The 72089-nt window shown below is 39.1% G+C and overlaps 1 protein-coding gene across 1 annotated transcript; it reads right to left on the reverse strand.

The window, feature by feature from the left end:
* Nucleotides 1–3134: 3134 nt before the first annotated feature.
* SEC63 (SEC63 homolog, protein translocation regulator) lies at nt 3135–57804 on the reverse strand. Its single transcript, XM_042811432.1, has 21 exons — nt 57652–57804; nt 40713–40812; nt 39795–39909; nt 36854–36966; nt 34888–34949; nt 32507–32565; nt 31716–31766; nt 28911–29019; nt 27499–27593; nt 24701–24833; nt 23534–23626; nt 17021–17175; nt 15861–16008; nt 14454–14536; nt 12751–12810; nt 12376–12534; nt 11510–11668; nt 10449–10550; nt 5017–5115; nt 4012–4116; nt 3135–3558 (listed from the first exon to the last, which is right to left on the reverse strand). The coding sequence occupies exons 1-21, from the start codon at nt 57773–57775 to the stop codon at nt 3415–3417; spliced, it is 2268 nt and encodes a 755-aa protein (XP_042667366.1). The 5' UTR covers nt 57776–57804; the 3' UTR covers nt 3135–3414.
* Between the last annotated feature and the right edge of the window lie 14285 nt (nt 57805–72089).

Raw genomic sequence — 72089 nt, forward strand, 5'->3', positions numbered from 1 at the left:
TTCCTTCCCAAAGTAATGCTTAAGCCTCAAGATGGACTCATTAACACGCTAATTCCTGCTACTTAAAAGAATCTGCTTTTCCCATCCCAGGGGCTCCATCTTTAAAAAAATTTATTGTTATTCCTATCTTAGAATGGATTTTCCTCAGCAGTTTTTAGATGACACAGGTAAATAGACGTTTTAAAAAAGAGGAAAGCAGTAGTTTTGAAGAAGCAAGAGTTAAAAACAAAATAAATAGATTAAATAAACCTTCATCTATGCCTTCTGCCTCCAATAAAAAGGAGAGGAGGGGGGAAAACAAAACCAAACCCACAGATAAAAGCCAGCAAGGCATCCAATGGAACAGCTTCAGTGGATCCTGAACAAATTCATACCCCTGCTTCCCCCTGCTGGAGGAAAAGCTGGAATTACTGAAATTAAGTGATTTTAAATAGAAGTATCACTTTTTCCTGCACAAATTAGAGTTTCTTCCCTCACAACAGATTTTGAAAGGGTTTATCATGATTTCATATGACTGTAGCTTTATAGCTGTCGTGCAGCAGACCAGAAAGAAGTGTTGTGATGTTTCCTTCAGTGCTAATTGACCACTGATAACATTTGGGGGGCAGGAGGCTTACGGCATTTTATGCAAACAAAAATCACTTTTATGATTAGTTCCTTTTACTCATGCATATCTACTTCAAACTTAGCCCACATCTACTTCCCGTACTTACATCTTCCAGCCACAAGTCACCGTTTCCCATACCGATATTTAAGCTGGGCCAGAAGCAGCAAGGCCAGAGGTGCTGCACCATCCACCTCCCTCTCCCAGTCCAAGCAGACGTCCATGGAATTGGCCTCTACAGACCCTGGAGGCATCAGGAGCTCCTCTGCTTGAGTGGCAGGACCTCCTCCAATCTCCAACAGAAGGGAGTCTACTTACACTGAAGCGATAGTAGATGCTTCCAAGTTTTACTTAGGAAACTACTGCACAGGGTGCAGCAGCACAGCAGATTTTCTTCCTTTCTTGCCCTCCAGTTACTAGTCCAGAGATTCAGAAGAGCTAAGTGAACAAATTGGTTGAATTTGTTCCTAAATCCTCTCAAAACATGAGACATAAACCACAGTGAACACAAAACACCATTTCTTCCTGTTTTACCTATGCCAGTAACTCAGTGGTCACAATTCAAACTGCTACTCAGAAATTATTATTAATGGTCAGACACACAACAGATCAACTAATAATGCAACATTCAGTTGTACATCTGCAGAATGCAGATATCTATTCACATGAAGCTCCTCAACACCTCCTCATCCCCAGATTTGCACCCATCTCAGCAGATTTGTAAACTGACACACGACTATATTGCTAACATTTTTAGGAGAGAAAGTATCAGCCTGCCTTCTTTGCAATATGAGCTACATTTCCAACGCCCTTGCAGTTCATCCTCTTGCACCTTCTATAAGGTTACCTTGACTATACAGACAAGCAACATAGAAAAATGAATTACACTTAGGCCTTATTAGTTCAGCAATTATCCATGGTTAGCCTAGTTTCAGTGCATAACCTGCAACCCCAGCTGTTATCTTTAATCTCTAAGAAGAAAATATTTCACTGTTCAGATCAGACATTTTTAAGTCACCTCAAAGCATTTGCATCTTGCAAATATAACTCAGTATCTCACAGTAAAATTTAGAAACCAGTAGTCAGAATGCTCCCCCCCCTTCCTATGCTTTTGATTATTATCATTATTTTCTCCTAACTCTTTCCAACTCTGCACAACAGCACGTGTACTATGAATTGCTCTGGCAGGACAATGCAAGTTTGGCATTCATTTTGCCTGCTTGATGATAGTGTCCAGCACCTATTCTTCATGCATGTCACTCACCAGAGCAGTGTCTGGCTTGAGAGACTTCGGAATGCAACTGGTGCTTGTTATTGCTAATTCTTTACTGTATTTTGCAAATGAAATGGAGTTAAAAGATGACAAGTGTACGAGTCACTTAAAGTAAACCTAGACTTCATACTTGATTTTGAACACCTGACACTGTTTAAGCTTTACAAGTTTTTTCTGTATGATATGCACTTCAGAAGCACTTTGAAAGATACCATAACCTCATTTAGAACATTTTCAAATTTTATTTGCAACTATTGCAATTACAAAGAATATATCAATGTAAATTTGCATTTAAAGTGACATCCCTTTTTAATAAACAAGGTCACAAATTAGTGCACAGCTGACCTGGCCTTGGGTGATTTTCATAGGATGGAGTTTTCTCTGCATGACAGCTTGTCCCATGTCTCACACCATCGCACTGTCATAGTTGGGAAGAAGAAGAACCTGTCTGTTGCTTTTGACAAGTCACACAATAAACCAACAGCCCTGATTCTCTCTTCCCTGAACTTAATATCTAATCTTTCTAAATGGGTTGGGTAGAATCACTGTCTTATTTACAGACCTGAAGGAGACTGAAAAAAAAATACCTCCAAACTTTAAGAGATGCACATTATTACAAGTGAAACCAGGCATCATTTTTTTCCAGTTTGTTATTGTTGATGAAAATTCAAAACTGATACACAACACGCACTCTTTGCATGTTGTACTTTTGGCTTTCCAGCATTTACCTTTTACAAAGGCATTAAACAAAAGCCACCAACTTACGTAGCACATGGTTGCAAAGATGCTTTCAGGTATTCTGTTTATCAAAAGATTCAGAGCTTCTGTTGACCTGGCGAAATAAAGGCTTAAAAATGTTTTAAGCCAGAGTCAGAAAAGTTTGATTTCTATGATTATCTTGGGCATAAAAAGACAACAGTCCTAAAAAAGCAGCCCTCTGGTATAAGTGGAATGTGGCAATAGGTATGGTGTTAATTGATACTAATCAAGTTAAGTAAAACAGATTTTTAAAGCTATGAATGATGTGAGCAGTTTCACAGCAAAATATTGAAAGAATACCACGAAACCAAGTTTGAAAGTTGAGCAGATGTTGTTTCAGTCAACAGAGATGTGTAATGTCAACTACACCAAAATGTCTTCTAAAATAAATTTCTAATGCAGAAAATCTGATTTTAAGTTTTGTCCTAGCTAGTAGTACCTTTTATTTAAATTGGACCCTAACCTCATCAGACGATACATAGCCCACACTTCCAGATATTTATAATAAAAAAGCTTTTATTTTCAATTGAAACAAATGCACCATCCTGCACTCGAAGGCTATAATGAGCCGTAAGCATATTCCAAGGTTGTATCAATGGCAACAGATTTGTTTCACCTCCACTGAGAAGTTACATAATGCACTCTTAATTGGTAAAGAAAAATTAAACTCAGCCTTCTCAAAGCTTCTGTACTGCGTTTCTTGTTTATTGTACAGTTCCACAGTCAGACCAAGAGTTTGCAGTGTGTGCAGATATCGTAGTTAATTAACGGTATTGTTTTAATCATCATCTTCCTCCTCTTCCTCTTCTTCCTCAAAACTGTCTTCAAAGCCCTCGCTGTCTTCCTGGTCCTCATCACCTTCTATTGCTGTATCCCATTGAGGATGATTTTCTGGCACTGGTTTTGCTTCATGAACTTCCAGCTGTAATTGAATTAAGAGAAACAAAGAAAAGAGGGAAAAAAGAGTCACAAAAAACACAAACCAGACTATAAGAATAAAAACAGAAGTAAAAAGGACGTGCTGCACAAAAACGACAGTTAAAAAAAAAATCTGTTTCTGGTAAATAGGCATGCTGGATTTTCCTATTAACTGGATGTATGTAGGCAGAGAGAAATTGCATGGCAGAGCTCAAGATTCAAGGCCAGAGCAAATTATATTGCAAAAATTCTGCAATATGAAAAAAAAGGTGTTAAAACGCACACACTGGGAAGCATCACAAACTTTAGTTCTATTTAATCCAACATAATGCTTCCACTACTGGGATCAGGCAGATTAAATAAGCAACATTAAAATTAGAACATACTGAATTCTTAAAGCTAATGGGGCTGTTTGTTTGTTTTTAAACAGGTTACACATAATCTCATTAAACATCACCTTCAATGGTTTAATCTGGTCCAAACCCATATACGAATCTGATCTTAAATAAACTGTGTACTGGTAGTTTCCAGGCTTGCCCGGTGCTGGGAATTTCAGCTCCACCTGCAAAACAGAAACCATTCCATGAATTCTTACTACTTTGGAGAGACACATTAAAACAAACAACTGAGTACTCTAATGAACAATAAGTACTACTACAGAATAATACTTTTTTTTTTTGAGTTTCTTATGAGTGACATATATCTGAGAATCTCTACGCTATAAAATATCTACAGAAAAGAGACTGAATAACCAAGAACAATAACTCCCATTAAAGACAAATAATGAGTCATTTTTTCCCCCCAATTTAGACCAAAGCAGCTCTACATTTTTCAGTACACAACATCGCTCTGTTATACACTTCCTACATCTTCAAAATCCAAACAGGTTTAAAAATTGAGTCTGCTGGAAGTATTAGCTTAACTCTTCTGTTATTTGAATTGGAACATGAAATCCATTTCGAAAGTACAAAATACACCAAATCTCCAGTTTTCAGAAAAAATGAAAACACAGCAAAAACTTATGGTCTCAGAAAGGCTCATGCGAGCTGAGGCTAATTAATTTGTCACTGCTTCTGTTTTTACAGAAAAAGAGGAGTCAGTACTTCTTAAACATTTGAATAACTTTCTCATTCATACAAAATGATCATTTTGTATGAATGTGGGTTTTCATCAGCTATTGATATCAAGAAAAAAAAACATATGATCTGGAAACAAAGTTAAAAGGCCTCTTAATTTTTTTTTTTTTTTTTCATTTTTTTCCATTATCAATTTTCACAGTTAAAAGGCTCTTGTCTGCCTCTATCAGAACAGTAAAATTTGTATGACAGTAAACAGTAAAAAGTATGACAAGTATGAAAAAGTTAGAATTTAAATCAATTAAATGTATCTGCATATTTGCATACCATGAGACACTTCAGTGTGGTTTTGTAATATTCGAAAAGTAAATTCTTCCAGTACTTACCTCTTCTTTATCTTTTAGTGTACAAACATGATATGGCATACATATTAGCATCTGCTCCTTCCGATCGGCAATATATAGCCACCACCACTCTTGTTTTTCCTTTCAGAAAGGAAAGAAAATAAAATCTTAAGAAAAGACAAGTCACAAAAAGATGCTTCCACACTTGACAACTGGCAGTTATGACTCACTGGGCCTTACAATACGGATACAAAGGTTTGCGTGTGTCGGGTCGGGCAGAATGGATGAGTTAAAAACTTTTGGCTACGTATTAACAAAAATAATAGTATATGCTGCATACTAAAAGCAACCAGGTTATCACAAGTAGCTGTTTGACTCCAAAGGCTTCATTCCACATAGCCAGCCTAAGATACCTTGTCAGTCACACAACCATTCTGAAGAATTGTGCCCATAGAGAATTACTGAGCAAATTTCACACTGGAGCAATATCATCCATTCCATATAATACTACCTTGGTTCTTCTGACAGAAACCCAGCCTGGACGAAAAGCGTGCACAGCAAAGCATGCCACAAGATAGTTAAAAGTGCTCTTCCCAGTAAATAATCTTTTTCAGGAAAGCATGTATTGCCTCGGTTTGCTTCTCCTCCTCCAAAAGACAGGAATCTGCCGAAAGTTGGAATTTGGACGTAGCAATGTTTCACTTCAAGGAACTGTATGCAATACTGATATTTGTAAAGGATACCAAACTGTTGTTTATCATACACAGCTTTTGAAAGAACTACAGGTTTCGAAGGTACGAAAGGTACTAACGCAGAATTCCTAAACAATTTAAATGCAGGTCACCCCTCATAAAAGACAGCAAGTTACCATGCAAAAATAATAATTTATCTCTCAACCGGATTTTTAAGACTGTGGTGCAGTTCAGCAGCAACCATTCTCAAATGGAAACAACTGCACAGCTCCTTTAACCACTACTGTACATCACTCCTTTAACCACTACTCCTTTTTGGCTAACCCTCTAATACACGTTTTAGAACAACAGCAACAAAATCCTATGTTGATTTAATAAATAAAAGCTTTCTATTGGAAGGTTAGTTCAGTACCACAATGTAAGTTTCCATAATTCCCTAAAGTCTTCTCTTAAGAAAAAAATAAAAAATAAATAAAAGAACAATACATAGCAAAGAGATGGGGAGATGAAAATAAAACAGTGAGGAAAAGGAACAGGAGACAAGTTTAATAGTCACAACAGTATAAATTTACCTTTAAGGAGAAAATGGGGATGAAACATCCTATGCCTTTTAGACAATTCAAATGTTACACTGCTATGTTATGAGACAATTCCTACACACTCCTGACAGTCTGGTAACTGGTCAGGTTTGTAACAGAGTGAAGCCCTAAAGAGGATGTCTTATCATAGCTATGTAAGTTGAGCTCCAAACCAGAAGACCAATTTTTGTGTATTTATACCACTAACCACCACGTGGATGTTTCAGTGCTGCAAGAATGCTGCTCTTTTGTTTTTAAATCTAACAATATTGGAATATTAGTAGGCTGCCCAGACAGGTTGTGGATGTCTGTCCCTTGAGATGTTCAAGGCCAGGTTGGATGGGGCCCTGGGCAGCCTGGTCTGGTATTAAATGGGGAGGTTGGTGGCCCTGCATGTGGCAGGGGGTTGGAGATTCATCATCCTTGATATCCCTTCCAACTCTGCCATTCTGTGATTCTATGGAAGGGCTGACTGAAAAGGTGTAGAGGGCTTTAATGACACTGCTAAGCCTTGTCCAAATTCCAGAGGTGGAAACCAAATCCTGCTAACGTGTAGAAGTAGATTTTTTTTTTTCCCCCTTTTTGAACACTTTAGGACCAGTGTTTCCTGGTCTGAAATCCATATAATGGAAGTAGAAAATAAAGAAAAGAAAAACTTAAATAATTTAATTTTTCTCTTTAAAAGTGGCTAATGGCTAATTTCTATGCAAGAAAAGATTACCATCACCTCAGTGAAATATTCAACTAGCAAAGCATAGATTTATAACAGCAGAACACACACCATTAACCAAAAGATCCTGATTGGCACTGCTCCATCCCAGAGCAAAGGAGTGTAAAATTGACTCAATATGGTAATGCCCATCCTTCAGTGTATAAAAGTAAAAGCAACTGCATCACAGCAAAGCATTACTCCGTGTGTTTACAACAGCAGGCACAGAGAACAGGACACAAAACTATTTGGCCACTGCTTGGGACCAGAATTAGTTACAAACAACTCGTTTCAACTATTCTCAGCGACTTTACTTATGACTGTCCTATATGATTATAAGCCATAAATTACATTAACTCTAAGTTTCAGCAATAAATAATACACTGTCAATTTCCTTAACAGCTGTAGTGGAGAAGTAGAGATATTTACTTCCTAGCCAAGAGGGTTCTAAGAACAGAAAGCTAGACAGTGTAAGTAGTACAAGGACTGCTGTGATGTCACCCAGCAGCAAGGCAGTACTACATAGCTGCTCACTCACTCACCCACAGTGGGGTAGGTGGGGAGAATGGGAGAAAAAGTAAAACTTGTGGGCTGAGATACACAGTTTAATTGAATGGGAAAGGAAGGGAAAGTAATAATAATAATGATAAAAGAATATTTAAATAAGTGACGCACAATGCAACTGCTCACCACACACTGATGCTCACAAGCAGCATCTGTTCCCCCCAAATTCCCCCCACTTTAATGTCACACAATATGGGATATCCACCTGGCCATTCTGGGTCAGCTGTCCTGCTGCTGGTCCCTCCCAACTCCTTGTTGGCAGGGCACCATGAGAAGCTGAAATGTCCTTGACTCTGTGTCATCACTGCTCAGCAACTAAAACATTGGTGCGTTATCAGCATTATTAGCATTCTAAACCCAAAACACAGCAACATACCAGCTACTAGGAAGAAAGTTTATCCCTGTTGACACCAGCTTATAGATCAAAAAGACATTAATGTTCGAAGGATTCTATAGCATAAACTCTTTGGAAGTAAAACTCCTGAACACAAAGTAATTCTTTACAGAAAGGACAACTGTGCAAGAGTGTCATTTCCTGCTTTCTCATTGGGTGGAATTTCAAGTTTATGTCTGTGAGAATCTGGCAAGCTAACAGGCAAATGGGCAAAATGCCCTTTAACAGATGGGTGCAAGGTTTGGCATGCCAGTGAACCAATATGCTCACAAAATTGGAATAGCAGGGCCAGTTTCTACCTAAAAATGTCAAAACTACAATCTGTGCAGTTTCTGGATTTACGGATGTGGAAGCAGAAGATAATTATTTAGGAACCTGCATAGATTAAAGATTCATCGCTGGCAAAGCAATCAACTGCCTAAAAACTTACATGATGGTGTTAGGACTGCCTCCTGAGGACCATTATATGAGGCTCAGCTACACTCAAATATCCATAAACCTTACAGGGATTGATACAACACTTCATCCTTAACACCTCTGAACTGGCAGTGACCACAATATAAGTAACAGTATAAATCACAGAGGAGAAAAAAAAACCCAAAGTGCTTTGTTCTTCAGATTTTACAGGTTTGAATATGCTCCAACTGCAGGACTAAGTACAGCTGCATTTAACTTTCAGGAAATCAGTGAAGACTGGAAAACTTACAATAGCAATACCATGAGACTACACGTGTATCTTTCAAGTTCAAACATACAGTTCAGTGCTAGATTATTTTTTTTTTTTAGCTACACTACTGTGTTTTTATCACAAAATCCATCAGCAGCTGTGTGTAACACAGCTGAGGTTTAGGCAGCTTATTTCTTAAGAGTAAGTTAAAGCAAAGTCTCTGATTGAAGCCTGGAAGCTCTGGTGCAGTAAAAGAGAGAAATACTAATTGTCAGCACCTTTCTGGTCCTGGGCTTAGCACTTACTCACTGCTTGAGCATTAAGATTAGTTGTTACAAAATTGGACATCATGAGGCAGCATAATTCTCACATAAGGTCTTTAAGCAGACAGTTTCTTTGGTATAGTTTATAGTATAGTATATATTGCCTGGCTCCTTAGAAACAATTAAGAAGAAATCACGTAAGAAAATAAAGGCTAATTGATCCCTGATCTTGCAATTACACCCTCACCTCTACAGAGGTCCAGAAGACACGTGATTCCCACACTTCACTTCCTAAAGTTGGCAGATCTGGTTAAAAGCAGTAGGAATAATAGGATCACAAGCACAGGGACAAAAGGGAATGCAACAAGCATGTGTTTAAAGAGTCCTGGGGAGTGAAGAGGAGGAGTAAGTATACAGCACCCTTTTCTTCACCTATGTTTTCCTGTTCTTCCTCATCCCAGTTACCTCCTTTAAAAAGGAAGCACAAGCTTTTCACACCCTCTAGTTACCAGAGCCAGCACAATGCAGGAGAAGAGATCCTAGATTAGCACCCTAGTCAATCAACAGGGAAGCAAAGGGAACCCTTAAACCACTGGCCCAGAAAAAAAGCATGCCCAAACACTCCATTCTGGTTCCAATCTGATCATCCCCCAGAAACCTAACTTACTTGCTCAGAACATAAAAGCCACATTTGAAAAGTCCCACCTTTTTCAAAGTTTCATTGTTGTGATGGGTTTTCAGTTACCTGTGAACTGGTCAGCAGTTTGCATAAGAAACAACCAATGGGACTTTCAACATCTAAGGCTGCCACAGAGACACCACCTTTTATGTACAATCCTGAAGCACTTTTCTTAAATACATCCCCGTTTCCTTTCTCTGACACCTCCTCACACCTGCCCTTGTGCTTTTAAGCTCAATAGACAAGACTGTCTATTGCAAGTCTGTGACTGGCTTGCACCACTTCCAGAATACACTCTTGTACAGGGGCAGCTTTGCTAACCCTCTCCAACTTCCACAACTTCATCTCTAGCTTCACCCTTGTGTTGCCACCCTGCTGTTGCACTGAATCAAGCAGCAAGTCAGGACTACCAGCGATCTAAACAGCTTCCCAGACTCTGCTGTCATTACTGTTAACACAGGACAGGAACTCCCTCTCTCACAGATGCTTGCAGTTTGCTAAAGAAGTATTGTTATACCTTAATTCTGTACTAGAGTTACTGCTGGGCTTTCATGCTCCATAGCACAAAGGGAAGAAAAGTACTATAAATTAGAACACTGTATCAGAAAAATTTAATTCTGATTTTATCCTTATGTAATAAATCAGCAGAAGAAAACCTTAGCTTTGTTGCTGTCAAGAAGAACTTTTAATTATATACAATTTTGCAAGTCTCTGGGTAGAAAGAATAATGCAACAGTAGGTTTTATGAAAGTATCTGAGGGGAGTTAAGAGGATTTTAGAAATTCAAACTTTTTAAATTAAAGATCAGCAACTTTTCAAGTATTAAAAGATTCTTTAAAAAGCCTCAAACTTCCTGTAAAATATATAGAGAGCAATTAATTATATAAATTCTTACGACTCACAACCGTAAAAGTTTTCTATTACTGACCTCAGGAAAAAAGAGACTGTAAACAGGATGTGTTATCTTTGACTTGGTTTCAAGAAGGGCTCGTTCTTTTCTCTGTATACTTTGCTGTAATTCTTGCCACTCCTGTCAAAGACAAATTTAAAGAGTTACTATGCACTAGCCACCTCCTGGCAGAAAAAAAAACCACAAAAATAAAACGAGTGTGTATGTATGTCTCTCTCCATGGAAAAGCTATCTCTGACAAGTTCTCACACTGTGCTACATTATATATCATGAAAGAGAGAGGCACAGAGATTAGGTTATAAAGTACAATTAAAAAAAGAAAAACCAAACACCACAACAAGTAACAGTAAAACGGTAAAACTTAAGAGATCACTTCTAAGTATTTTAAAAAACAAAAACAAATCACAGATCTGCAGGGTTGTGCACCATCTTTAGAATTCCCCTCTGCAGCACTGCCTATAAGCACTATGTAAGCTGTAAGTGCCCTGATGATTTTATTTTTTCAAATCAGAAGCTTATTCTCATCCTCGATGAGGCCTCCAGCTGCCTATGGAGTCTTCTACTGCAAGACCTGTGGTGCAGAAGTCATCTACATCCATAATGCCTCATTCCCAATTGCAAGCTCTTAAGCCACAGTTTCAAAAGACTCAGCTAATTATTAAGAGTAAAGTTTTCATATCAAGCATGTATGATTTCCTTCAACTACTGCATACTTGCAGCGGTACGCAACAATAACTGCATATAAAGAACAAAGTTCAAAGGAGAGGTTTTATTTCACAATCTGTAGCAGTTAATAATCAAATTAAGCTGAAAGAAACATTACAATCTCTCCCTGAAGTTATTTTTCTCATGTCATTTTTAAGCTTTCTGTCCATGCTTCAAAGACCTTTCACTGTTCTCTCTAAAACAGACAAAGCACTTCTGCCAGAATAAGGACTGAAAACCTCCGGAGTACCAGCATTATTCCTTCATTCTAGTGTTGCCTAGCCTGAGGCGATGCTAGAGGATTAAAACACATTTTCTTTCAATCCCAGTGGTAACATTACCCTTGGAAAAAAAAAAAAAAACAACAAACTTACAGCTTCATCGTCTTTGTTTTGTTTCTCATCCTGTTCTCTGTCAGATTCCCTTTCACTTCCATCATCTTTCTCACTTTGAGAGTCCCTGTTTGTTTCTTCTTCTTCAGATTCACTTCCTTTATCAGAGATCTCCTCTTCTTCTTCCTTCACAACTACTTCCTAGTGGGGAAAATAACAACGGAAAACACAACTCTTAGTTTGTCAGCATTATGGTAGTATGTAGCATTAACAGCACATGTTTTAAGGTCAAGGCCCTCGCTTCCTATTTGAACAACACTCTTCCTGTATCACAGAGAAGTGTACAGTGAAGATTATTTTTTGACTGCATGTCTTAAGGGGAACAGGGAAGCAATGTCTCTTCTCTGTATGACATCAACAACATAAATAGGAGAAAACAGTTTCATTTTGAGGTGACATTTCAAAGAAATTATACAAAAAGCAGAGAGAATGTAAGAAAAATATCTACAACACGGCCTGAGAGATGGAGAAAACATCATGCGGAGCGAACGTAAAGGTACTAAACTTATTTAATATACCAGAGGAAAACCTCATCTCCTTTTTGCCCTTAAATGAATAGCAAAAAGTATAGAACTGTTCATCTCCCAGATGGCAGCATAACAAAAGTAATAAAAAGCGAGTAAGACAACAGCCTTCTAAACTAGATAGGCACAACCTCCAGTGGGACACAAGATATACTACTAGGGTTGTTACCTAAAACTTTACCACTGGTTTTTAAATTTCAGGACAGAAAGTACTTCAGAAAACATACTTTATAGAAGAATAGAATTAAGAGACAAAAAAACTCTGCCAATTTAGGAATGATAAACTGAACATAAAGTTAAAATATCAATGAATTTATGAGCTACCCCATTAGCTTGCTTTTGTTTCTGCTGTTTCGGTGGCTGCAATGAAGGTGGCACAGGTTTCTTTTTCAATGGCTTCTTTTTCTTTGATTTTGAAGCTTTCTTGGTTCCTTTATTCTTTTGTTGCCATCCTTTGCTCTTAACTTTGTTGCTATCTCCTTGCTGCAAGAAAGCAGTATTTAAAGTATTTTTTTCTGTTCATCAAAATTTCAGGCATTCACTGCACTTCAAGCATTTTAGCTGAGAACCAAAGTTAGAAAGCAGAGTTCAAGAGACACCTAGTAGGCGTTTCTGAAAAAGCTGCTTGAGAAATGCAAGATGAGCAACTCAAGAGAGTTTCTTTCAGTTAGGCAAGAGGAACATTTGTTCTTAACTTACTCCATCTTCTGCTGGTTGCTCTTCCGCTGAACATATAGACTGTTCCTTTTCAAACACTTCCTGACAGAGAAACATGTGAAAAGCATTAGTGCCTCTCTGTACCAAAGGAGTGAATAATGAAAGAGTTGAATTCATAGTAGAACTTAAGCTAAATACAGTGAAATTGGGTCTGAAGGGGACAAACACCACAAGGGATTAACACATAAAAATTAAACACCATTTCAAACATTTGGTCTGGGATTTTCCCATCACAAGCATTAAAAAGAAATTTAGCAAAAAAAAAAAAAAAAAAAAGAAAAAAAAAAGAAAAAAAGTGTCATCTTGTTCCAGAGAATCTGATTGTCTTATAAAACAGAAATCCTGCATCACAAAATCAAGCAGTAGTAAAATGCAAATTCTGCTCCAATTGCCAGAGCATTAAAAACTAACAGCTGCACTGCTACTCAGGGACACAAGATGACAATTAGACTAGAAATATGAAACATTAAGACAAAAACACAATTAGTATTAGTATTCTGTAGACTGGAATACCTATATATAAAGTGAACATTTTCATGCATATCTTACTTCAAAACATAAAATACACCACTGAAAACAACATCCAAAAAATTTAAGGATGTGTCTTATAGAATGATGGCAGATATGAGATACCACTCAAGAAAAAAGCATTAGATAATAGGCTAGGTCCCATTTTACACCATTTAACCTTAACTCCACAGGTTGCCCAGTGGAGTTCACTCTAGAAAGCATCTTTAACCACTCTTCTATCCACTGTCAGACCATTTAATGAATTTCTCAATACAATTAAATTTGTTTATAATGTTTAGCTTCCTCCAGTAGAGTGACATGGTACGTCAACTTTCTACTTACAGTATCTTTAGTGACATCTAAATGCTCCATTCTGAAATTCAACAGGAACACAATGTAGATACATAGACTACTTTCTGTTAAGCTTCAGTGTGCAGTCTAGTCCCCAGCAGTTATGCTCATGCTTGTATGCCCTATCTCAGTGACTTAACACAGACTTCCCACTTACTAAAACAATTATCTGAATATTACAGATGTAAAAATTTATATTATAGGCTACATTGAGTAAAAATTAGTTGTTTCTAAGTTCTTTGTTCAAAGAACATCATTGTTAGGTTTTAAGGTAAGTAAGCACAAGTAAGAAGTTTAACTATTAGGATGCAGTATTATTTCAATCACATCACATTGCTATTTTCTACTTCCTTCTTATGGCACAAGTGTACCTCCTTTATTTTGTTGTATATATGCCACACTTTGCTGGACTGAGTTTCTAAGTGTCCAAGAAATCAATGGATTTCTAGCATTATGAATCCACATAAAGGAAAATCAATTTCAAACATATAAGTATTAGAGCAAACACTTCGTTCTAGCTCAAGAACTGAGTTTCTGAATGTTTTTTTTCTGATGTTTAAAAATCACAGGGCAGTATCATCTGCCTATTCTTTTACTGTTTCCTAGTCAGCTGCAATGAGTCTGGCTGGACTTTAATCCCAGGACAGCTGTCTTATTCAGAAACAGAAATATAAGAAAGGGTTAAGAGCACAAGTCCTCAGATTCAAATTGTAATTTTACAGTGACATTTGCAAAACAACATACTAGTTCCCCAATTAAAAAATGCTTGCTTATTAGCACATAGTTGCAGTTAGCCAAATCAAACAAGTAATCTTAATACTTACTGCCATGGTCTGCCTCGTTAGTGTGACCAGAACAGTGACAAGAGAACCTACTGTAATATTGTTGCTGTCTTCATCATCCAAAACTACCATAAAAAGAAAAGCAAGGAATCTATTAACTTATTAAATATTATTTTCTGTTTGAAAAAAATCTTGGCATTGTTATGTTTAAATGTAAGCATACAATCTCAAAATATTTTTAGTAAGTATCTTATAACATCAAATGCTCCATCAGGATGAGGGCTAGTCACTCAGCAAACTATAAAACAGCAACATTGAGTTTGAGATTTTAATTGCATGGAAGTTAGGAAAAAAAAAAAAAATCAAAGTTAAGATTGTTGTGGGAATCATAATTCAATTATATTGTGCATTATATATATTAAAGTGGAACGTTTCAGAAACATGAAATACCACATACGACCAAAAGGACCTTGTTATATTAGCTCCGGGAATTGTAACTTTGATTTTCCTGGCTTTCATATGATTAACAACTCAATTTCAATGCCACGTTCACAATCATGCATTTAATTCTTTTTTAAATAGAGGCAAAGGAAAGTAAAAGAACAGCAGTGATTACTTTAACTAAAATATCAAACACTAAACCCACAGGAAAGCCTCTGAGGAGTTTATCTCTGCAGTCTATGAGCTTGAGAACGTCTCAGGGAAGAACATAATTATATCCCAGCGTAGAAATTTTATTTACCTCCCTCCCCAGGAAAGCATCTTTATTAGTTTTACATCAATGTATTTTATAAAATATTAATACAGAACTAAACAGAAAAGTATGTGCATTGTTCACTCCTCTTCGTGCTGAGTAACAAAGTATAGATAGAAGAGGTTTGCTTGTCAAAGTATGAGAAATAAATATTTCACTGCGAAATTTTAAGCATTAGTAAGAGCATTATGTGCTCTGATACAGTGCATACGAAATGTAGCCACATTTTGCATAGCATGGAAAAGTTCTGCCATATACAAAAGCCATGCAAAGGTGATCACAAAAACTCATGTAGTCAAAATCTCTAATTGAAAGATCTCCTAACTGACACTCCATACTGGAATAAACTGAACATAAATTCTGGAATAAGCACAGTTTTTTAAAGATAGCTAATAAAAGTGCTATTTCAACCAGAATTCCACGTTGCTCGTAAAATATTAAATGAACAGCTGAAACATCAGATAAGCTCCTGCAGGAAACTATAGGTGGCTTGGGAATCTGTTAAATATTGTAATGTATTTTATCTTGTCACACTATAAATCTCATGTACAAGAGCCTGTCACTCATGAAAGTATGTCATTTTCAAGGCACATAAATAACTGCGAGTTGTGTCTCAGAAGCCTCCAGAAGATTACTGCCAATAGACTACCAAAATGTCAGGAGGGTGACATATACAGAAAAGACCTGCTACTTACCCTGTGGTTTTATATCCATAGTGACATATGGAAAGCTACCAAGGACAGCCATAACTTCATCGTATTTCTTATCCTCCAGGAAATGCAGTAAGTTGCGACGATCAGAACCTTTCAAACTCACCAAATCCTGAATACTTTTGATTTTATACTGCATTTAGAGAAGAAAAAAAAAAAAAGAAAAAATCACATAGCAGTAGAGAATATAGTCCACAAAAAACTCATAATGCCATGATGAGAATCAAGTAACTCATGTCCCCATGTTGCTAATACATACACATTTGACACATTCTTATTAACGAAATCACTATTTAGAAAACCAGTAAGTGTGTTTTGAGAAGCAATGAAGCAAAGAGTTTCTATTCAAACTTAATAAAAACAACTGCTTTAAATACTGGCATGTTCTATAGTATACCATCCTTTAGAAAATGGAATAAATTTATTACAAAACTATTGCTTCAGCCAGTTTTTTCAGAAAGCTGAGCCAAGAAACCTCACTAATTGAGTTCTTTATTTAGCTAGAATATTTCAGTACTTTGTGGTTTACATCTGCAGGAACAACTAAGTACGAATTACTTAGCTTTGTACATTAATTGCAAATAAATTCAATTTTTTTTTTTTTTAAAGATCTGCAGAGCAGAGTGGTGAAGACAAAATAAACAGAAATTTGTCTGAAAACTTGGTTACTTCAGACCATTACAGAAGTTCGTATTTTATTAAAAACAAGGTCGTGCTTCTAGGGAGGCTGATCACGCCTACATCCAGGGAACCATAATGTTTTCAAAAATGAATTGCATGGGAATCCTGTAAAAAAAAAAAAAAAAAAAAAAAAAAAAAAAAAAACCTAATATATTGGTATCATGTTTCTTTTGTTTTTGAGGACAGCATACCTCTTTTACACTTAGATCTCCAATCTTAATTCCTACCTCCTAACAGAGATGGACTTCAAAAGAACAATAAACACACAGATCTAAGAGGTATTGTGCTGAATTCCTGAGAACACACACACAGATACATACACACCTAGGTATAAATAAATGTCAGTATTTTCTTTTTCCTTAGTTAATTTATGACCTCGCTTTCTTATAGACAAGTAGGCTGAAGAAGAATACATTAATAAGCATCATTCGATACATTAACAAGCGTCATTCGTAGTCTTATACCTTTTTATGATTAGAGACACGCCTCAGATTGTCCTCTTCAATGTGAGGCAGTTGCAAAAGGGGAGATTTGAACTGCTGAAGTCCTTGGACAATCATCTGGGAAAGCTTCATGCAATTTTCCAAAGATCCCAAAGATGGAGCACGGAACTCCCTTTCTTGGGGAGAAAGGAAAATAATACATCGTTTTTCCCCCCTCTTAACACATTCACAATGTGTACTTGAGTTATTGACTGCAGACCACTTTGATTTCATTAATAATAATTTCTTCGATAAGAAGACAGACTTATTTTTAAATGCCCAGCATAATTAATCAGGCAGCCTTCCTACTGTCATTATTGTCACATAGTTCAGCAAACATTTCCTTCCCTCTATGTTGTCACAGCCAAACATAAGAAATTGAAAGAGTTCCATCCAATAGTCTCAGGGAACAACAGCACAATGTATCTCAGCTGCCAACTACAGACAAGAGTTCTACCCCTTGAAATTTCCAGAAAAAAATGCAGCAAGAAAAACTTGTTTTACATTCATATATTATATGTATACATATCTAACACATTCAGCAGTACTTTGTATCATTAAATATGGCCTATCATTAATCTTTTGCAACACATTATTTCCGAGACTTAAAAAGGTTCTAAGATCATCTTGAGACATGAACATAGAAATTGGAGCCTAGCACATCCAAGAAAAAAAAGAAGTATATATAATTGAAACTAAGCAAAGCACATTATGCTGAAAGACAGTAACAGACGTAAAATATCAAAAGCAAAGTAACTGTTATGCACCCTCAGCAAGTTCGTTGATGACACTAAGCTGAGTGGTACAGTTGACATGGTGAAACAAAGGGATGCCATTCAGAGGGACCTCAACAGGCTAGAAAGGTGGGCCTGGGTGAACCTGGGGGTCCTGATGAATGAAAAGTTTAACATGAGCCAGCAGTGTGCTCTTGCAGCTTGAAAAGCAAATGGTATCCTGGGCTCCATCAGAAGAGGGGTGGCCAGCAGGGACAGGGAGGTGACTTATTTCTTATAGAAATAGCAACTCCTTTAGTATTTTAAAGTACAAGGAGAAGGTACATAACAAGAAATTCTCAAGCAGAAAACAGCAAAAGTAAAAAATAAAAGTATTTAAAAAGCCATGTAGTATTCATCCTGTCTGCAATGAAATAAAAGACCACATCAGACAGGCTTTCACATACTGACATACTTAGATAACTGTCCATTCACATAGAAGATTTCTCAAAACCCTGTTCAGGAAAGTCAGAATTCAGAATTCTCCAGGAACCTGTGAACCTCCACTAGCCTGGAATTGGCAATGTTCAGGTTGCTCTGTACATACTTTGCAGTTGAAGAGAAAAATAAGTTAGATAAAAAAGAAAAATAAGTTACAAAAATAAGTTATCTACTTAGGTTGTTTTTGTTTTTTTCTCCTGAATTTCCATGTAGCATATGAAAGAACTGAGGACAATTTTAAGTAAGTATTACAGAAAGTAGCTATAACTCAAGATGCCTGTCAGTTTCCCTATAAACCACTGTATGCATTTTTCTAAACTTTCCCCAGAAGACATCAACATTTAATTACCTTGGCAGTTACAGCTATATTCAGTATATAAGTATAAATACAAGTATTTGTGCTTACATACACACATACATGTATATACAAATATGAATATGCGGTATAGGTGGATTTGGCTGTTACAGCTTTGTTTGAGATGTTAAAACAGGAATACAGGCATCTTTCAATAAATAGATGGATGGCCAGATGGAATAGATACACTCTGCTAGGGCTGCATGATCAAACAACACAGCATCAGAGCAATTTTAAGTGTGGATAAATGCATTTTTACTTGCATCTGGATCGGAGGGCAGATAGGCCATAGCCTGCATTCCCATCACCACCCCCAACCCTCCCCCCCCAACAAAAAGCCAAAGCAAAAACTGCTAAGTGTTCCATTTAAATGCCAGTGGCCGCAATTCATTACTTTTTTAATATAAAACAATTTCGCATTAATTTTAGAACATTTTACAGAGGAAATATGAAAAGATAACAAATCTGATTGAAGAGAACAAGCTTGATGTCTTCAGCATGTTTTCTCCTTCACTTCTACCACTACCCTGCTGCACATTTATAAATTACACCTATATGCAACTATTATGGACTGTTAAATGCATGTGAGAGATCACTGCATCATCACCTCTTCTCCTGCCACCCTTTTCCCCTCACATGGCCTGTTTCCTCATGAATCACACCAAGCTGTAATCAGCTGTCAGACCAAATTACACAACAGGACTTTTTATTTTAAACACAAGGTATTATCTTCATGCTGTTTATTAATATGCAAAGCAGACAGAAAAATAACACCAGAGGATTATGAAGGGAACTATATGGCTAGAAATTCTAACGAGCAAAGATAGAATTTGTACCTTCCAAAAAATAGTATTGGATAGACTGACATCCCAACTGAACAGCACAAAACGTACCTTTCATCTTACCTATCTACAACATTCCCTGCTTTTTTTTGTTTGTTGTTGTCTGCTGGAAAATCATACTGCAAACTAAGTTAATAAAAGAGTCCAAAATATTCTCTGTCAAGCTGGCTTTCACAGGAAATTTATCTACTTTAAGTCCACAAAGCTGAAATTCATTTTTCTTTAAGTATTAAACTCACCATCTACATCACACTAGAAAATACTTCAAAGTTGGAAAATATTATTTTAGTTCCCTGAAACTAATACAGGAATGTGTATCACCTTTAAAGTCAACAAGAAGGCAGCCTAGCTTTTAACAACACTCAACTGCTCTCACTATAATATGATTGTAATTACTGCACATTTTGACAGCCTCTGCTTATCAAAGCACGCAAAATATGATGACCTTAAATCTATGAAGCACAAAGTGATTCCAAACATATGACAGGAAAGAAATCAATCACTAGTTTAAATGCAAATAATAGCTGCTCGTGAGAGAATGGGTCAAACCACAACTTCCACTTTCGGCTCCCAATCTGAATTATGAAATTGTGCGGACAGCTGAGATGATGCTTAATCTCTCTACGGACAGTTACCAGAGCACATCATATTTTTGATAACACCCCACTCCTCGTATTTTTGATAACAAACACCTCACTCCTCACTTGACAGGGCAACTTTCTACCTAAATGATGATCTCAACAAAGCCAACAAGATAGCTTTGGCCACTATGAGCTACCAGTTATCAATACAAAATAATATAAGCAAGGGATACCACAGAGCAAAGTGCATTTTTCAGGCAGCAGAATGTAAAAGAAGTCTCACAGGCTGTACAGAAATTCAGCAAGAATGTACTATTTATCAGAAGGTGGCTCACAACTGCCACATTTTCCACAAAGATAAAAAAGTCATAGCAGTAAATAAAACTGACTGGATTGGAATGAAAATAATATCCATTCTGCTCTTATGAAAGCAAATCAAAACTGTTTCTTGCAAATAACAAACCTGAACAACTAAGAAGAATCTCAAATTTATTTGCAAAGAACAATAGATCTGTTAAAAACTAAGACCTATATCCATTCTTTCATGATAGATTATTTCTAGTAGGGTTTGACAAAAAAGTAGCAACCCTGGCTTTTGTGGGTACTTGTAAGTTATCCTTTGCAGCAGAGTTGCTTGCACCTCCTTTAAGAACAGCTGACATGGGACCAATAGTCAAATGCTATACAGAACCAAGTATCAAGATTCTGAAGATTCATTATGAAGGTGTTTTTCTTCAAAAGATGATTACAAAGAAATATACATAAACATTTACAGATGCTTCCAAATGCATAGATTTTACTACTAGAAAAACTAAAACTAGAACTGAAATCAGGAACTTCTGCATTTTATGGTTTATGATAATTAAAATTACATGAAGATAACAAATACAGAGTTAAAGAAAAAAAAAAGAAAAAAAAAGGCTTTTAAATATTACAATATGTAACCTGGATATCACTCATATCACTCATATCTTAAGAAAACAACTTTTCAATTTCCAGTTGGTTCCCAATGAGAAAATCAGCAGGGAGTGAAACCCTCTCTGCATCTACTGTCATTAGAAATAGAGCCAACAGTTTTAATATACTGAGCAACAAATTAGCAAACATGAGATTTTCCAGTGGATCAAAACCAAATGTTCTTAAGTGGTTCACTGTTAAGTCCTAAAATTCATTATCATTGGCCAGAACAACTACTTGGTACCATGCTACCCAAAAGACACCGAGTTTAATAGCCTGCAGTTAGAATATTTTCATGAAAGATCTGGTAGATTCAATTTCTAAATATTGGCATTTTAAAGCTGTGGAAATATTTTTGAGAAAAACTGCTAAAGAAATACTAAGCTCAACTATACCAGTGATATACCTCTACTTTGTTTTCCTATTATCTATGGAAGCAATTTCTACCATATGAAATGACAGCTGTATATTTTCTGGATCTTCAGAGCAGTTTATAAAACACATCTATAAACTATCATTACTTCACCAAATAAAAAAAGAATCTTTATGTAAACATAGAAGAAGAAGAATAAAGAATAATATAAATATATAATAAAGAAGAAGAATATGGCTACTTGGAGGTCAAATTGTAGAGTGTGTCAATGTATGGTGATAGCCTATCTCAGCTTTTACAAGAGATATAAACATTCTTCATTTTTCAAAGACTTTCAGTTCGACTACAGTAAAAGAAATCAGTTTTTGGTTGTATTATTTTGCACAAGTGGAAAAAGAAAAAGCTACTTGACAAATATACGTAGGTCATCTTAAAAGACATTTCTAGAAGTTTGACGGATGATTTTTTCTGTAAAAATAAATACTTGCATTTGACATATACAAGAGATAAGGAAGGAAAAAAGATGTTTCCATACAAGCGCTTTTTATACTTCAACTACATAGATTCAGTTTGCCATAAGGGCTCCCTTCAGCTCTTCTGCTCTGGGCTGAGCAAACTCTGGGTCTTCAGCTGCTCCCCACACATGGGAGTCTTACCCTGCAGACCCTTCACCATCTTTGTAGCCCTCCTTCAGATGCTCTCCAACAGCTTTATGTCCTTTTTATATCATGGTGCCCAAACCTGCACCCAGCACTGGAGATGAGGTCACACAGCACAGAGCAGAGCAGCACAAGCCCTCCCCTCACCCAGTGGCAGTGCTGGGCTGGTGCCCCCAAGGTACAGGGCCCTTTCACTGCCAGGGCACCCTGCTGCCTCATGTTCTACTTGCCACCAACCACAACCCCCAGATCCCTTTCCACAGGACTCCTTTGCAGTCTCTCATCCCCTATTCTGTACACATATCCAGAGTTGCCTCGCCTCCTTGCTCTTGTTGAAGTCCATGCAGTTGGTTTCCCAATGTTAAACCCATACTGGAGGCACTTCTGCAGCATTGTTATAGTGCTTGTCCAAAGAAGCTTCACAAAAACATATCCACTTCCTATGATCTAATAATCACCAGTAAATAAAACGCTACACTAAGTTACACAATGAAAAATACAGCTTCTGTATTTCTAGGTTTCAAGTTTGGTCTCCAGCAGTCTCTAAGAATGTTAAAAGCAGAGATTAAAAAAAAGAAATAGAAATACACTTATTCAATACTTCCTTTTTTTTAGGGTAGTAAAACAGCATTTTACTGTTCACATCCTCTCTCACTTTACTGGATTATAGAACACCATTTCCAGCAGTGCTTGCAACAGTGCTGGGGAAGATCTTTCCTCAAACCCTTCTTGTTAGGAGGCTGTTAACATTTGTTAAATGTGTTTTGGCCCAGTAAAGACCAGCTAATTAGTACTGCTTGACAAACAACAAAATAGTCATGGATTAAGCATTAAAAATGCCCTGCTTACATTTGTTGTGATAAAGGAAAAAGATGTAAGTCCTTACTCTGCAAACAAAACTTTTCAGCATAATTCCCTTTTTATAGTAAAAACAGAAATCTTATGTAATATATTTTGATTACATTTTTTTAACAACAATTTTAGCAAAGAACCTGTCATTAAAAATTCAGGAAAAAAAAAGTCTACGTAGCAGGCAAAACAACTTCAGTAAGAGAAACAGAGAAATTCGAGCAACACAAAAAACAAAGGAATGACAGCAATAAACAAGTCAAAAAACAAGTTATGTACATTAGAGGAGAGAAAGAACTATAAAAGAATGCAAGTTAAAGATGGATGAATACAATATATCTTATACTAAGCGCTCTGATACTAAAAAACAGACCTGATCTTCAAGAGAAGGGTTTTTTAAAGCATTCAAGGAGAAGCTTTTGCAAAAATTGTGAAAACTAAAAGCATAACTCAGATACCCAAGATTTCAGAGCAGGACTTGGAAGAAACAGAAGCATTTCAGCCTTCAAAGTAGAGAACTCTTTCATTACAGCGGGGAAAAAAAGTGCATTTAGGCATTTCTAAATATCACAGATTAAGTTTTCCACAAAAACCACAGACTCTTTTTGAAGTTCTGCAATGAAGAATGATATTTACTGTTTTAATTATACAGTTTCTTTCCCTACCTTCACGGCTTCGAGCCATTATTATTAGCTGGCAAATCACATTAATCATTTCTTGAAGTAGCGCAGGACTCTTCTTCAGGATAAACTGCTGATCTGCAAAACAACACTTGCTGCAATTATGTTGCACTTCTATTATGAAAAAAGTGAATAGTTTACATGAAATGGGCATTTAATTGTGCAGTCTTCATTTGTATTCATTCTTATATTTCTGAAAAAATACCACCTCATTCTCACTGAAGTATCTATAATATTCCTTAGCAAAACAGGAAAGAACAACTAAGAAGGAACAAAAATTTTGCAGACAAGACACACAGCTTCCACACAAAGTACTTATTAGATAAAACAAAAAAAGCAATGTAATGTCACAGACAATTTACCCTTTAGGTAATCTCTTGTTTTTAAAAGTGGGATTTTAAAGTGAAGCATCAAACTGGGGAAAAAACAACATGACTTGTAAAGTACTATCTGGTTATAAATAAAGTACAATGAGGCTTTAAGAATCGGTATCTCAGTAGCAAGGAAGGGGAGAGATTTTTAGTGGAAATTTAAATTGACCAAATTCTCTTTTTTGTTTTCCAAAGAGAAAATGAACCAAAAAATCTTTATTGTTTGTTTTAATTTTGAATTAAAATATAGAATATCTCAAGTTTACTGGTCAGCTTTAGAAACCACTACTGTCATGGCTTAAAGGAAAGTGAAACATTTCTACATTAATTTATCTGAATCTTCACAAGCATGACGAACTGTAAAATAGAAAACTGAAACTCATAAGTAATTGATATTTTAAAGTTTCAATTTCATCTCCCATGCTTTATATAATGGGAGCTTGTCCTTAATCTCTTTACTCTGAGAAAGAAAGATACTTTATATGTCAAATCTCTTTCTGTCTATTACAAAGAAAAAAAAAACATTTTTAACAAAGTCACTTTTGCAGCCAAGAAGCATTAGTGATGATGATACTAGTACTACTGGGCTATCAAGAGAATGATAAAATGCTAAGTAAATGTTTTAAACGATAATTCAAGTTGAAAAACAAAGTGTTCTATGTATAAATTATTTAGCAGAAATCCATGCAACTTTTTAATGGATAAAAAAACTACATTTATGAGCACTGTAGCAAGCAATTTGTTGTTCCAACAGTGTCTGATTAGACAGCGACATCATTACCTTCTTCAAGGGTGTCAGGAACTTTCATCCTGGCAAGATGAGTCAACAATAGAACTCTGGCTTTCAGGCTGTAAGGGCAGGTAAGTGGAGGCTCATTCTTCTTTAAATTTATGCCACCAATTTCTCTGATTAGCTAAAAAAAAAAATAATAATAATAATTAAACAAATGGCTATTTCAGTGCCAAAGAAAACCAAACGTGAGGAGATTATTTTACAAGGAGAAATACGTTACATTCACACATGCGAGCTTTCAAGTAATTTTTCCCTGAAATGATCTGTATAGATGAACATTGGCCATTTGTTTGTTTGTTTGTTTGTTTTTAATAATACAGCTCCAAAAAGTCAGAAGTTATTTTTCACTGTCTTGTTTCAATTGTGGAGGGAGGAGGAGAAGAGATTGGCATGCAAAAACTTGCCTTCAGTGAGCACTGAGTAAATTTATATTGCTTGTTCAGCATTTTCAGAATCTGATATTGCCAAGAGTTACTAGACTCAGCCATATCGCTGGTTGTTTATACTACACTGAGTATGCACCAGTAACAGCATTACCTTGAGACTCTTCACTCACCTGAGATCCAGCCAGCTTCCTCAGAAATACTCTCAAATATCACAGAAAGAAGGAGGTTTATAAGCCTAAATTCTCTGAAGGCTGAAGATCAAGTACTTTAACTTAATTACAAATCGCCCGTACTTGGAAAAGACACAGTGTTCTTTATTCAGGATGACCTAACTTGATCCTGACCGGACCAAGATGCACAGTTCAAACAGGTCTCTCACCTGAGTTTGCTGAAGACCCTGGAGAGAGAGGCTGCAAAGCTGAGTAACTGAAGTTCATAGTTATAAGAATCAAGACAACCCAGAAGCTTCACTTTTTAGGTCAAGTCACCTGAGGAGAGATTGAGGTTCCAAAATCTCTGTCCACAAAGGGAAGTTAAGATATCAATACTGACTTTTAACTAGACTTTCCCTACACTTGTTAAAAAAAAAATAAATCTTTAAACAAGAAGTTCCTTATAATCACATTCTGGTGTAACACACCAGTCCAAGAGAGTAAAACTTAGATAAGAAATGTTTTACAAAAAGTGTCAATATTAGGTTTATGAAAAAAAGGTGAAATAAAAATGGGAACAATGACAATGGCCTGAAAAGCAGAATGTACTATCAAAAATGATTAGCAATATCTTTCCGCATTGATACTTCAGAGACTTGTATTGGCATATATTAAGAAATAAAGAACACAGATGACACTGATGACTGGAGCTTTAGAAATCAAACAAAATTCAGGAGCATAAAACGTAAGGTTGACAACTGCATAGTAACAAGAATTAAGGCTTGAAGAATACATTAATGCACCCAAGTGAAACAGTTGTGGAGAACAGTATGCTTAAAGTTATTCCCTACGGAAATGCAGGGAATGCAACTAAGGCACAGCTGAGACTTAACATGGATACTGTGGGAAGTTCAGGTCAGCCAAAGTGAAAAGTAATATCAAACTTAAAAATATATCAGTGAACAGTACCCCATTCAGCACATAACAGGATGAGGGAAACGAAGAGCCCTCTAGGAAAGTGTGTTGAAAGACAGCAGCTGTCCTAGTTCAACAAAATGAAGGCAAAAAGAAAACAAACAGCTTATTGTTTCTGACTATAAATGCATTAAGGATATGCACAGCAAGAATAACTTAAATTCAAGAATAATGATGACAAAAACTACAGATATAAATTTGTCACAAACAAGACCGCTAACCACTAGAACAGCAAGTTCTGGAGTAGGAGGCTTGACTGTCTTTTAAGTGAAAAATGACCAAATGTAAAGGGCTTGCACAATGCCACAGTGTTTGCAACAGCACAGGAGAAGATTTGATGATCAAGATGATCTTCCCCAGCCACATGCTCACAAGCAAAATGCTGGCTGAATTAAAAAAAAAAAGAAAGAAAAGCACCTAACCATAATTCCAGCTCCTTCTCAAAGTCTACAAGAGAAGATGAAGAATTTGTAAGAGATGAGGACAGTTAGGTAAGGAGATATCTTAGTCTATTTTATTTGTGTTTAGAGTATGAAAACATGTTTATGACTTGAAAATCTCACTGTGTGCATGCAAAGTTTAAATCAGCACAACTACTCTCTCTCATTCTGCAGACCCAAACTATTTTTAAGTGGAGCATTTTGTGTACTGTGCTTTAAACCAAAGCGCCAGTCTCTGATAAAAAATATTTCCTAATCTTTGCTAGCAATCATTATTTGTCACAGTACATATTACAGTATCTTTGCTAGGAAGACAGAATGGAAATGAAAAAAGGCAACCAGAAGGGAATTGATATTCATGGACGAACCTTCATAATATTTCAAGATATTATTACTTCAGACAAGATCATAATTTTATTTCAACATTAACATATTTAACCAGATCTGTGCTGCTGATTTAACTGGTTTTAATTCTGAATACTATCTAAGGAACTATCAAGCAGCAATCATGTCTTTATATGGATACACAACGTGTATGAGGACTGATACTTAAATTCATTATTTAGTCCACTGCTCCTCCAAAAAGCAATCCAATAGGTTGTATACTAAATCAATTCTATCAGTATTAAGCTTTACAATCAGTTAATGTTATTTTTTTTTCTAATTCTAAATCAAGCCTTACTTCTAATCGTACTTCTGAAAAAGTACAGATGCAATCTTAACAGTTAATGCCTTGAGAACTTTAATTCCACCAAATGGTCGAACAAGTGTGCCATTTCCCTCTTCCCTCGAAGGGGTAAGTTAGTAATAAAACCTCTCTCAGTGTAACTAACCTGTGGTATCTGAACGTTGTCTGCTGGTCTGCTCGTAGCGTCTTTATTGTACTGAGGATCAAACTCTGATGCTCCTGCTAAAACCATGATAAGCCCTGCAAAGATGATGGGAGGTATACAGAAAAAAAATATCAGTAATATCTTGTGCTACTGAGTGATTTGTTCAGAAATCTCAGCCACGAAGGTTAATTCTACTCTTTCCCCAAAAACTATGAATATTCATGTTCTCTATTTATTGGATCAGTTTATACTGTTACAGAGCAAAGCTGGCATGAGCAAATGCCTGGCACAAAGTATCTGAGATAACTTAAGACTCCATTTTGCATGGCATCAAACAATAAATGTCTTCACAGAATCATAGCTAGGTTTCATTAGGACTGGCAGACATCACTGCACTGCAGTGTAATCATTACTGCATGCTCCCAGAATCGCTTGCCTCAGCAATAAATGTGTTTGAGGCTGCACCACAATGTGTACACCAGGGGCAAAATAACAGGAAAAATTTTAACTCCATTTTCTGTTCAAGTGACATTGAGAATTCACCATTCTTTTTCCTTTTAATGATTAGAAGAGCAGTTCAATAAAAACCCCTGCAAACAAATCCCATGAAGATAATGCATTGGTCCTTTTCTCGCAGAAAATACGATTAGGAAAATCCATAGTACCCCAAAATATCCTTCATTATCTAATTAAGATTAAAAATCAGCCAAATTGGATATTCTAGACAGCTTTCTGCTCATAATTGTATCAGACACCTCTGCCATAGCAAACAAGAGAAAATCCAACTTGTCATTTGCTCCAGTTCCTGTAACTTCTTCAGCTACAGTTATTCAAGCTTCATTCTTAAATTTGGCCAAGTTCTTCTCTGAGCAAGTCAGTTACTTTGCCAGTTGCAGTGCTCAGTGAGTTCCACTTACTAACAAGTAAACAAGTTCTCTGAGCATTAGCTGCCATCTTTGTTCCAATTATTATTTACTTCCTGAGCAGAGTGCAACAAAAAGCTTTAGACAAATCTAAATACTTCTCTACTATTTGAGCTTCACAGATAGAAAACAGGTCTTACAAACTCATTTGTCTTAAAAAATAACTAAAACAAACCAACTCATGCAGATGTGTCTCACTGTTTCCCTAGCCCAGTTTGATTAGTTCAACTTTCATCTTGAGTTTTGGCACTGATACCTCACCAGCGTGAAGTTCATAACCAAGCAAAAGCAAAGCAAATTCACTATGTGATTTAAGTCATCTCTCTAGAAAATTTTCTTCACCTGCAAAAAAAATGAAGTTTGAAGAAACACTCTGAAAGAACCAGAAACAATACTTTAATGTAACAAAGCTTACAAAGCAAAAGGATTTTAACACCAACTGACATTTCCAGATGAACACATCAGGATGTCAAGACGCCTTTTACTTACGCTTCATGTCCATGTTCCGTGTTTTATAGACAAAGTACGTATATATTTGAGTTGTCCGGATGAGAATCTGATCTCCGCTATATCGTATCGATCGGTACCACCAGGAACCCTGAAACAGTTCGTATGAACAACACAGCGTCAGCCACAATGGAGTATCAAAATAGTTACACAAGATCATCTCATACTTGTTCATAGGTAGCCTATACCTCACACACACACACACACACACACACACACACACACACACACACAAAAAAAAAAGAGACCAAGCCTAAACAATTTTTTTTTTACATTAAGGTCAAATGAAGCTCAGAAAGAAGAAAGAAAAAAAATCCTCTCCAAAATGAACTTTAAATGTACATCAATGTATTCATCTGAGAGATTCTGAAGCCAAAAATTTTTGGACAATTCTTAGCCTAAAGATTCCCCCTAGCACATGCACGTACACACATATATACGCAGTTTTGTTTATTTATGGTGTTATTTTAGTGAATACACTGAAATTACCAGTTACAAAGAAAGTAGTATCGTGCAACAGCATTCAAATCCAGTTTAGGCTGATTACAGCATAAACCAAGAGCAAAAAGGGAACTTTCATTCTGAATTATTTTTCTGCAAATTCTCTTGAAGTCACCCAATTAAAATGTGCTTTTCAGAAGCAGAATTTAGAGTGGTTTAAATTCCACCTTAATGGCACAGGGAGGCCCACCTTCTGCTAGAGGAATTTGGAGGTAACCCAGCACCAGCCTAAGCCATAACCCCTTTTAAGACAACCAAAGCTTTTTCCCAAACCTTTAGAAACATTCCAGTAATTCCCTTATAAGCAGTAACACCAGTGACTTCAAATTACAGAATTCACTGAACAGTGTCCATAATTATAAGAAAAGTGGCATGGAAAAGTATAAGACGCAATGTGTTCATTAAAATTCTCTCTGTAAACAAAGCTCACTAACCTGAGAAAAACATCCAAGATAAATCTCCATCTGGTGTAAAGTTTATCATGAGTGAAAAGTAGCAAGCAATGAAGTAGTAATCAATGGTTACTACTATTAATTTAATAGGCAATAGCATTAACTCCCATAGCACAGTGAGGACTCTGCAATTTACTTAATTATTTGGAAAACATTCTCCTCATAAAAAGTGTGTTCATTTGCTGGTTTTGAATAAATTAACTTTGATTCTTCCATGAATAGATAAACCTTCACACAAAAGAATACAGAAGTTCTGAAAAGTTTTTCTACAGAATAATTTATATTATAATCCCAAGGATCTCCAAGTTTTTTGTCAAATTAAGTACAGATACAGGAAGCGAAACATTAACAAAGTCTACATGAATGAGACTGCCCTAAAAGTCCTAACTGCTTTTGCAGAAGTAGCTTATTATCTCATCTCACACATGAAAGCAGAACGTTATTTTGGTCTGCTTTTTATTTATATATTTTTTTTATTTTATTTTATTTGTTTTTATTTTCTGTTATTTTAGTCAACAGAAGTCTATAAAGAACTGTATATCAGTATTTTCCCTTTATATATGTGGATTCAAAGGGTGAACTAGCCTCACTTTATTTAAGATGCCTATTGCGGATATGAAATGACTACACTGTAGTTAACTTCGGCTTCTTTATTGATTCATAAAAGAGAAACAGCCCTATTAAAGGCATGAATCATTTTATACGTCTACTTTAGAATTAAATGATAAAATAGCTTGCTCCATAAAAATGTCTGTTCCTCTTCACCGACTATAAAGGAAATTTACAATGACAAGTTTGAATGCAGAAGTCTACATCTGGTACAGAGACAAGAAGAGGCAGATTGTTTTTTGATCCTGCTCAGGACATTTTTTTCCACAACAACAGAACGGAAGTTTACTTTCACTTGAGCTATGAAAAACCTGGTATAAATCATTAAAAGTACACACGTACAAAAAAAGCATCAACTCATGCCAACTGAAACCCAAAAAGAAAAGAAAGATGTGTAGGTAGACGTCTTACGCTGCATTTTAGACTCCTTAGTCAACTCCTCACTGAAAACTGTGTATCTGAAATTTATTACACTAGATCCTCAATGATGCAGAAACACTCCCTAAGACAAGGGAAAATGCCAAGCTGATGTCCTGTACACAAAGACATGAGCAGTTCTCAATAGACCAGCAGAATTTCTCAAATGAAAATCTTTTCCCAAAGAGAAAGGAAGGTTTAGGAATTCCGAGTCTGAGAGTCATTTTCTGAGGATAAGGGACAATGGTCAGAAGCAAAAAGAGCCCTGAAATATTACTCATCTTGCAACTGATTCCTCACACAAAGAAATGTTAAGAGCAGACATTTCAGAGTGTATGGAAGATAAACAACAATTAAAACTATGAAAATAAAGGCAGTCAGGAGAAACCAAGAAGACAACTTGTTCCTCAAGTAGAAATCATTTCCATACCAACAGCCAAAAGCATCTTTGTCTTGGCCCTACTGTAACACTACTGAATAAACTCTCATTTCACCAAATTCTATTACTTATCTTGTGACACATGACTGAAAGGACAAGACAAATTACCTAACCCAATCTCTAACTCTTGTGATTATCTGCTGTTTTCCTAACAGTCAGTCCCCTTCAATCACAGCACTGCATTATTATTTTTTTTTAAATAAACACTACAACAACTGTACTTTTTCCATAAGAGAACACTCACTTTAAAAAACTGAAGCTCTCTCTCACCATGAAAAGAAAGAATGAGCAAGTCCACTAATGTCCGAGCAAGCTTTGTTCACAGCTTGTTTAAAGAGGGTAGAATATTAATCAGATAATAACGCTTACCACAACAACTGGAAGAATAACCATAAATGCTAGCCCGTACACAAGCAAAACCTTGGGAAAAAAAAGAAGATATGACATTAGGAACTTCAATTTCTTAATACCACTCTTGTTTATCTCATAATAAGATCAAGCAGCATTACCACAAACCTACTACAAGTTAAAATAATCTTATCACATAGCAGTTATTTTTGAAGAACAACTTAAAAGTAATACAATCTGCTGGGTAGAGTTTAAATAAGCAGTATTTGTTTAGCTAAGCAACCACTTAAGCCATCCATTTAAGTCATTGGTGGGTTTATTTAATTATTACAGAGTCAGTAAATAAATTGTGATGCAGTGGACAGAGATGATAAATGTACAAGGAGCAAGCAGGCAAGCTGAGTATGTTGCAGGAACAAATGTAATGGAAAGAACAACATATAGACACTAGATTACAGCATCTATAGCAACCAAATGGAACTACAGAAATTCAGCAAGCAGAAATAATTGTGTATGTGTTTTCTCACCACAGCAAACACATGCTTCGCAGCAGGGGTGACCACAGCATCACTTAATTATCACTGCAATTAAATCCTTCAAAGCACATTAATGGTCTACTCTCAAAGGTTAGATTTAAGCTACTCTGTTACTTTTGACTCACGGAACTTGCTTCGGAGACACGTTTGGACCAGAATGTCAGCACTGACATTCTACATGCTTTGACTCAAACATAGAATTAAGCACGGGCACATGCTTTAAGGTGAAAACTTGAAAAGCCATCTTAAAATATCAACCTAAGTAAGCTGACTCACCAAAATTGAATTTTTCTGATCCACAATCCAAGCTGGCAAAGCTATACCAAAGCTTGTAGCTGTAGGATGAAAGAAAAGAAATTCACTCTATAATATTGAGGAAATATATTTAAATCATGTTAAGTCTACTAAAAAAAAAAAATCACTCATGTTTATCATAAAGTAAAATTCTAACAAATTTAACTGAACAAAAACACAAATTAGAAATATACTCAAGTATGCAATGAAATTGTAAGTGCAACATCTGAAATCCCAATGATTTTATCTTAGCATTTCACAATGAGACAAACATGCAAGATTTATTAACATGAAAGGAGAGAAAGATTTTGCAGGTAGAAAGGCTTATAAGCTCAGCCTCATAGAAGTTTCCACAGCTTAAATATAGATCAGTAAACACATAAATTGAAAAAAGAAAAAAATAAACAACAGCAAAACCCCACAACTTTGACGATTTCTAGGACCTACATTAAACCTCCCCCCTCTATTGTATAAAAAATAAATTAAAAAAAAAAATAAATCATCTCCTCACTACCAGCAGTGATCAGTGAGTTACATCACCTTGAATTAGGACAGACTAGGAACTTCTACATGCTTAGAAATTACTGATAGTGTTTCCAATAGGTTCTGACAGCCATTCATTCAGATAACCAGTTATTATGCACAAATCTAACACAATTTTTAAGAAGCCCTTCAGTTGGAAACTACTATTTATCAAAAATCAAACTCAACATCTGCCCAACACACATCTCAAGCTTTAGAGTTCAGTGGAATAACACTGAGTGAATTTACTGCAGTACATTATGGGAAATGCCCTGGCTGATAAATAGAATTTGATGGTACTTCCCTAACTGTAAAAGTCACGCATTTTTAGAAGAACCTACTGAAAATGTAACGTGTCTTTTACTGGTGGTATTGTGGGACACTAAACTTTTGATCTTTAGGATTGTAGCCTCAAATTGTTCTAGGAATAGAACATTTCAACAAAAAAGTTCTTTCTCTTCTGGTTGGAGAATCTCCTTGCCTCCTACCATGCTCACCAACATGAAACACAAGCAAATACCCAGGGGAAACAATTTACATTTAATATTCCTAAAGCATGTATTTTTATTCTCCAGGTTTATTCATCTGCTTTTAAATACTGTGCAAATGATTCTGCACACGAAGTATTTTACTTAAAGAAGTAAGTCATATTGAAGACGTGATAAAGTTGTTGGCCTGTCTCTAACCTTCATTCTGATCCATTTGGACAGGGAATGGAATACTGCTTGTTCTTCTTTTGTGCTAGACACAGAGAGTGGGATGCTCCTCATCTGACTTCAGGCATGTAAGATGTTCTTCACCTCATCCCCGAATATACCTATATACCTGTCTCCCTTCTTTGACTAGACAGAACTAAAAACCAGAGTACATAACCCTGATTCATCTGTTTACATTAGAGCGCAAATGAAAAGATCTCATTAAATGAGAAAGAAAGCTCCACACACAGCAGCGTGGAACAAGGTCACATAAGATAGGAGGAGAATTTCAGGCTTCTTCCAACCCTTCAGATCAAGCAACAATGCAAGATCTAGTAGCAAAGCAGAGAACTCTTATTCCACAGGCTGAGTTAAGGTTTCAGTAGAGCAGAACGCCTACAAATCAACTGTGTGAACTCCTGTCCTATCAAAGAATCACTTCACTTTGCCATTCAAGAATCATAAGTTCCTAAGTTTGTGAAAGCTTCCTCTGAGCAAACCACACAAGGATCTTCTCACCTTCAAAATCTTATCTGCTTTTGGACAAATCTTGTTTTAAAGTCATAGCTTCAGGTCGCTTCAAGTACTCTGACATACAGTCTAACTCAAATTCCTATGCTTTGGCAAAAATAAGTTAATAGCTTCCGGATGGAAAAAATCAATAAAGGCCTTAAGAAAGCTTTACTATAATATTAACAGTGCCATTGTGCTGATGATGACAGCATTTCTGAAGTAAGTTCTTACTTATGTTTGTGTTTAAAAATACAAAATAAAGTTTAAAATGACAAGTTTCTGGAGACTAATGGACTGTTTTCTGCTTATAACTCCTTTTAATGCTGGCAATTCACTATAAGTACTTCATGAAAGTGGTGTATTAATAATGAAAAAAAAACCCTTCTGTTTTTTCTAATAAAAAGTTAAAGAAACATACAGTAAACTCTATCTTGACTTTTCACTCCTCCCACCACACCAGTGCCAGTTTTACATGCAAAGAATTGATTAAACGTATCTTCAAATCTAAGGAAAAATATATTCCATATATGCTAAGATTGAAGTGCCTCTCAAGTGAATAAGCATTACACATCTTAATAAATTCAAAACTTAACAAACAGAAATGACAGCACTTTTGTCATTCATAGTTGTTACCTTGTGGTCCATCTGGATTCCCAAATTCTTCCCAATTTTTTCTTGATTCTTCATCAGTCAAGCTAGTTTCAAGAAGAAACACTAAGTTAATACAGAAGTTAAGAAATTTCTTTAAGTCATTAGCATACGGAAACTTTAAAATGTGGCATTTTACTTTCTTTCAGAGATGGTTTGACAAACTAAAAAACTTTTATTGATTATATAAAATCTGAAAAACAATGCAACTGTTTTCCCTTATGATACACAGGCTTTTTTTTTTTTCTTAGCACTCTGAAATTAAAAGAAATCAGACACAAAAGGGTGCAGCCTCTTACAGCAAAAGAGAATGATCACATTTCACTTTTGTGAGACTGACTGCTCGCTCTCAAGAAAAAGCACCTTCCACTGCCATTTTATGCAAGCAAGTTTCAAAAGACAACGCAAGTTAAAGAAGCTACCTTTTGGAGGCAAGAAGGTAAATATTCAAGATGAGTTGATAATGCAGAAGTTGTTTGCACGGGCTTTTATTCCCTTACTCTAGACTTTCAGCCCCTGATAGCACATTTGTTTGGTTATCTGTTGTTGTATCTTTCCTTTCTGGAAGTATCTAGTTTCGTATCAATGAAGGCAGATCTTACCATTCCTATGCCTATCCTATATTGACATTTCTTTTGCCAACAGATTATCTCAAGAAGAATCCCTGTTACTACATGGAAATAGGAAGTTTCTGCTTTAGGAAACACCACTGCACATTTGCTATACGGAAGACTGTCAGAAAAGAAATCCAGTGAGTCAGAGATCTCCTACTCATTTTTAAGTCTCATCCTTATTAACAACCTTAACTATTGAGCATGTATTCTTTCCAGACAACAGGGCTAAGGAACTCTGGTGTCATTTTCTTTAAGATACGCCTCTGCCACCATTATTGCACATGTATAAAACTGTACTCACCAAGCATTTGATTGCTAGTTTGCAAAATATAAAGGTGAGATTTTTCAGGAGTTCAGACAGCAGTATGATTGTCTTCTATTGAAGAGATTCCATAGTGATGCAGTGGTTTAAAAGCAGAAAGAATAAATTCAAAACTACTCAAAGTGAGCATGGTGTTGGCTTTCCATCTCAGTAAGATCAACCAGATAAACAACTGACTTAAAACTAACTTGCTAGCTTGCTAGGATGATCGTTATAACAAGACAAAACAACAACAACAACAAAACAGCATTATAAGAATCAAACCCAGATTTTTATTATGGATAACTTCATTTTTCTAAAGGGCTTTCTTTTACACTGAATTCTAATATTGCACATCTTCACTTGGATTTGAAAAAAAAAAAAGAAGAAAAAAAAAAAGAAATGCACAAACAGAAGTTTGACCAAGAAAATATTTCAGAGAAAAAGAAGTTCCTAGGATTCAGTTTTTAAGAACTATACAGATAATACGAAACAGTCACTGAGCCAAAACACAGGTCTGCAAGCCAAGTACAAAGGAAAAGGGATGTGACAGAGCTGAAAGAAAACAATCAGAACCAGAATGAAGCACCTCTACTGCTAGATGGGAATAGGATTAGAATGCTGCTTCTTACTGTGGCTTTACTATCAGATGAAATGAACAGTACATTTATTGTCTAAGGGATGCTTTAGAGTGGCCACAACAGGATTTGTTGCTTAAACACTGCAACACTTTTTTTGTTCTTTGTCATCTTTAAGATTCAGCCTGTGTCACAGTGGAAGCACTTTTCCTAGCTGACATGAAAGTTAAATACAAGGAACTAATACCTTACAGTATTGTCACAGCTGCTAAACAAACAAATTATTCTTCCTAGCTTGTACACGTAACAGGCATGCATGGAATCTAGTCACATTTTGACTCATTTTGTTCTGTTTATCATATATCCAAAAACATAACCTCTGGCTGCTTAGGTCACCCATGTTATTACCTTACAGATTTAATCCTTCTAGTGTTTTTACAGGCAGAAAACAAACTTACGCTGCATATGCCTTAGCAATCCTCATGAACATAACTTCATCTCCTCCTTTATCTGGATGGTATTTTAGTGACAATGCACGGTACTGCTTCTTGATTTCTGATATACTTGCTCCCTTAAAAAAGAAAGTTTTATGTTATTAATAAATGCTGTAAACCAAATCCATTATTCTATATCTGTATTCTAAAGCATATCACACGATATTCTTCTGAATCACTCATGTTTAAAGAATTATGTTCTAACATGATATGATCATGAAACTACATATGCATCTAGTAGAAACACTATTACAGTGTTTTTCTAATAACATTTATATAATGATTTTACTTTTAAATCAAGTTAGAAGCCACAGGCTAACAAAAAGATATTCAGATAATTGGATATTGTTTGGGGTTTTTTTTTTTCCTGTGTTACTTGCTCATCCATTTATATTTAAAAAATAAGGCTTTTATATCAGTTTAACAATTCTGATTTTTCCCTGACCATACTGAAGAACACAAAGAATTCTTAATTTGCAGTAATCCTCTATTTAAGCAAAGAGTTCATAAATCAAGTATGAAAGTTCACTTGCAGCTTGCAAGTCTTGTCTATCACAAGAGCAATTCATAGCCCTGCTACTTAAGGCTGCCTGTGACTAGAAATATCCTATCCGCAAATTATTTCAAACTTCTCAAATAAAGGGAACACATTACTTAGAGCTGAGAAAAAGATCAGTCTTTATTCTATCACCGCACGTTACTAGATGCCACCTGCACAATCCCACGTACACTAACTTTCAGATTGGGTTGGGAAGTTCATTAGTCAAGCAAACTCAGACAATTTTAACTCAGGTCAGACAGCTTTAACTCAAGCAGATAAAATTTTTCCACTAAGTTTTTTAAGTTGCACAGAAGCATCACCGACTGAGCTCTTCAACACCTGGTGGTCTAGCAGGCTGAAGCCTTTCATAAGCATACCAGAAGTTACTTTAAAGTGATCACACTGTTTCAACAAATTTAACCTAACCTAACCATAATTTAACCTAACCAGAAATTAACCTACCCTAAGGCTTCATTTGCTACCTTACCTCATGTCTTTTTATACAATATATCTATTTTCCACTGCTATTTTAACAATATGCCTGCCTCATTTGCAGCACAGGATGAATTTAATCTGCTATGAATCAGACTGAGTAAGAACAGTCATTTCAAGACTATACAAAAGTGTCAGACGAGCAGCACAAGCTGGAAAGTGCAAAAATACAAACAGTGGATGTGAGTGCAAAGAAGAAAATTATTGCACACCAGTTTTCAAGTGCTTGCATCTTCAACCCTTTCATCAACTTTTAGGAAACAAAGTTCATTTTATTTGAATTTGTTGACTTATTTTTTGTTTTTTTGTTTGTTTGTTTTTTTTAAGCCACACCAACGTTTTCATTATGTAATAACACTTCGACAACTGTATCAAACATCAGCAGGGCTGGCAATAACTAATGGTTTCACATGGATAGAAGGAGAAGGTGGTGTAAACTTTCACACAGGCTGAATCAAGAAGTTTTTCAGACATTCTCTGATAGCATCAAAACATTGAACACCACCACATTCTGAAATCTTCACTTCTACTAAACAATTCTACTGCAACTGATGCATCTTCATACTCATCCATTCATCTCTTAACATCTCTAGTTTTAATTCAACTTTCCTTTTGCTCTACCTACCACAGAGCATTCCAGTATTGGTTTCTTCATCTGAATAAGATACATGTGTCTTGATTAAGCTAATAAATTTTCTTTAATAAATATCAAGTTAGAATTCAGTACATACACACCTTTTTCCCCCTCAGAGTTGTATAAATTTGCTAAAGAATACAAAAGGAAACCCACTAATGACTTACTCCTTGTCAGCTTTGTTTAACCAAAGTTAACCCAGAAATAGGGACCTGGATTTGATGGGTGGACCACTCAGTGAATAAGAAATTGGTTGAAAGGCCGCAGACAGAGGGTGGTCATCAACGGCTCTATGTCCAGGTGGAGGCCGGTAACGAGCGGCGTCCCCAGGAGTCTGTCTTGGGACCAGTGCTCTTTAACATCTTTATTAATGACATCAAAGACAGATACGAGTGCACCCTCAGCAAGTTTGCTGATAACACCAATCTGAGTGGTGCGGTTGACGTGATGGAAGGAAGGGATGCCATTCAGAGGGACCTCAACTGACTTGAAAGGTGGGCCCGAGTGAACCTGATGAGGTTCAACACAGCAAAGTGCAGAGCTTTGCATTTGGGCTGGAGGAATCCCAGGCATCCGTACTGACTGGAAGGAACGGTCCTTGAGAGCAGCCCTGCAGAGAAGGACCTGGGGGTCTGATGGATGAAAAGCTTAACATGAGCCAGCAGTGTGCCTGCAAATGGTACCCTGGGCTCCATCAGAAGAGGGGTGGCCAGCAGGGACAGGGAGGTGATTGTCCCCCTCTACTCTGCTCTTGTGAGGTCATTTGAATTTTGAAGCTATTAGATGCAAAAGTCATCACAAAATATCTAATGACAGACTTTACAATGAACAACTGGAAGAGGGTAGATTTAGACTAGATATTAGCAAGATATTATTTGCTGTGAGAGTGGCGAGATACTGGAACAAGTTGCCCAGAGAGGCTGTGGATTCCACTTCACTGGAGGTATTCCAGGCCAGGCTGGATGGGGCTTTGAGAAACCTGGTCTAGAGGGAGGTGTCCCTGCCTGTAGCAGGGGGTTGGAACTGGATGGAACTGGATGATCTTAAAGGTCCCTTCCAACCCAAACCATTCTATGATTCTATGAACAACAAATGTCAAAGAACAAAATCATGAGATATGTTCACCAAAGTTACCTTATTAAAAAAAAAAACGAATCAAATTCAACATCTAGACACAAAATACTAGACAAAGCATAGAATTACAGCAATATACACTACTGAAAAATGCTGTTACGTACAGGATCCAAATGTAGAACCTCATAAGGGTTATATTCTTGATACTCTCGGTCCGTTTTGGAAACCTTGTATGCAAGAAACAAAAATAATGCCCATCCAGCAAGGAGGATTATTTTCCTGTTTGGAAGAAAGAATTTTTAACAGGTACAAATCCACTAGGTCTAGTGTAACTCTCGAAATAACATGTAAAGCCATCTGTTATCAGTCTACAAGGCACAATATTAAAATAGCAAGAAATATTACAGAAATTTTAAAGCAGGTATGAGTATTTCTGTGATAACAGCACATTTGGCAAAGACGAGACAATTGATTTAAAAAGAAAAAACAAAACAAAACACAGGCAAGCCACTATCAGCAAAGCCTCTTTCTATTCTTTAGCTGTCTTCAGCAGTATACAATAGCACTTTGTATTTCCAAAGGATGATTTTAATCTCATCCTAGACACAGACAAATGTTATTTTAAAAAAAGGTGGAAAAGATACATAACAGAAGGTAAAACATTGAGAGCAAGAAACTAAGAACTGAAGGATACAAAGACTTCAGCTTTGAACATACCTGTTCCTTACTATTGCGTATTCAAAGACATATGTTTACATATTAAATATTTAAATCAAAATATGTTGCTAGCACCACTAGTTTTTGTGAGGGAGGAACTTTGTTTTAAGAAACAATAAATGCACTGTCTACATATTTATTAGCACTGAGGCTTACAGTTTCATTTAACAGGTATTTTACAAAGGACAAGGCATTCATCATTATTTCAAGCACTACTAGATAATGATTAGGTGTTATTCAAACACAGGAAATTACAAACATCTGATATAAAACAACCACAGTACAATTAATTCCAGACATATTTTTGTAAAAGTAAGATACAGGAATTGCTTTAGCGGAAAGTCATGCAAATGAAACACACTTACTTTACTGTAGGAATTATGTTTTGTTGTGGTTTTAAAAGCCGCAAGCGATACCACAAGCACCTTCCATAGACATTTCTTATATTCTTTAATCGAATTTGCTCTGTGGAAAATAACAAAAAGGATTCTGATTAATCAATCTGGCAAACACAGAATCATAGGAAGGATCCACAAAGATCACTGAGTTCAGCTTTTGGCTCTACACAGAGCAACCTAAGTGTTAAATCACCCATTGACAAGCGTTGTCCAAACGCTTAACACTGACAGGTTTGGGACCATGAGCACTTCTCATGTGCTCACTTCATCCTTCAGAAGGCAGTGGAAGGTCATTTTAAGGACTAACAAAAAAATCCAGTAACACTGGAAGAAATAATGCTTTTGACCCACATAAATGATTCTCTACCTTCAATAACCACAAGAAGTTACTCCAGATTATGCTCCACGACCTAGAAGGAATCCATTATATTTTTCAATTGCCATGTTTTTCAGTTGCTATCTCTTCTGAATCCAGTTTTTGCTTCTCTAATATGCACCTGCAATTTCTTCTGCTATTTTATAGTCAACTCCAATGAGTCTCCCGTTTCAGTATACCATCTACTGTATACGAAAAGAAGAGCAGAACTGTTTTTATGCAACCAAAGAAAAAGGCTAGATGAACAGCTAATTCCTCAGTTCAAATTATGATGCATTTCCCAATTTCTTTGCAACGCTTGTTTTTTTATAAGCTGCTTTCATTTAGGCTTTTCCTACTGGGGCTATGGAGGAAGGAGAAGTTAATACTTATTTGTAAATCATGTAGTTCAGTACAAGCACATGCATTAAAAACAAGCCAGCTCACAACATTCCCTTCCATCTCCTTTCAGGACAGGACAGGATTAGGAAGAAACTGTCACCATCACCATGACAAAACACGGAAGCTATTTCCATTAACATAATTTAATTGTATTTCTGCATTCATCAAGACCGGGTTGTACTTGGTCAAAGAACTCTTTCACACCATAAAAATAAAAATAAATTGGTGAAAAGCTTGTACAGAATTACTGTAAGCACTGAAATTTCATATTTAAAAGTGACTTTAATCTTGTTTAAGTAATTTACCCATCACAGAAAGCAAAGTATCTGGGGCCAGAAAAACATGATCCAGATCAGATGTGAGCACAGGATTGTAGCTTAAACTTTGGCAGAAAGTGGAAATGCAGACAATACCTGATCAGCCACAAGAGGCACAGAGTAACACCTAACTACAAATGGATCAATTTATTCTGAACTACTTAATTCTCTAGAGTGTATCTTCCCAGTGACCCAATATGATAACAAACAGCTTGATAAGATTCCTTCTGGAGATTTGTTGTCCTATCATCCCCAAAGATGGAGAGATGGAGAAAGAGAAAAAAATAATTCAATCCTGACTGAATTGTCTGATCCAACTCACAGAGCTCCCAAACAAGCTTCCAGGCTTGTCTCACTTGTGTAAGCTACACATGCTTCAGGATTCCATTATTCTCCTGAGTTGCAAGGAGAATGTTCCCATATTTATGGGAACAAAAAATGATCCCATATTTAAAATAGGCCCTAAAATGAAACTTACTAAACAAAAAAGATACGGTCAATAATTGGTTGAGTAACTGCCCAATCTGTTTCATGTTGCTGTTGTGTAAGGAAGACACTGCAAGGAAAAATTAAGATGGCAATGAACACAGGGTTAAAATGCAACACTGACTTTTGAAAAGTAGATACCAAGCTAGTTTGGCAATTTCTCTTTCTTTCTTTTTTTTTTTTTTTTAATTTCTTTTAAGATAAGAATTGTGGGACATCTCCTCCAGTGGTTCAGAACTGGATTCACCACAGCTAGATGGGAGCATACAGTTACCTAAAATTAAACTAGATTTTTAATGCAAAGCTGAGGGACGTGACCAGCGCATAGAGCTGGCGTATCAAAAAGCTGATGGTATGAGACTACAGAGACAATTAAATAATGTTGACCAAAGAACTCTGCTACAAAAGAGGTAGGAAAATGGTCTACAGATTTCAAATGGTTACTGGGAAACAACGTGATGCTTTTACTGAAGTCACCTATATCACCTCCCTAATAGAAGACAAGCGTTCATTTTACAAATCTTTTATTTCAAATATTGTCTATAATCCTCTGCAGTGCTGAAGCAGGACGAAGCCAACCGTTCAATGCAAACCCACTGTCTGAGATCAGCTAACCGACCCAATCCACAACACATCCCTGCAGGCATTTCTGCAGCACAACTGAGGGACACTGCTGCTTGGTAACTGTCTTAGCTGACCACATTGCTTGGAGAAATACATAGAATTAATGTGAAAATGGATTGCCATTGCATTTGGAGAAATAGAAAGTGATGAAGAGAACTTGGAGAGGGCCTAGAGGTAAGAAAGCTCACTTCACTTAATCCTGTAAAATTAAACCTAACAGGATATGACTCCTTCTAACGTTTTTGCTAAGATGCTTTCAACAAGATGCTCTGCCTTGTCTTGAAAAATCTGTGCTGTACTGCAACACAGTGCCCCAGATCTCACATCTGCCTGCTGTCCAGCCCTGACAAGTGCCAGATGATCCTCTCCTCTTTTCTTTGTCTCCGTTCTCCCTGCAAGAACAGTCAATATCATTCACCTTACTGAGCCAAAAAGCTTCCAAAATACCCACAGGGGAAGACACCACAGAGGGGTAAAAAAAGAAAATAAATACACATACAGTAATTATGTGAGGTAAATTAAAGTTGGCACTAGGTCAAATAAAAACTGACCACAGGATAAATGAGGCTAGAAACCGAAGGTGTTTTGTAGTGACCAGAGAACTGAGGTTTTGGAACAGCCTTCTAGTAACGGCCACAGGAATAATATTTTGTGAACAATTTGAAAACAGCATCAAGGAAAATGAGGCAATTGGTAAGAGCAAAAATTAAGCCCTTTCAAAGGATAAACATGATGCCCTAAGGCAGTTACAGAGACCCTGGCAATGATGTCTTGGAAAAGCAATGCTGCACAGGGTGACTCCTTCAGATTAATACAAAATTAAGACACGATGCTAAGCAGCCACTGCATCTTACACAAGCATGTGAACAACTCTGGATCAAATCTAATTACAATTGATTAAACCCTATCAGAGCAAAAATACATCCTTAACTTCTTTCCAATCTTAGAATTGCAACGGTCTCATTTGATTAACAACACACAAGGCTACAGGGCATTAAAGAGATGAATGATTGTTTATAGTTATCTGTCTGGAACATAAAGAGAGAATCAAATCTTTCCCAAGCCGAAGCAAGTCTAGACCATGCAAATTATTTTCTGCTATCCCTAGGCACTCCTTCTGATAAAATTAATCAGTAACACACATTAACTTATGGAATTCAAAAGTGGACAACTGCTTGCGATAAGGAAAGAAGAGGAAAGACAGCAGGTGCCCCAGTTTAGGCAAAAGCTATTGGTGAAACATCATCCTGAGTAGCAAATATGTTATATTACTGTTTTATCTAGGAAAAAAACAGAATTCCTATTTATTCATAGACAACCTGTATGATTGCACCAAAGAAAATACTTATCCAGTTAGGAAGAAATATGTTGCAGAAGAAAAAAACTTCTAGCTAGAGCCTGAATACCAGACAATTACTTTCTTAGCAAAAACAGTATCTTCCTCTAACGAGCAAGGCGCTGTGGATAAATCAAGTTTTTGGGGTTTGGTTGTTTTTTGTTTGGTTGGTTTTTTTTTGCTTTGCCTTCCTCTTCCAAGAACCTCTCTTTCACTCAAGTGGAATTGCCATAACAGAGAACTGGCATGCTGCCGCAGCAATATCCTGCAGACCCCAAGCATGCAGGAATAAGTATATTTTACAACAAGGCTTTACCCTGAGCAGCATGCAATAAGAATTGTACTCCATTTCAGTTTTAGCTCTGGAATCCTTGCTGTCAGGGAAAAAAATCCAGAGTTGGTCAAAAAGATCTGCTTCCTCTTGCTCCAGAACGTGACACTCCACCAAAGCATAAGAGCACTTCACACACTGTGCTTTGACATGGGATTACTGGAAGACAAGTGTGGGGGGGAACTGCTTTTTCTTTGGTCAAAAGAAACTTCTCATTTGATGAGTAAACTCATTAACAATAGAGCATCTCTCCTAAAATAGTATTAGAGAGCCTTCAAAAGCAAAGGCATAATGCATCTGTGAGTTTCTGAAATAATCTCACTAACGATAATCTGTGTATCAAGGTATTGCTAAAGCAACCCTTTTAGACAAGCATAAAGAATGCCAGTTCATTTCTGCAAGTGATCCAGGGAAGGATCCCACAACTCCCCTATTTCCTTCCAAATAGTTTCAGATGCATCTAAAGTTCCTGAGACTCATGTGCAATTTTTCATCAGTACAATTTCTCCTTTCACTGGCTTCTCAGAAGTGCCTATTACAGTATCTTACTGTGTACAGACATCCAGATAAACCTGCATCTTGATACACTCCTTAGGTCTTCAAGAAATTAAAGAGTTCCTGGGACAAAAAGCAATCCGAGAGCCACCTCTTTCACATACTCAGAAACAACTAATCACATCCTCTAACAATATTAATTGGTATTTTAATCAACTGGCTCAACACTGTCTAAAATCTTTAAATTAACAAAAAACAGAATCAGCACTGTTAGGCTATTGGTAACTACATTAAAGTAAAAAAAGTACAGTTTATTTGTACATTAATCTGGTTAGTATACCTTTGGAGAAAGACTTTTTCTTCCTTAAAGATAGATGTCCATTTGGCTACTACGTATCTTAACAGGACTATGATTAGAGATCATTGATCAATAGACTCAAGATACAGCCAACTGTATTTGAAATCAAACAGGCATGCAATGCCTGAACAACAAGCTCAAAGCCATTATTAAAATAGAGAAAGAGAAAAAGAAGACTGCTTGATCTTTGGTCTTTATTTCTCTTATTTGATGACTAAAGCTTTCCTTTTTTATATTCCAGACAACAATAAAGACATCAGTAGAGTGTTCTTTACTAAAGAATTAAATCTGTTCTATTTTGTTAGAACTTACGTATTCTTCTTGAATAACCAAGTCTTCAGAGAGAGTGATTTCCGGATAAGTAAAGCAGATGTGTCTAAATTTTCTAGGTGGGTAACCCAGACCACAGAGCTCTTGTGTATCAAAGAAGCCCTGAGCACATAAGGCTCAAAGAGACTTCGAGGTCACCGCTCACAGCAGGGTCAAGAGAAGCAGGTTGCTCAGGATCTTGGCTGTAGGCCTTCCAATATCCTCAAGTACAGAGATCTCTCTGGACAACCTGTTCCAGTGTTTGATCATCTCACAGTGGAAAAACAAAAAACAAAAAACAAAAAACAAAAAACAAAAAAAAAAAAAAAAACCTCTCTCACATCTGTCTCAGTATCTACCTATTCTCCCATCACAGGCAGGGTGAGGAACAAGGGCAAACAACCACAGAGAAGCCAATCACAGGCTAGATTCACAGTTTCCATAGCTCATACACAGCCTGTGGCCTACAACTCAGCCAAGCCTGACTTAGCCATACATTTCTGATGCTCATACCCCTACATCCATACCTTGCTTTCCAGCACACACCTCCCCTCCCACTGCACTATACAACTACGAAGTCTTTGACTTCCCACACAAATATCATCTTCAAAATCCAAGGCTTGTTGTTTTACCACAGTGTGACCAATGCCTCAGTGCTGATGACGGACAGTACAGACATGCTCCTACCGACAGGATACAAAGAATACCAGCTATGTGGTCACTGCTGGGCAGCTAAGGAACACAAGCATTTCTATTGACAAAAAGATTTGAAACATACGTTGGTATAAACTCATGAATCATGTTAAAAGCAGTCCTACAGAAAGGATGTACTACTACTGTGGGCAACGACAACATCACCCAGTAACTTAGTTATGCTGAGACATAAAAAGAAACATCTAGGATTCAAGCTGGCTTTGAGAAAACACCATAAAGTAATAGAATTATATCAGGACTGCAAGAGGTTTGTTACATTATGAATAAGCAGATAACCTAAACTATCCATCACTTTAGAAATATTTGGTCTTACTCCATCCTGATGGTGGAGCAGAAACGGTTGTCGCTACTCTACTATTTGAAGCACTTGAGAAGTTTTATTTACTTGGTTTTGAAAGTTCAGGAGGCTTCATTTCATCCCTCAGAATGCTTGGCAAATTAAGTCTTTTAGACCTAATCTTAAAGGTTCTAAAGGCTCCAACAAGTGACTCAAAAGAAAACATAAGATAGATTTCTCTCATTTTTTTCAACCTCTTGAAGAATGAGGACATAATACATTTTATTGGAGATATTACAGATGTAAGTCTAGAAAAGAGGGATGAGAAGGATGTACACGTGGTAATGTACAGAAAAGTTTTAATCGTCAGAATCTTGTTTTGGCTGCAACAAACAGGTTTGCTTTAAGCAAAAAAATTTAAGTAATAACATTAACAGTTTCATTTCACGTCTAAAGATGTAACAACAAATTATCAGTATTTAAGACAATCAAAAACTAACACAAAATTAACATGCAGAACAAATCAAAAATAAAGGTTTGCCCTCATTCCACCTCAAATAACAGGAGGAATAGAAGTACATTCTAGCCACCTGTGTGTGCTTTATACCTTTAGGCTGGTTAGAAAAGCAAAGGCAGGAAGTCTACAATACAGCTCCGGTGGACATTCGAAAAAACCCAGCAAATAAGGTTGGGTACATACGAAATGTTCTGCAACCAGATGTAGACAATTTATGCAAAGGTGAACACTGCCAAGGTTTCACCAGAAAATAACACCTTACAATAAGGAACGGGGTAACAGACTAGAGCTTTGCAGGCTAGAAAATACCATGATCACTTCAAAGACATTTTTGCAAAATGTATTTTTAGTGTGTCATCTCCTTCTATCCCTAGCACAGAAACTTGCACTTCCAGCAGAATACACACAGAGATACAAGCAACGCATGTAGCATAAGTGTCTCAATAAAGGTTACAGGGTTATGACCCAAGTGCATAGAGCTCCTATGAGGTAAACCTGTCCCATTAAATCAGACTAACAGGACTCAGCATAAACACTGCTCTTGAGAGCTTTTGAGTTTGCTGTTTAAGTGTTATCATTCTCTTCATGGTGCACTAAAAGGCTACCACTTCGTTCAAGAGCTAATCACCAGCCCTTAAGGCAGGCTACGTACACAGGCACATATGCAAAGGCTGAGGTCTTAAGAGTTTTTTCTCCCTCAACACAGAAATTAAACAATATGACAGACAACTAATTTACTTATGTTTTAAACTGGGGACCTCTGAACAAATTTGCTTTGAAACTGCAAAACTAAATCTCAAACAGAAGGTGATGAACACAAGTGTGGGTATGGTGCCTTCCTGACTGATCGGGCCATCTGAGGTATTTGAGAATATTTTAAGGGAATCACAGGACAAGGAAAAACCCTACGCATATTTTAAGGAAAAGCCACTGAAACATACCTGTTAATAACATTTCAATGCTGTAACCCATCTTCCCTGAGAAGTGAAGCAAGATAGCAGCTCCCAATAACCTGAAGTCAGTAACTCCTCTGGAGTAAATAAATAATTTCAGATCTTATCACAGGGTTGACTTCTGGTGTAAAACACCAAGTTTAGGCATGAAGTAAATCTAGTTGGTTTAAAAGCATTTTAAAAAGCAGTTGCATAAACCTAAAAGTTTTTGAATGAACACTAATTTTCCAGTTAAGATATATATATACATAAATGAAAAGCATGTTTCAGGAGGCAAGTCCCACAAAACAGTTGCAAAAGACTTTGAACTGATCACATCAGCAAAGAATTAAATGATTAAATGGATACTCTGATATTAATATCTATTATTGTGAGGACTGTCCACATTTCAAGGCCAGGCTGGATGTGGCTCTGGGCAGCCTGGTCCAGTGGCTGGTGACCCTGTCCACTGCAGGGGGTTTGAAACTAGATGATCTTTGAGGTCCTTTACAACCCAGGCCATTCTATGATTCTATGAGTCCATGATTACTTTGAGTTTATCCATAAAAAGATCATGTCCACGCTCACTTCTCAAGTGTTTATAGCTGAAAAATCTGACCCTAGTTTTTTTCCAAGAGATTTTTTCTGTCTTGTAAATATTCATAGAAGTAATAAAAAAATACCAGAAGTGTTTGAGTAATGTGTTCTTAACTTCTGAAACTCCAAGCAGTTCACAAAAAAAAGAAGATCCTGTTAAAGTCTAAGTAGTAAGCTGTATCTTCCAGAGCATATTTTGCAGCAACTAGATTATGGGATGAAACACAGCCTAAACTTATGTTCATATAGTTTTGCACATATATTTGTTGACCAAAAGACAGTATTTGTTACTAACTACTTTGCTGAATAGCATCATAAGATGATTCAACATCTTAAAAGTTAATGTAGAATATAGATTTTTCTTGGATTTTTTGTTTGCAGTTAGCCTTGTTGGAGCACAGTGCCATATTACAATTACACCTGGTCACTTCCCCATTAGTTTACTGTCCCATTTGTGCTGACAAAACTTTTAATGGGACTACCTGCAGTAGTCTTAGAGATGACATCACCCAATTTATCAGGTTTATAGTGGGGGCCATACCTACAGTTGCACCAGTCAGTGAGAGAAACAATAAGAAAACTGCTAAAAATATCATTCTTCTACATTCTTTTTTACAGAATCACAGAATCGTAGGGGTTGGAAGGGACCTCCAGAGATCATCGAGTCCAACCCCCCTGCCAAAGCAGGTTCCCTACAGCAGGTCGCACAGGTCGGCATCCAGGCAGGTCTTGAACATCTCCAGACAAGGAGACTCCACCACCTTCCTGGGCAGCCTGTTCCAGTGCTCCGTCACCTCACTGTAAAGAAGTTCTTGTGCACATTTGTGCAGAACTTCCTATGCTGCAGTTTCTGGACGTTTCCCCTTGTCCTGTCTCCACTCACCACTGAAAAGAGTCCGGCCTCGCCATTCTGCCCCCCACACCTTAGATATTTATAGACCTGGATCAGGTCCCCTCTCAGTCTTCTTTTCTCAAGGCTGAACAGACCCAGTTCACTCAGCCTTTCCTCATAGCAGAGATGCTCCAGGCCCTTCACCATCTTTGTGGCCCTCCGCTGGACTCTTTCCAAGAGATCCCTGTCTTTTTTGTACTGGGGAGCCCAGAACTGGACGCAGTACTCCAGATGAGGTCTTATCAGGGCAGAGTAGAGGGGGAGGATCACCTCCCTCGACCTGCTGGCCACGCTCTTTTTAATGCACCCCAGTAAGCCATTGGCCCTCTTGGCCACAAGGGCACACTGCTGGCTCATGGCCAACCTGTCGTCCACCAGGACACCCAGGTCCCTCTCCGCAGAGCTCCCCTCCAGCAGCTCATCCCCCAACCTGTACTGGTGCATGCAATTATTCCTCCCCAGATGCAAGACTCTACACTTGCTTTTGTTAAACCTCATCCGGTTTTTTTCTGCCCAGCTCTCCAGCCTGTCCAGGTCTCGCTGAATGGCAGCACAGCCTTCAGGCCTGTCAGCCAATCCTCCCAACTTCGTATCATCAGCAAACTTGCTGAGGGTGGCCACTATCCCCTCATCAAGGTCATTGATGAAGATGTTGAACAAGACCGGACCCAGCACCGAACCCCGAGGAATACCGCTGGTTACAGGCCTCCAACCGGACTCTGCACTGCCAACAACGACCCTCTGCACTCTGCAATTTTAATCACTGATATTGTAATAACACTAAAAAAAAAAAAAAAAACTTAAGAGAGAATACAGCTCAGAAAGGAAAAAGAGAGTTGCTTGGCTGCAATTGATGCATCACTTTGAGTAATACGAGATAAAGCAACATGAGCAAGACTCCAGTACATGTCTTCAGAACTATTTTTCCCATTACAATTAATTGTACAATAGTTCAGGTGAAAAAAAAGCATAAATTAAAAGAACCAAAATTCTTATCCGGGCATGAATATACTTCAGTAAACATCAAAAAACTTGTAATTTACTTCTGCCTCGTTAATGGAAGAGATACAGCAGACAATGGAAAAATGGAGAAGTTGGGTAAGGAGCAACGTTAACGATCGCTGCCCTCCACTAATTCAATTGTGCATTTCACCAACTCAGCATGAAATCTGTGCTAGAGAGAGCTTTTAGGACACTTTCACATTGTATTTATGTGAACAAAATAATATTTTTTACATACATAAAATATCCTGCGAAGGTAAGCATAATCCTACAGGTCCCTACCTAAGCTCTCTTACCTTATTCCTCTTTCAGGTTCCTGTCCCTACTGAAAGAAGGTTTTGCTGCTCATGAAGCCATAACTGAACCATCGTATTTTACTCTTGAATTGGGTAAAATGACACAAATTTGAATTTTCTAGTAGTTCAGCAGGGTCCACATAGTAGCCAGTGTATCCCTGCAGAAAGTAGGGCATTAACAGAGAGGTACATAAAGCAATTTTTACAATACTGTTTCATAAGCTTCCATAACAATGATTTAATTAAGAAAAAAAAAAGAAATATCTTTATTTTCATGTCTGTGTAACAAGAGATGAAATTCTTGTAATAGCTTGCTCTTTGTCTTGCAACAAAGAGCTTTTCAGAATTAAGTGCTCTAGACAGTCTTGAAGCTACTCAGATAATCTGTAACACAGAGTTATTAATTTTATTTTACTGCTACGATGCTCATAATAAGATTACAATACTTCAAAAAGCTTCCCATTAAAGGACATGTCTTTTTTTCCCCAAATAAAAGGGCAGTTGAGATAACTCCGGCCAAAAGCTTTGTGTTGCAATGTATTTTTAGAGATAATTGCTAGGCGCTACTAAAGACATCTTATGATGTTTGCCCTTTCTTCTGATGTTTCTACAAAAAAAAATAATACTGCTTCAAAGCAGTGCTATAATAAAAAATATTTTTAAAATCGTGTTAAATGTTGCCATTAGATTCTGTTCTCCCCCTCAAGAGTCACCTAACAAGATGTATTTCCCTCAACTTGAAATGGCTGAAGTTAACCACAGCGCACTCTATCTGTTGACACTGAAAAGAAAAAAGAAAAAAAATCAATTTGTATCTAATAACAGTCCTTAAACGCATAACTGAATTTCACTGCTCTGCTTCCACTTCCTGACACTATGCCCACAGCGTATATTAACAGGAAATTACATACACGCACACATGGGCAAAAATTACTTATATTCACAGATAACAAGTTTTCACACCCATGCCCATCCATCACATAAGCACTGGTAGTGAGCACGATATCCTGCATTTTACCAGCATGCTGTACTACCAAACACTAAAAACGCTGTGAAATACTTCTGAGGTTAATGAGATTCCAACAAACTGTGAGGCAAGGATGGAGGTCACAGTCAACACACTTCAACCAATTTTATCTTTCAGGTAGATGAGAAACAGCACAAAATTCTGCCCTGGAGTGGAAGCAGCAGCATCTTGTACTTCTGAGAATTCCCTTCTCCCACAGCTGTCGTTAGGTACAAGAGCTCATTACTCCATTACAAATTCGATAGAAGAAATGCTGTCTGCATCCTCTACATTGGCTTGAGTCACTCCCAAGTTGCAGACTCACTTTATGTCCTCAAAGGGCCAAAAAACTTCAGAGACTCAGCTCCTCTACTTCCATCTTTAAGTAGCAGATCAATACAGACTTCTGAAGAGAGCCTTGAGATCTACGGAGTTCACAAAAAATAGTCACAGAGAAACCTACACTACTACACTACTATGGGGATATCCAGTCTAGTGGGAATGCATGCAGAGAGGTACGGCTCCTAACACTGGAAGCTGACATAGAAGGACATTACTTGAGGTTTTGAGCATGCACACCAAGTGCTATAGATATAAGTATATGTATATCTATATATATATCATAGATAGATATATGCAGAGGAACAGGATGCCCAAGGAGGTTGGATGCCCCATCCCTGGAGGCATTCAAGACCAGGCTGGATGTGACTCTGGGAGCCTGGTCTGGTTACTGGTGACCCTGCACATAGCAGGGGGTTGAAACTGGATGATCATTGTGGTCCTTTTCAACCCAGGCCATTCTATGATTTTATGATTCCATATATCCATTTGCGCACATTGTCCAGCCTCAATGCAAAAAGGCTAGACTAGAGGAGCATTTCTCAAATTGCCTATGCTACTTCCTAGAGACATGGCATTTCTAAACAACAACAAGGAAAAGCGTCCTATAACCTGATTTTGTGAGCATTTATTTGTACTAGCCAAGTGTTTCTCTAGAAAAGTAGCTGCACCTCAGGCACCAAACATTTGAGAAGGGAGGGAGCAGGGGAAGCAGATGAGTGCAAATACAGCACACGGCTCTTCAGAGGGACAGAATCAAAAAAGCCACGCACATTATACAGTTCTTTTTTTATCACAATTAAACTGCTTTTCTCCGTTTTGTGTCAGTATTTTTGTTCCTAGATGAGAAAAATGTAGCAGCTTGTCCTTCCCCTTCCCTCCATTCCTACAATAGGTCTTTCTGTTCTTTCACTGCAGAAAGAAGACCTACATTCCAAGCAGAACATCTCCTGCATTCTCTTTCTATCATGGGAGAGACAGAGAGAAGAGCTGCATTAACACTAATCTCAGTACTCATGCAGCTGTTATTCTTCAGGGGTATTGAACGGTTTTCAACAGCTCATTCTGGTCAAGTGTATGTAAAAGGCTTAGGACAGAGACCTTTATTTTTTAAAGCAGCTTTTTAACATATCACAAATAACCAGTGCCCTAAAACAAGGTGGTTTATTTAATACCTGCCTAACTCAACTCAAAAACTGGACTGAGCGACAAAGCGCCACAGATATGCAGACTTCACTACAAGACACACCACAACTGACAGCTATCTGTTTCAGTACAGTTTTATAACTGCACGTCTCTATTCTGCAGCTCAGGTGTACATCAAAAGTGCACAGAGTTCAGCAAGCACATCGGTATTGTGCAACAGCTGACGTGTTACTCAGCTAGATTCATTCACCTCTTCCTCTCCATTTCCTTTCTGGATGCTGATCTTTATTCTGAGCAGCCAGCAATGGATAAGCACCTGACTAAGAACCTACTCATTACTGGACTTGCTTCAAATCGCTTACATTATAAGTTTGTGTGGATTATTTTTTTTTTCCCTGTAATTTTCAAGATCAGACTTTTTGGGGAAAAAAAAAAAGGCTAAAAATTAGTTAGCTCCACTCGCTTTCTTTCAGTACAGCACAACATTTAGCTGTCCTATTTGGCACAGCGAGGGGGCGAAACACAAAACTACTTCTGTTAGAATCCATTACCTTGAAGCAGTTATGAAACTACAGCCCAAAACACAAGGCTGAACAATTAACCTTTTACAATAGCCTTACTGGCCTGACAACGAACACTGAGGAGGCAAAGTCTCTGGGACAAATCTGTTTAACAAGGTCAATTACCTGCTTGTTTGGTTTATCAAAGCTGAGGTAACAAAATGATAGGATAGCTCTTTCTGTGACTACTAAAGGACAGCAAGTCCCCTCCTCCAAATACAAATACCAATCCCTACTGCAGGCTGCAGCAACATTCATATGGACTCTCGATGCCCTGAAAAATAAGCTCAGAAACACAGGAAACCAAAGCAGATCAAGTTTTACTCAGTATTTGAGAGAGGCAAGAAGTTGAGTCACGGTCTTCAAGACGAGAGTGTTGAAACAGTCTTTCAAAAATTTATTCTAAAAAGAATAAAGATCAAAATCTTAACAGCTTGCCAAAAAGTTATCCTATTATAAACTTGGCATTAGGTAACACAGTTGGAGATCTCTCAAGGTAATAAAGCAATACAGATATACTCCTACTTCCCAAACTATACCGGGGCAAAAACAAACACTGTCTTTCTTTCCCTTTCATTTACTCTACAGGCATTTACTACAAAACCACAGCATGGAAATAACAGCGAGATGTTAGCAAATATTAGCTACACCCAGGTTTGTAGTGCTATCATGAGAAGGCAGCTGGGAATCACATACCAGTAATTCAAGGCAGAGCATCTTTAAGATAAAAGAGGGCACTGAAGGTTCAACCTCCAGACTATAAGCATTTCTCTCTTCTTCCAGAGTACCTCTAGCCCGCTCACAAATCAAATCCCCATCAGTGGCTGAAGTACATCTTACAATTTATTTTTTGCCCCCTCAAAAAGCTACAGCATATGTTTAAGGTGCCTTACTTCACATTGCAGAAGGGTCTTGAAGTGAGGCCAGCTATGCATTTTGCTTCAAAAGTTCACTCTGATCCCATCTCCTCACTCCTGGACAGGCTGAACTGGGGCTGAAACAGCCACATCCAACAGCACCTAACCTACTGCCCAGCACCATAAAAGCATTAAAGGTATCTCCATGCTAGGTCCTCTAGCACGGCTATGGTAAAATACAGTTCCAGAACAAAAAACATTAGCTAGTCCTACACAGAGAGAACAGAGGTACTATTCAGTCTGACCCTGTGCTGTGCCTTCCCGGTTGGCAAAACTGCTCTAAAATAGTACCAGAACCAACAAAGGATGAGAGGGAATGGCCTTAAGTTGCTCCAGGGGAGGTTTAGGTTGGATATTAGGAAAAAAATTTCCTCTCAGTGGTAAGGCATTGGCACAGGATGCGTAGGGAGGTGGTGGAGTCACCCTGGAGGTGTTCAAGACACGTGTAGGTGTGGCACTGAGGGACGTGGTTAGTGGGCATGGTGGGGGTGGAATGGTGGTTGAACTACGTGATCTTAGAGGTCTTTTCCAACCTTAATGGTTCTATGGTTCTGTTCTATGAACACCACACATCAAAAGCTAACACAATGAGAAGATCTCTGTTCTGAAGACCAAAGGCTTCCCCTTAGCTTCCTATTTACGTGTGCTTTGATTTCGTGGTCTTTAAACTCATGAATTATTCTTGAAATAAGAAGCCATGGCTAAGAAGTATTTAACATCATCATAGGTTTAATTTATTCCTTATATGTTGTTCAAATTGTAGAATGAGTATAGCTTAATACAAAGCTGTGTGAAGACACTTGAACAACTAGACAAACCTGATGAAGCAAGAAAGGGCTTTGGGAGCTCTACGTGTGATCTTATGCAACACCTCCACTTTCCAAAGACAAAGAGCTACACATAACAGAAAACAGCAATGACACCTGCCAGGCATTTTTTTTTTTTTTTTAATGTAGGCATCCAATTCAACCGTACACTGAAAATTGGACTACATACTCAAATTTTAAAATCCATCAAGACAATTATGAGGCAGAAATCACACTTTTTTATTTCCAATCATTGTAATGCCTGGTGACTTTCACTTAGTTTGACTCATTTCTGTACCATACCAACACCATAATAAAATTTACATTGTTTTAAAAAGTACAGCTTGATTCAGCTTTTTAAGAATCCACTACTAATTGCAGAGCGATATGCAATAGGCTCTCCACATACACATACACACACAAGACAAGGCTAGCTAGAGGGGAAGAGATGAGCAATGTTTAGTGGGAAGACCTACTTAGAAATTGAGAACAATCCATACACTCATATAGTAAAACTTACATTGCCACTTTCTAGCATTCTGTAAGAATAATCTCATATTTGAAGATCAAACATAATGCTTGGGAAGTGTGCCCAAGGCTGACAAGATTTCTATGGATCCTGGTGCTGCTATCAGACCCCGGCACAGCAAAGCTGACAGCAGTGTCACTGCTGCACAGCATCTCAACCAAGTCAAATCAGCTGCTAAAAACTATGGAGCAAGTAGACCACCATATCAAAGCAAGTCTCCTTTTCTCTTTCACTACCTCTTCCCACCTTTCACCAGAACAATGATGGAATAAAAAAAAAAATAAATAAAAAAAATAAAATAAAAAAAAGTTGCATTTGGAGGAACAGTTACAGTTACTTTCTCTCTCTGATCCCCTCCTCCTGAAAAAGCAACCAAAGGATGACAAAGTATCACACAGATACAGTCAGGACTCTTCCTGCCTAACAGAAAGCACTAACTCCTGAGCTGCACAACAGGTCGCAGAGAAAGGCAGGATCAGCCCTCCATTGGCCAGGGCCCTGGCAGAAGCCCCAGCAACGACGATTGGTAAACAGCTGTGATTTAGCACCAAAATGCCATTTGTTCTCTTGGCTCCTTTTCTACATGCTCCTACATGTAAGCTTCACGCGCAGAAGAAATACTCCACAATGACACCTGAGTTAAAGCACCCCACGGACGCCATTGCAAATGGCACACAGAACTAGGAAACAGCCATGAGATACTGAAACATGAAAGAACCCAGAGCTGCAGGGAGCTAAAGGGACTTCTCTCAGACAGTGACCTGCAAGCACCCTTAACACTCGTTGCTCCCAACAGCGGCAAGCCAGCACAGGGCAGCTCAGTCGCAAAGGGCATTTAACTGCCTTTAAACAGGGACAATTTCTACAGCTTTTTTTTTTTTGTCGGATCTACTTATTTATTTATTTATTTTCCATTTCAGAACCGCGGTTGGTGCCACGGTGCTTCTCCTCGACGAAAAATAAAGACAAAGAGGGAAACGACCGCGAAAGGGAAATTTTCAAATACCCAGAGAAACTTTCTAAAGCAGTTCGTGCCACAAAGCGGCATCCCAGAGGGCAGAGCAGACAGCAGCCCTCACAGCGACTTACGACAGGGAAACAATAGACCTGCGCGCGGGGAGAAGCGCGCTGCCGGCGGAGCAGCCCCTTGCCCCGGCCGTGACCTCGGGCACCCCGCTGTCGAACCCGGAGCTCTTCCCTCGGGCCCAGCCCCGCCGCCCCGCCAGCCCCGCGGCACGCAGCCGGCGCCGCCCGCCCCGTACGCAATGGCCGCTCCGCAGCGCGGCACCGCGCAGCCCCGCGCCGGCCGTCCCCCTCCCCGCCGCCCCTCCAGCTCCGGGGCCCGCTCCGCCGCCGGGCTCACCGGCGTGCTGATCCCGGGGCCACAGGTAGTAGGTGGCGGGGATGACGATGAGCCCCACGAAGCTGGTGAGGAAGTAGAAGAACGTATTGCCGCTGTCGTCGTACTGGAACTGCTGCCCCGCCATGGCCGCCCGACCGCCGCCCCCGCCGCCCGGCGGCCCCCGCTCTCGCCCTGCCGGCTCGCGCGGGGCCGAGGCAGGCGCCGCGCGATCCCGCGAGAACGGCCGCGCCCCCGCCCCTCGCCGCGCGTGAGACGTGTCACTTTGCAGCCACCATAGCCGCTCTGGCGTCACGAGCCGCGCGCAGCCGCATCCGCCACGAGTCCCGCCCCGCACCTTCGGCGTGGGGCGACCGCACAGCTGCCGGCCGGGCTCCTCCCGCCCGCGAGGTGGCGCTCGACCCGCGCTCCCCGCGTCGTGGTCCCGCGGAATGCGGAGTGCGCGGAGACGCGAGGTGCTTAATGGTGGGAGGAAAGGAGCGCGTCTCACCAGTGCCCCAGTGTTTCGATACGTGTCAGCTCGGCTCACTGGGAAAACGCCGGTCTTGTCCAACAACGTCGATGACCCAGAATAAGGGATAGAATTCATCCTCAGGAGTTTGATGATGGCTGCTGGGAGGGTTGGCTGACAAACCAGAAGGCTGTGCTGCCATTTAGTCAGGTCTAGGCAGGTTGGAAAGATCGGCAGAGAAGAACCTAATGAGGTTTAGCAAGGGACAGTGTGGAATCCTACACTTGGGGAGGAATAATCACGTGCATAATATCATCGTCAGCATCAGCATCATCACAAGTTAGGGCTGACCTGCAGGAGAGGAGCTCTGCAGAGAAGGACCTGTGGGTCCTGATAGATGACAGGTTGGCCATCAGCCAGCTGTCTGCTCCGGTGGCCAAGAAGGCCAATGGGATCCTGGGGTGCATTAAAAAGAACATGGCCAGCAGGTCAAGTGAGGTGATCCTCTCCCCTCCCATCTCTGTCCTGGTGAGGCCTCACCTGGAGTACTGTGTCCAGCTGTGGGCTCCTCAGTTCAAGAAAGATGGGGAACTTCTGGAGAGAGTCCAGCAGAGGGCCACAAAGATGGTGAGGGGTCTGGAGCATCTCCCTTGTGAGGAAAGGCTGAAGCTGTTCAGCCTGGAGAAGAGAAGGCTGGGGGAATCTCATCAATGGTTATAAATATCTAAAGGATTCAAATGGATGAGACCAGGCTCTTACAGTGGTGTAGAGTGATGTGACAAGGGGCAGTGGGCACAAACTGGGTCACAAGAAGTTTCATTAAACATGAGGAAGAAATTCTTTACTGTGAGGGTGACAGAGCACCAAAGCAGACTGCCCAGAGAGGCTGTGGAGTCTCCTTTTCTGGAGATACTCAAGACCCATCTTGACACTTTCCTATGTAATATATGGTTTATCAGGGAGCTGGACTAGATGATCTCCAGAAATCTTCCAACCCCTACAATTTTGTGATTCTATGAAAAGGTGACAGAGAAGTTGGGATGGCAGCACAAGAAAGGGAGGTGTTAGATATTGCTTAGTGGCAACATAATGATGGGGAAGGCTGATGTGGCAGCTGTAGGGAAAGGTATATAGTAATCCATAGATGGAAGAAATCTTCAGTTATTCAAGGAAAATGATTTTCTGTTAATTAAAATGTTTAAAATATATAGGTTTTGTTTTGTTTTGTTTTGTTTTTTCCAGTTATACTTTTCATTTTTTCCATTAGATCCTTCTAGAGTTGATAGGCAAAATTTAAGATACTTTCTTTAGTCTTTTGCTTTATACACTACCTTTGATTGAGTATTCTCTTGGGTACCCTCTGCAGTGAGGACAACTGTTCAAAGAGCTGGTTTGGAAGATACCTGAGTAGATGGAATACTCCCTTCCATTGCAGGACTCCAGTCTCTAACTTTTCAAAGTGAAGAAATGAAATGCTTCTGTACAGTTTAAAAAAAAGAAAAAAAGCAAGAAGACAAGTAGGGGTCTGTATAATCTACATACATACTTAGCCTAGTTTTGTAAGCAGAGGAAATGCTCTTCTGCAACTTTGTTCCTCTGCAAGTCCTTTGCTTCACTCAGATAAGGAGGAAGAGCCTTTAAAGGCAACGAAGTTTACATGGGTTTTGTGAAAATAGCCTGTTGAAGGTGGAAGGTTGCTGGCTGATCGTAACTGAAGGACCTGAAGTGGGTGAGCTCACACCAGATCACCATATAATTCACAGAGGGAACAGTATCTGTAAGTGTAGGTCTCTAGTCAATGTGTTCAGCTGATCCTAGGAGCCCAGTCAGGAGCAAAGCAGGCATCACTGATGTTTCAGGTCATGAAACTAATTCCTAATGCCATTGTTTTGCATTGATTTTCTATTGGGTATTGGTAACATTGTTCCTTTGCCCAGTTGGCTTGTGAGGGTGCTGTCTTGGCATTAACTGATCTAGTAAGAGAGTCCTGGGGGCTGCTCCAGGCTTCATCCTGCCTCTGCTTTTCCCATCAGCCTGTTCCAGGTGTGGAACTGTCCAGCTCTGATGGTGAAAGGCTCCTCAGGTGGGAGGTCTGTCACCCAGAAATTGAAGAGCAGAGGCAGTTGTAGCAGAGACCCTCACAGTCTAGCAGAGTGCTGTTTCTTATTAGCACAATTTCCCTATAAGCAGTAATGGCTCAGTGATCACCGACCTGTGGAATCACCTACATGATTGTTCATTCAGTGAATGACTACAGTCACCAGCATCAGTTTTGCACGCCCACTGGCAATGTGTCCAGTCATGAGAGATGGTCAGCTGCTGGTTGCCACTACCAAGCATGAGGCTTCAAGCTTTTGTCAAGGAAAGGTTCCAAAAAGCAGTCTCCTACATTCAGTCCTACCATAATTCCTCAACACGTGAGCAAGAGACCCAAGCTCCTGGCAGGTTTGCCTGCTGAGAGAAAGGAGAAATGGCAGTGTGAAGGTAGGAATCTATAAGCCTAATATCTGAAGTTGCACAGCAACCGATCCACACATAGTGTCTATGGAAGAAAAATCAGACCAGATGTGATCAGGCACTAAGGATGATAGCAGGACTGGTTCAGCAGGTAGGAATGGTGACGTTCCAAACATCCCTGTTGCAACAGATATGCAGTTGCAAAACAGAATGAAAGGTTTTATGACCTGTGAAATGGGAATGACAATTCAGCAGAAATGCCTACAGATGTGGGTACTTGTACCCCAGATGTCACAGCCTTCCTAAACTTCTGTGCGTTGAAATCCGATGAAATCCGAGGAGCAGAACTGCCAGAAGCAGGGAACGGCCGGCAGATGGCAATCCGACACTGCTCTGGGACTCCCTCCAGCTCACACAGCTGCCAAACCAATCTGATAACAGGGTGATGTATTTCAAACGATTTGCCAGTTTTGCGGGTATATTGGTTTCCAATAAAATGCAGTGTGACATTATGTAAGTCTGCCATATCTGGGTCATTAAGGCAAGGATGGAAGAACGCTTTTAGTGTGTTTAGGTGGGGAGGAGAGAAGATAGCAGATTTGTATGACATTTTTCATTGAAATGGGCATTGCTAACAGAATAGCTCTTTGTAAGAGTTTCAGAAGCACCTGTAGCTGTGAAAAAGTGTGAGAAGGGCAGCAGGATGTGCACTGTGCACGCAACTAGGATTCTCTTTGGGCTGCTCAGTCTTGTTCAGTGTTTACTCATCTCACAGCCACCTCCACTCTGCAGGCAGCGGCACACAGGAGTCTTTGCTCGTTCTTATGTACCTGATTTGGTTCTGAAGAGGGGTGAGGAAGCCACGTAATGCATTCTCTTTGGCACGTTTCACAACATTTTGGCATGATTCCACAAAAGCTTCCACAGATCCACTCCTGACTAGGCACAACGGTTTGCTGGGCTGATTTGGGATGGGAGAGGCGGTGGATAGACGCTGGGGGGCAGCGGTGTGAGGATCTGTTGGACAGACCCGCAGCCTGCTGAGTACTGCAGACCTTCGCCCTGCTTTGCATCTGTAGTTCATACCTGTAGTTACAGATGGCAGGAAATCGGTGGTATTTCCTGCTGAGAGATGACAAATTCGGGAAAAAGATACTAGAGGAAGTTGCTGGGAGCCTGTATTGCAATTGTATAGAGATTAATGGCAGCCAAAAGAAGTAGAACAAAATAAAATCAGACAAAAACCAACCAAACAAATAAAAAAATACACCTAGTGCTCCTGAACAAAGTATGGTGCCAGAAGAACCTAGAGAGTGGGCACATAATTTATGCACCTCATAAGCTCATCTGGGCTGTGATTTTCTGCGGTCTTGCCCTTGGAAGAAGATCAAGTGATGGAAAAGTTACATCAGGGATGTACATCAGTTTTGTTGGCATTCTGGCCTACTTTCACCTTTCCTGTTTGGTGCTAGGAATAACTGAGAGGATGGAAGTCCAACATGCAAGTTTCTCAGGGGAGGTCCCTCTCCATTCTTTCTGGGCCCACAGCAAAGGCAAACTCTTCTTTCTCTTCTTCCTCTTTTTGTGTTCTCACTGACTTTCTCTTTTTCTCATCTTTCCCTCTTCCTCACTTGCTTTTTCTTCTTCTCCCTCTCTCCCTCTCCCACTCTGTCTTTCCCTCTCCCTGCTCTCACAAAAAGAGGATGCCCCAGCACCAGTGCTGCCGTGAGGGTTCAGCCCATGCAAAGGTTCAGGCTTTGCTTCACGCTGACAAAGCTCTCATAATTGGGAATGCTGAAGATGAAAGCTGGAGTGCTGCTGCTGCTCCTCTGGAAATCAGAAAGCGTTGTGGCTAAATCCAGCAACTGGGACTCAGGGGTATTACGAGGATAGGCACAACAGAGGTGCAGTAAGTGGATTATCCCTTTTTTTTTTCCCTATGTTTCCCTTTTTTTTTTGTTTAAATTAGCGATTTTATACCACTGTATTAAACATAGCCTAAAAATGATATAGTAGCATTTCCCTTAGAAATGGGGAATGGTTTAGAAATTGTACTTACTTCTTTGCATTTGGAATTGTTCAAACAGTATCTGTTTTGATAGTTGACCTTGTAAAGTGGGGAAGACAGAAGTAAGTCACAAAGATCCTGTGGGTTAAACTATTTTCCAAGCTGATTATAAAGCTTAGCACTCAAGTGGCCTTTGCACAGAAACTCACAAAATACCTTTTCTTTTTAAAGGGTTATCATCACCTAATTCATTTTACCTCTGCTTTCGCATTAGAGGTATTGTTTACTCCTGTGCTGCTCAGAAAATGCTCAGTAAGTGTGATATTATGGCCCACCCTACAAACCTGGTCCAAGTTATAGCAGCTTAGCACAATGCCACAGTCTGTTCACCATGGCAGTTTGAATATTTAAGAAGGGCTTTCCCTGACATTTAATTTGTTTTTCACTTATGCTACCAGTGATCAAGCAAAATTCACATTGACACCGCTGTCTGACTAATAGCAATGCCAGTGTTGCCCAAAAAATAGTTGCAGAACCACATTGCAGATGCAATGTTATTTGTAAGGGCTTGTGCTGGCTTCCAGGCAGCTTTTGTCAGTTTTCATTTATGACTTATAATTAACTACAGATCTCTGCTTCGCTTTATCTTCTGCTTATTTTTTAGGGACAAAATCTCCTGTATTAAGACCAAAGCATCAGAAAGCAGAGGGTAACAATTGTTTTCTTGAAGGTCGATATGCAGTTGATATCAAATAGAAATCATGGCAAAAATAAAAAAGACTAACTACATCTCATATTTGTGGCTAATGTAAATCAAAGTATGGCTTAAGTTGGAAGGGACCTTAAACATCACTGATCTTCATTCTTCTTCCACAGACAGGGCTGCCACCCCCCAGATCAGCTGCCCAGGGCCTCATCCAACCTGGCCTTGAGCACCTCCAGGGATGGGATGGGGCATCACAGCTTCTCTGGGCAGCTTGTGTAAGTGAATGGCAGTTGGCATGTACACCTGATGGGGAAAGTGGAGAAAGAGGAGGCATGTGGAAGGGCAACTGAAGGACTGAGGAGATCGTCTTATGATCACCTCATAAGGAGAGACCGGGCAGGAAAGGACCCTGCATAGGGAATGGTGGGAAGGAACATGTTCAAGGTTTACAAGGCTTTGAAAACTACACATAACCAGAAGCACCATTCACAAATATCGCAATATCAGCATGGGGGCAACTTGAAGAAACTGGCAGGAGACTGGTTGCAAATAGACGAAGGAAAGAATTTATGTATGCAGAATGTAGTGCACTCTCATAGTTGCCAGCTGTAAGATGCTGAGGGAATCAGATCATGTCAGCTAGTTCGTAAACTAATTTGGTGGACATCAGGCCCATGGATGGGTACTACAAGGACTAGGCCCTGAACATCCCCAGTGCAACAGAGAAAGGAGGCAATGAGCCTTAAGTTCTAAGTTCCAAGACCCTAAATTCTTTACAGAGCGAGTGGTGAGGTGCTGGAACAGGCTGCCAAGAGAGGTTTAGATGCTCCATCCATGCAGGTGTTCAAAGCCAGATTGGACAGGGCCCTGGGCAGCCTGGTCTAGTATTAAATGGGGAGGTTGGTGGCCCTGCATGTGGCAGGGGGGTTGGAGATTCATGATCTTTGAGGTCCCTTCCAACCCTGGCCATTCTGTGATTCTATGATTTTGTGTGAGCCACTGAGGATGCACTCCATGCACACAGAGCATCTTGAGTAAGATGGCCCTTGGTGTCAGACTGCAGTCCTCTGCTCAGTGAGCCAAAGCAATGACTGGGGATGTGGGTGCAGAAGGCAGGGTATAGGCTTGAATCAGTGGGGTTCATACTAACCTAGTGGGGACAGGGACACATCACTATGTATTTGTAGGGAAAGGGTCGGGCCAGCACTTTAGACAGTGATTAACAAGAGGTATATCCTACCTCACACCAGCTCATCATATGCACAGCAGCTCCAGCCCAGCTAAACACAAATCTCCTCCAGCTGCAATGGCAGTGGTGCAGCCTTTGATGCTCAGTGGAAGTATTCTTGAAAGCTTTCTTTCCCTTGTTGTCTGCTGATGTATATGAAATAAAGACCTGTAAAAATGCCTGTTTTCATATTAATTCATCTTTTCCTTCACACATTTCCAATTTGCCTGTTTTTTTTTTTTTCTTTTTTTTTTAATCTCTTTAGCTATCCGGCTGACAAACCCAAAGCCGTATTATATTCTCTATCTTACACCTCAGACACCAGGTGATAAAGATCTGCAAGAAAATGCAGAGTCCATGTGAGCACACTGAGTGAATAACGCAGTTCTGTAGAACTCTTTTGATTACTCCTCACCAAAACACTGCACTCTGTGACACATCTGTGACCACAACCTTCCCAAGCACAAGCTGCTAAAGAGCTCTCACTTGGATGAGGTAAGCACGCAAGATTGATTCGTGCAATGTCTTCTCACTGTGCTCAGCACTTCACATTATGCTTGCAGATGCACAGTGCTGTGTTTTCCTACAGCGAGATCATTTTCTGAATTAGTAAAGGAAAACGTGCCAGTATCTGTTTTGTGTGCTTCCAGAGGTGTATTTAAGATTGATTGAACAGATTTTTAAGGAAGGACCTCCAGCGTTTTTCCAACCCTGTCAGAACACTGAAGGAAGCCACTGTGAGGCTCAGCCCATACCGCTTTATGTTGAGGCACACATTTCTGAGCACCAGGGTTTACACAGCAAATGCTACAGCCTCTCATGGCAGCAACTTAGAGGGCAATGCTGTGATTTTAATAAAGCTGTCAGATTAAGTGACTGCGTGGTTACACCGTGATATTAATACATGTTCTTAACTGTCAATTAGTTAACTGGCTAATAGAAAGAGCCCAGCTTATAGGATTTTACTAATGAATATAATGCTTTGTTTCTGGGCAAAACATATGCTTTGGATATATAATTAGAAAAGCCCCCCCTGCCCCCCATCGAGAGAGCATGTGCAGCTGAATAAAGGAGCTCATTATACCTGTGAGGGGTCAAAGTCTGTGGATCTGTAGCTTATGGTATTATGACAGATTACAAAATCACTCCATTATGTTAGTCAATCTGTTTCCAAGCACACACTAGCGGGGAGCAGGGCACTAGAAACTCCCAAGCACGGCTCCCAGTGGCTTTTCCCGAAGGTCTTATGATAGGTCAGCTGCCAGTGGCATCACCTCTGACAGCTCACATGTCAGACCTCTGCTGTACGACTTCTGTCTTTGTTATTGCAGAGCCTCTTCACTGGCAATCAATGCCTGCTTCAGGTTGCAAAGAGCTCCTGGTAAGAGCTGAAACAAATTTGAAATCCATGGGTAGCCACCATTTGTGCTAATGAAAGAAAAAAAAGCAGAGCACTTATGCTCCATCTGACCTCCCTCAGGCTCTCTCCTTAATAAAAAAAAAAAAAGAAAGAAAGAAAGAAAGAAAGGAAAGAAAAAAAAAAAAAGAAAACAAGTTTTTAAGTAGAGAGGAGAAAGGACAGCTGAGCAGCAACAGCTGGGAGGGAAAGCATCAGGTTCGGCATCAGTGTGTTTGAGGGTTTGAAAAGAAAAAACAAAGTAATTCACATGCAGGACAAAGAGATTTCAGACATGATAGACATCCTAAGAAACATTTGACTTTCCTAATCTTTCAGGGAAATTATTCTGCTGGAAAGTCTTATTCAGTCAGTTCAGCATAAAACTCCCTGGTACCAAGAATAAAGAAAATCCTCTTGCCTTGGAGAAACGTGGGACTCGCCAGCACTGCTCTGGGCTGTGGCTCTGGCAGGTGCCATGGAAGAGGGCTGCTGCCATCTGAGCTCTGCTGAGTGTAAAGGGGGGCAGCAGCACAAAATGGGGAGCACAAGGGGAAGCTTCTCCTCTCCAATAGACACCAGGAGCTGTGCAGCTGTCCTGTTGCAGGCACACAGCTGCCAGGAAATAGGCCATGCTGGATACACAACTCCGTGCACCCCGTGTGCTCCCATCTCCCTGACATTGTGGCTCCTTGGTGGCTCCCAGCCCATTCAATTGTCTCATTTCTTTGCAGACTGCACAGCTCACTGTAGCTCCTCTTAATCCCCAGAGGCAGGACCCAGACATGGTGGCAGTCACCCCATACCCCCTGAGATCAGCAGAGTGACATAGTTTTATGCTGGGCAATGGCCGAGGCCATGCACTCAGATGTGTTTGGCTAGCAGCCTGGGAGTTCTCGACTTTTCAACAAAAGGCATTGAGAAGAGCTTTTGATATGGTTATTTGATCAGAGATCAAACGCTTCCCCTTTGAGTTCATCCTTTTCATGTTTCCAGTATGTAAGTTACATTTAAAAAAACACCCTGCAGGTGTTTGGACACGTGCTTTGAGAAATCTCTGAGGCAATCGCAGCAGAGAAATGGCAAAGGTTTAAGAAATAACGACCAGGAACTTGTGCTGGCCCTGTGTGGTGCCTCCACAGGGTGAGTTTGGAGCTGCCCTGCTGATGCGCCACTCTGCACCTTACCCTCCACCCAGCAGGCCCTCGGTGAGGTGCTTGCTGCCGTGAGCATGGCTGTTGTCCATGGGCCATGGCTTTGCACTGCTCCCAAACCACCTGCAGAACAAGATTTCCTTCCAAGAAATAACGAAGCCCAAGCAGGCAGGCCAACTCGCTCATCTTTCCTGGGGTTTCATTTTTCTTTAAATGACCTTTACAATGTTTTCCCTTAAAGCAATGTCTATTTTTAACCCACTGATGCCACTTAATTAGTCATTTTTCACAAGAGGCACATCTGACTGGAATTCATGCTCTTTTTCTACCCTTTTAGCAGCATCTACGTTTATTTTCCTACCAGAGAGTAAGATGGGATCTCTTAGTCTCAGATCTAATGATCTCTAATGGTTATTTCCTTCTCCTTTACCATTCACCTCAGACCCTGGAAGTCAGTAGCTCAGTCGCCACACTTTATGGTTCGTCTGACTCGGTGCAGCAGCTGATTAATGTGCTCTAAAGTCAAGAAGATTCATTTAGAAATCTATTTTTTCAGTCACTTATGTACCTGTCCCTGGTGAGCACTGCTGGGGGACACCACAGGGGTTGCTGGGCATGCGCTGGGCTGCCTTTTGCAAAGTGCAGCTGGTTGAATGTCATATAAACAAACAGGCAAGGTTGTGTTGGCCATGCCAACCAGCCAACAGGAAAGTTAAAAGCCAAGGAAATTGTTCCAGGAAAAAGAAAGAAAAGCTTAATCTTAGTAAAAATATAGTCCCTGAGCGCTGGCAGGGTCAGGGTCAGATTGGGTTACGTGTTGTATAAGTCCCTGTTACACAAGCCAAGGCAGGCAGAGGCTTTCTCAGGGCCATTCAACCCTGTTTTCTCTTGCACAGTTTGGTGTTTCTTGCTCATTCCTTTTTTCCCTCACTGTCCCTTCTCCTGATGTCTGCTTGGACATCAAACAGATCAGTCCACGTGTTTCCATCATTGTGATTCGGGAGTGCCTGACAATCACTTTGTCTTTAAATAAAATAGATGTGGGAGCTTACAGGGAGATCTGCAGTAACTACAGTGATCTACAGTGGCTGCAGTAAAGTATAAATATACATTTTCATATATACATACATATACACACACACTTATACATGTATGTATATCTTATGCATACAGATACTGTCTGTCTGTGTTACAAACAAAAAAAACATACTCATGGAATGGCTTGGGTTGGAAGAGACCTTAAAGATCATCCAGTTCTGATCCTTTAGGTAATGCTCATTCTGCACTAGTGAAACAGTCTGCTCCAAAGCAAAGCAGTTAGAACACAGGGATCAGATGCAACCATCACTTATACATGTGCAGTCTGGGCAAACTAACAAATGGCATTGTTCTGATAATTAAAAAAACCAAAAACGTACCACCATATTTCATATAAATAGCATGACTGTTATTACTCATCCCATGGCCAGCTTCATTGCAACTATTCTGAAAGATACTTTCCCTTCCAAATATCTTTTCCCCAAAAAACATCCCCTCCTATTCAGCTTGAGGCTCTGTTTTTTTCCAGGAAGATTAGTGGCAAGCCAGCATCTTGGCCAGTACTTGCCAGCCTTCTCTTTACATACCTGTACCCATCATCCAGACAGACATCCTGAAAGCATCTTCAGGATATTTTTTCAGTGGAGCTATGCAAATTAAGACTGCTCATCCAAGCAGGCATTCAGAGAGCATCTCCAGCTCCAGAAAAAGCCACCTTGAATCTCTTGACTCTTCCTTTGTCAGATCACTTTTGAATTCCCAGTTCGCCAAAGAGACACACACATTCCAGTCAGAAACACAACCTCAGCTCGATAACCTATTCTGGCACACCACAAACACTCTATTTTTGGTATCTTTCTCATTTCTGTGTTTGACTAATGGCTCTCAATTCAGCACACTTCTGCAGTACTTGACACCAAGACCCAGAAAAGCTGCTAAGTATACACTTGTAACTCATCTGTCTTGCAAAGAAAAAGAATGATAACACTGTATTGCAAACATCATCCCTGGAAAATTCCTAACAATTTTTCTTAACCACAGAGAACATACAAAACATCCTAACAACTACAACCTGCTTCTTAACCAAAAAGAAGGGCGCTGTCTAATGCAGTCTTTCCATGACAAGGAAAGAACAAAACAGTACCTGAAACCCGCTGACTTTAGAGCCTTCCATCTGAGGACTGCCCCTGGAGCAGGAAGGCAGATACACAGAGCTTGAGCTGAAAGATGCAGAGTTTACAGTCTTCAGATTTTGCCAGGCATTATACCTAAGCAGGTGTGTGTTTTATACCTTGGCTAGGCATGAGTGACACAGATACTTTATCTTTCCCTGTCCCTTTTTGTAGACTTCTTTTCAAGTCACTCGTCTTATAGCCCATCTATCCCAGGTCTTCTCTGTGCAAAGCCAAGACATCTGCACCTTGCAGTGAACACTACCTTTGGCAAGCTGACTGCTGCTCTTCCAAAGAAATAAATAAACAAGAAGTGAATGAAGTCCAAAGGAATATTCTGATTGTCAGTGGCTGTTCTGCCTTAAACTAGATCAGTTTGACATAAGCCATTTATTTCTTGGTTAACCCCGGAAAAGTCCTGCAGGGAACAGAAATTCATGCATTAATCCTGCTCACCAGTTTGGTTCCACCTTGGGTTGGATGAAGGAGCTGCTGCAACCCAAACTCAAATTTATTGCTCCAAAATAGCAATAAAAATAGTAAAACAGCCACACTCCAGAGCCCCTTGTGATCCTCACGCAAACTCTTTATTACGGAGGGAAGAAAGAGACAACACTGTAAAGTGTTGGGCATTACAACGAAACATAAAGCAGCATTAAAGTTGCTCTGTGCCTAATGCTGTGGTTTAAGCAGCTAATCTTGTTTTGGTTGAATGGCATGTTCATTACAGCAAATAAATCAGCAACGTGTGGGATTATTGAAGAGGAAAGACATATTAAACCAGTTTAGGGCATCATATTGATTTTTTTTTTTTTAAGTGTCCGATTTAGCCTGGCGTTTTTCAACAGTCAGTTCTAATAAATGCTTGCAGAGTACAGATTAAGCAGGTGGGAATGCTGCCCAGAAAGAGTATTATGAATAACTTAAGGCACTGGTTTAATTGCAGCAATCCATGATACTTACTGCGCTGGCACCAGAGTGGAATTTTCAGTATTAAAAGTTAAAACTTCAACCCAACTACTAGCAAGTCTCTCTCTTTTCTGAAATATTTGAAATAGCTTTCCAACACTTTCACCTTAGACAGGAGTAGGGAAAGATTTTCAGGGTTCATTTAATTATTGAACTTCTAGCATAACTCATTAAGTAATTTTAAAAACGTAATCAGCAGCTGTTAACTTGACACTACTTGCATCTGGCCACAATGCAGTGCAGCAGCATCCCTGCTCTCCTTGCCATTCCCTTTTGCGAGATACACAGAAGCAAAACAGCCCAAAGGCAGCTCACACTCCTTCCAAAGCAATGCTGTGCTATAGAGCATTCCTGTACTGTACTATTCCTGTACTTTAACCACAGCAGACGGGCCAGGAGGCTGCTGAGGCTGCAGGGCACATCAGTTTTCTCCTGTTTATTTCTCCAGTTACCCACCACCCATGTGCTGGGGAGCAGGGAGCACATCTTGTTCAGAGCAGAGCCCAGGAATGCCCAAAAGTGGGGAACCAAATACAGCTGTGGGTCCTGTGCAGCTGTATCCAACTCTGGAGATAGTCCTGCGGGGAGCTGGATTAGGTGACCTCCAGCAGTCTCAAAGCAGAGCTGACGAGGGAAAAAAACACATTTAAGACTTTGATAAAAGAGTAAAACATTTCCCAATACCAAATGGCCTCGCCACTGCATAAGCACTTTGGCATAAATCAGAAGTGTTCCAGGCAACACCTTAGACCTTGAGGCAGATGCCGGGGAAAAGTAATTTGGACCAGCATCACCTTTTAAGTAGATAGTTGCTGAATTTCAACTCTTGGCACAACAGAAAGCTGCTAGTTGCACCTACATCATCCTGGCTGACTCCAGCAGGTTACAAGAGACACTAATTGCAGTACTGGGAGATGGAATGCTTCAGAGAAGTTGCCGAGTTGATTGACTTTTCTGTTCCAATGTTCCAATGTAACTTTTTACCTTGGCATAAACACAGAAGGTGCATCCTGTACGGTTAAGCTTAACAACAGCCAGGCTAAAAATGTTTACACTGATCCCATAAGGAAAACTTACACAAAAATATGAAGCAAAAGCAGCAAGTTACATATACATTCTGATTAGGAGAACAGTAATTTTACTTATCATGTAGTTTATCATTCCAGAGAAGCGCTATACTCAGGAAATTAAACCTAATGCACAAATTAGCTGAATTGCAAGATTTGATGGCAATTGATTAACTGGACAGGGAACACCAGAAGCAAAATATTCAGAAGCTGAGCCATTTTGTGATTCTAAGAGACATTTCACAAAGATGGAAAAAAGCAGCCATTACACAAGAAGCACGGCTTATTATTTTGTTTTCAAGGAAAATCAAGTCCATTATTCATTACTAAGCAGTAACCCACACTGTTTCAACTAAAACGGGAGCTTTGTTGCAAACCTTGAAATCAAGATCTCTTCAACACTTCCACAGCATCACACCAAGTACCATCCCAGAAGAATGCAGTTGCTTTGCTTTTACACAATTCACAAGTCCCTGTTGCCATCCTACCACTTGTTCCTTCTTGTTCCTGGCCTACGTGTGCCACCACAGACAAGTGGGGAAACAAGCTCCTCCCTGCTGCCAGTCCACCATCTCACTCTACCCTGAATCCTGAGCCTCCCCTTTCCAGCTCAGCTGCAGCCAAGCCCCTTCTGTGCCCTCCTCCCACAGGCTGCCTCAGCCACCTGTGAATTTTCAGCAGCTTCTCCTTCCGAAGTGTTTTGCTCTTAGTTTGCTTACAGGCACCCATTTCCAGTCTCGGTTTCTCCTCCCATGTCTGCTCCACTCCCTGGTTTCATTCTCCACCCTTCCTGCT

This window comes from Centrocercus urophasianus, unplaced genomic scaffold (genome assembly GCF_019232065.1).
Source record: "Centrocercus urophasianus isolate 14NV4802_14NV808 unplaced genomic scaffold, USGS_Curo_1.0 seq_10, whole genome shotgun sequence".
Classification (NCBI taxonomy): domain Eukaryota; kingdom Metazoa; phylum Chordata; class Aves; order Galliformes; family Phasianidae; genus Centrocercus; species Centrocercus urophasianus.

What these genes read in the sequence shown, in the direction of transcription:
- SEC63 (XM_042811432.1), bottom strand. Translation starts at nt 57,775, where the DNA reads ATGGCGGGGCAGCAGTTCCAGTACGACGACAGCGGCAATACGTTCTTC. An exon ending in GAATCCAGATGGACCACAAG is followed by an intron (nt 32,566 to 34,887) that starts GTAACAACTATG and finishes TTCATCCTACAG; the next exon opens with CTACAAGCTTTGGTATAGCT. An exon ending in CACTAAAAGATAAAGAAGAG is followed by an intron (nt 4,117 to 5,016) that starts GTAAGTACTGGA and finishes TCTGTTTTGCAG; the next exon opens with GTGGAGCTGAAATTCCCAGC.